Source organism: Oryza glaberrima, chromosome 6 (assembly GCF_000147395.1).
Source record: "Oryza glaberrima chromosome 6, OglaRS2, whole genome shotgun sequence".
NCBI lineage: Eukaryota > Viridiplantae > Streptophyta > Magnoliopsida > Poales > Poaceae > Oryza > Oryza glaberrima.
The window spans coordinates 14,473,009-14,545,097 of NC_068331.1; the positions used below are offsets into that span (position 1 = coordinate 14,473,009).

The window sequence follows — 72,089 nt, forward strand, 5'->3', positions numbered from 1 at the left end:
AGGAGTGCCACGAAGCTACGTACGTGTGTGTGTCTCTCTCTCTCTCTATATATATATATTATATATATATATATATAGCGAATCTTTTGATATGGTGGGAATCTCTTATGATAATCATCCACGCCTTAAACGTATCCTAATGCCTGAAAGTTGGATAGGCTGGCCCTTACGTAAGGACTATATAACCCCCAATTTCTATGAATACAAGATGCTCATTGAATGATAAGAAATTCATGCTCACTTATACAACACAACTCTAGATTTTATGCAAGTCAAGGAATATTTTTACGCTCTGTTCCTAGATCAAAAACAGAATACCTATTACATTCTAATTAATTCCAATTATACAAAAGGTTCAGATAGACTAAGCAAAAAGGGGCTTCATTCCGTTGGAAAATCACATATTCATTTCCTTCGTATGAACAGAAAAATATGATGACTCAAAGAAGTTTCCTACCACGAACTTTGTACTGCATGCATTACTTAGAACAACTAGGAAAGTAAGATAAGATAAGCAAGAATAAAAAAATATTTGTCGGAATGGCGGAATAGAAAATTAAGAAATGCAAAAATGCAGAAAAAGAAGTGCCTCTATTTAGAGATTTATCTACTTAGATGAAAAAATCATACTCTATCTATATTATTAACGAATATGTATCCCAACCCGTCTCGAGGTATTTGTATCAATACCTGTTCAGAAGATCCCTTTTTTCTGTGCCAGGAACCAGATTTGAACTGGTGACACGAGGATTTTCAGTCCTCTGCTCTACCAACTGAGCTATCCTGACCTTTTCTTGTGCATCATCCTAGTAGAGTATTTGTATCTATGTCAATATCCAAAATTTGGAAATGGAGAGGGGGCAGTCCTATGCATTGTACAAAGAAAGCCTATTTAATAATATTTAAATATTGAGTTAATAATCGACATTCCTTGCCGATACTATAATAAAAAAGAAATGTATTCCATTGAATCTTAAACCTATTAATAAAAAAAACTGGATAAATACTAGAGTTAGGGAATAAAAGAGGGTTTGGGGACAGAGGGACTTGAACCCTCATGACTTAGAAAGTCGACGGATTTTCCTTTTACTAGAAATTTCATTGTTGTTAGTATTGACATGTAGAATGGGACTCTCTCTTTATCCTCGTCTGATTAATCCGCTATATCCAAAATTTGGAAATGGAGAAGGGGCAGTCCTATGCATTGTACAAAGAAAGCCTATTTAATAATATTTAAATATTGAGTTAATAATCGACATTCCTTGCCGATACTATAATAAAAAAGAAATGTATTCCATTGAATCTTAAACCTATTAATAAAAAAAACAGGATAAATACTAGAGTTAGAGAATAAAAGAGGGTTTGGGGACAGAGGGACTTGAACCCTCATGACTTAGAAAGTCGACGGATTTTCCTTTTACTAGAAATTTCATTGTTGTCAGTATTGACATGTAGAATGGGACTCTCTCTTTATCCTCGTCCGATTAATCCGCTTTTAAAAAGATTTCGAAAACTATGAATTGAAGGATTTGATTACTCAATATTCGATTGGAATGGATTCACAATTCTAAAAAAATTATGAATTTTCTATTAAAGGATTTGATTACTCAATATATGACAGCTCTATTATACACCCCTACCTTAGAATAACTATTCTACACCCCCTCCTAGCCCATCCCTCCCTCGGCCCACCTCCCTCTCCTTCCTGATCGCGCCACTCTCTCTCCTGGCGCCCCTTCCCTCCCGATCGCCTCTCCCCGATACCCTTTCTCCCTCAGTCCCGATTCCTCTCCTCGTCCTCTCCCTCTCCCTCTCCCTCTCCCTCCTTTTCTTTTTTCTTTTTTTTCGTTTTTTCCTCCTCCTCTCTCCCTCTCCCTCCTTTTCTTTTTTCTTTTTTTTTCGTTTTTTCCTCCTCTCTCCCTCTCCCTCCTCTCCCTCTCCCTCCTTTTCTTTTTTCTTTCGTTTTGTCCTCCTCCCGATCCCTCGTTTTTTTCTCTCCCTCCCATCTCTCATTTTTTTTTCCTCCCATTTTTTCTCTTTTTTTAGAAAAATTAAAAATAAATTGATGAAATCAAGACTTGAACCCATGATCTCATAGTTCATGGCAAGCTATCCTAACCAATTCACCGTATGATGTTATGTAAATAGTAAATATTGTTTACATGCTTTGTATGTCTGTTCAAATTGCGTGAGAACCAGTTAATCATACATTGTTCTTATGATTTGGCAGTAACATTTCCTAGAAGGGTGTTACTACAAATATTGTAGGTTGTTACTAAAAAATTATAGGTTGTTACTGCTCTTTTGGCAGTAACAATATGACGAAATTTGCAGTAACAGAAAACATGCATACTAACGGGTGGCGCTATAGTAGTAATGTTTTTGTATAGCTAAAATATTTTAAATCTCAATCTTTAGATAGCAGTAATGTACATGTCATGTCTTATTTTTCTAACCCGTTTGCATCATGGCGTTCGTAAAAGAAGTTCTTAACGAAACTAGAACCATCGTAACTATAGTAACGGGTGGCCCTATATTAGTAATGCTTTTGTAGAGCTAAAATATTTTAAATCTCAATCTTTAGAGAGCAGTAACGTACGTGTCATGTCTTATTTTACTAACCCGTTTGCATCATGGCGTTCGTAAAAGAAATTCTTAACGAAACTAGAATCATCATAACTATTTTTTAACGTCGTTAATGCAGAAAGCAGCAGTGTTACTACACATTGACCGTCGCGTTATTATGCCGTTCCAGTGAGACGAGGACTAAAAAGAGGTAAATCTCAATCTTTAGAGAGCAATATCTCTCACGCCATATATTATTTTTCTAATCCGTCTATACCATGATGTTCGTAAAAAAGTGCTTAACAAAACTAGATCCATCATGACTACTTTTTGATATCGTTACTGTGAGAAAGTTGTCCTGTTACTGCACGATGACTGTCATGTTACTGCGCAATCCCTGAGAGACGAGCACAGCAAAGTGGTGGGCGTGGGGGGAGTTAGTGGACGGGTTTGACCAGCGGGAGGATGCTTTGACCGAGGTGGGAGGGGGTGGAGAATATATATATATATATATATATATATATATATATATATATATATATATATCGTACTTTTCACCCTATAGGCGCCACGGGGGAATGGTACACTTCGTGCTGTATATTCCTAAAATGCCCTTTCATCCAAACTAGCGGAGAGAGAATGCTCCGCCACCACAAAAAAACCAATCCCCCACCACCACCGGATCGTGACGGCGACCTCTCGCTCCAAGCTTCCTCCAACGAGGTCGGGCGACATCGACGAGGAGGAGAGGAAGACTCGAGCACACCGGAGAGAGTGAGGAGAAAGAGTGGGGCGACGGCGGCGGGGTGCCTTGCCACCAGCCCGGCTGAGTATCGTCGTCACCTCCCTAGAAGCGGTGTAGCCGGCATTGCCGCGCCGCTCGGGGCCTTCGCCGAGCGCTTGCGCCACCACACCGGCGCCGAGGTTGTCTCCTTGCTTGAGGACGCCATGCGACGACTATGAACAGCGCCTCCTTGAAGGCCGGTGCACCAGCTCGCTCATCCCGGCCGCGTTCTCCACGCGGATCTGGGCGCAGCATCCATCTCTGCTACGGGAGCAAGCCGCCATCCACAATTGCTGATATGTGCTTTGTTTGTTCCCTTGTTGCTGGTGTGCATAGCCATCAAGTTTCTCGATTCTGAGATGTTTGTTCTACCGGTGGTGATGAATTGAGTTTTCATCTAAAATTTTGCTTCCTCTATACTTGAAGCAGATGTAGGGCAAAGTAAAAAACAAAAATCCCAATTTTGCTTCCTGTCCTCTAAACATTCCTTCGTGTCTGGAATGGCCATTTCGTTGCCTTTTAATCTCTGAATGTCTCATTATATTGGCAGAAATTATTTGGTTGTCGGTTCCAATTCTTATGGACTGAGAATTTTTAGTCTTCATTCAGAGTGTTTTTTTTAACTCTCCCCCCAACTCTCCCATCGTTCTTGCTTGTAGGCTCCTTTTTTGCTGTGATCATTTTAGCTCCACTGGTTCTTTCCATTTTGAGAAAAAAAATCTTCAGTTTCCGGTAGCAAGAACGATGTAAAATGTTGTGTAAACGGTTGGAATATCTTGGTAGATTTGTATTTTCTTAATTCAACAATTATAAGCTTATCATATCACTGGCTTTTGCAGACGTCATTTAGAGACGTATCGTTATGCCTGAATGACAGATGTTATATCACTGGCAAACAATCATTTAGATATATGTATGCCATTTTGAGATGCAGTAGTATCATTTATAGATGCATAATTAATTCGAAAAAAAAACTCTGAATGATATAACTTGTTGGATGGAGATATCTCAGATATGCATATCATTTTGTAAATGTCATTATGGACTATATGAATGAAGACACAATATTTTGCGAAAAATGTCAATGATATTAGACCATATGCTCCCCCCGGATGCTCTCGCTGATGAAATGAGAAAGATATATTTGAGCATCTCTATTCTCATGTAATCAGCACCCCCCGTGGAATCAATGCAAACTTTGAAAACATCTCTCCAGTTCAACCTCTATCCACACGTAGGGATTGCCACAAAAATTACAAATATCATCCCTAGACTAGAAAAATGGCTGACAACCGTCTAAGCTCCGATACACATCTTGGACGCAAAATACATGTATATACTTATATATACAACAAACATTTTCCTCATAGTACATTTGGATCATATACTAGATATATTTTCCACTGTACTATTACACAACCCAGCATTACTTGATGACAGCAGCCTGAAGAACTGTGTGCAGTAGGATCAACCATTATAAGGGATTGAGGGGCAGCTGTGGCTTTCACCATCCTCTGCAAAAAGGGGGGAAAGCAAGAGGATTTAGAGGTCAGCGATCTTTGTATTGAAATCAAAATAAAATGATCATAAATTCATAATCGAACTCACATGCCTATATGGAATTTAGTTATATATTGAAGGAGGTGAATCTCCCAGCCACAACACAAATGATATTTGTAGAATGATATCTCGGAAAAAAAATGTCGTTTCCAAATTGATATTATCCCACATGGTATCAACCAAAATGAAATATCATAAGGCATGTAAGTAAAAATCAAAATCAATGTCCTATGTGATCGGTATATGTCTCCAGTGCATCTCATCAGATGAGACAGAACATACAGGTTTTAATTAATGATGACATACATATGTGTAAGACACGTCCTTGTAATTAAGTTCTAACTAGATATGTTGAATTGTACATGGGAAAAAGATCACAAAAGTATGTACTTATGTATGAAAATCAAAGTGACAGCTATCTGATCCAGTACCGATAAAAAGAAAATCGTTTGTGCTGCTCTAGTGAGCCTGAAAATTCAGCAAAATGTTAGCCTAGCAAGTAAGTACTCTGCTGAACCTGAAAATTTTAAAAATTACTATGATGTCAGCAAAAAGTTGATAGAAGTTATCAACAAGAATCATATATGAATCGAGATCCTCAACAAGGAATGTACTAATGAGATCATCAAAGTGGTCAATGCCAACAAAAGTATTCTTCTTTAACTAGCTAGTATAGTATGCACCAGTTATTTTGGGAGATCAGCTGCTGGCAGATTTGTGAGTAAGTGACCATATGGGTGAATGTGAATAGCAAACAAGAGGTCACAAAGAGGAGGTGGTAGATTAATTGATCAATAAACACTAGGCAGTGGGCACTGGCTGAATCTAACTCCATTTAGTAATTTCTGTACCTTGCTGTTCCTAACCTAATTAGTCAGTGAAAAGCCTCTGACCAGTGAACTTTCAAAAAATTTAAGAAGGCTTATATTGACAAACTGTGTGGACAACCAACAAGCATGTTACTGACTGAGATCAACTGATTGTGCGATGAACAAGGGAAAACTTGCAAAATCTGTAAGGAACGAACAACAACAACAACAATAATAATAATAATAATAATAATAATAAAGAGTAAAGCTCTTGTCTCCGAGGAAGTCAGCACACACGTTGGAGGCGCGGCTGCGCTGGAGCCGGAAGTGTTTGATGCAGCGGCGGCTGGGCAAGGTCGTGGGTGCCGCTGACAGGATGCTCCGGTATGAATCTTAGGAAGGTAGAAAATAGAGAGAAATTTGGGGAAAAGAGGAATAGGGGAGAGAGAGAGAGAGATGCCATCCGTCCAAACCAAGTTGCAAGGGAGGGATCTGAACGAGTGGGAAGGAGGTCGCATCAGTCGCTCAGGTCGTGGGGGAACCGGGAGGGAGCGAGCACCGCCTCCGCTACCGTCCTCTCTACCCCACGGAGGAAATTAATCTCGTCGCTGAGCGCAGGTTGCAGGTGATGCAGCTGAGCGCCTCCTCCGCTTTCCTCTCATCTCCCGGTGCCGCCGGGGGAGCTGTAGTATGGTGGGTGCCGCCATATTACGATGTGGAGACGAGCAGATAACAGATCGCGGCGTCGCCATATTTCTCAGACCTCCCTGCCGCCGGATCCGGCGGCCCCACGCCTATAGATGGCCAAAAGGCCCGAGGCCGGACGGCCCAGCCCATGGCACGATATTTTGGCCTGGCCCAAGCACGAGTCGGGCCGTGCAGGCCCGGCCCGACCACTGGGCCATGCCTGGGCCCCTCCACCGGCACGTTGGCCCGGCCCGGCACGGCCGGGCCGGCAGCTAGGCCCGATACACAAAAAAAAATATAGGGGAGTAAAAATAGACATATTATATGCCATGAACGAAAGAATAGGGACCTAAAATAGACTTTTTTTATCTATACATATGTCAGCCAAAGAGGAGGGACAGAAATAGACTTATTTTAGCTATACATATGTCAGCCCAAAGAGGAGGGACGGAAAATAGACTTATTTTAGCTATACATATGAAATAGCCCAAAGAGGAGGGACGAAAAATAGACTTATTTTAAAAAGGCCCGATGGGCCACCTATGCCTTCGGGCCGGCACGGCACGGCCCGACAGCTAGTGGGCCGTGCCTGGGCGGGCGGTGCAGCCCATGGGCCGGCACGGCCCGGCACGAAGTGCCTATCGGGCCGTGCCGGCCCGATGGATGCTGGGCTGTGCCCAGCCGTGCCTAGGCCGGGCCATGCCGGGCGGGCCCTTTAGCCATCTATACCCACGCCTGCCACTACCAGACACGATGTGGACAAAAGCAGATAAGGCCTCTCATACATAGTGGAAAAAGCCAGACCGGGGACTGACCCGGTGAGCTCGTCGGTTCACCAGTTCACTCGTTCACTGGTCGAACCGTCGGTTCACCGGTTGGACCGCCGGTTCATTGTTAATTATTTTTTTAAGTCATAGTCGACTTTAAATGGTAAATAAAGTAATTATTCTCTTCTCAGCCACAAGTTCCTCTTGCACAGTTGGCTAGGTGAGAACGTTTAAGTCATGCATGCCCCTTGCATCAGCTCTGGGGTTCGATTCCCCAACAGCCCAACCAAAAAATTAATTTTTCCCACATAGCTAGCACGGTTCACCGTCTGACCACTCTGGTTTTAGGACGGTTCAATAGAAAACCGCCGGTCCAACGGCATTTTACGCTCTGGTTTTAGGACGGTTCAATAGAAAACCGCCGGTCCAACGGCTTTTTAGCGGTTTACATACCTGGGCGGTCTTTTCTTGAAACCGAACCGTGCTAGTTATTGGTTCTGGTTTTTTCCGGTTCAACCGCCGGGCCGGTCCAGTTTTTTGTACTAGGCTCTCATAGTGCAAGCACCGGTTATGAGTTACCACAAGGTAACAGCTAGGATGAAGACACTCTCTCTCCACAGTACAAGCACCACCAAGTGGGACCCACAAATATCTGCCACACCTAAATCCCCCCAATCCTCCTCCCTCATCGCGCATTCACGCCAACCACCCCACCAAATCCCCCTATCGTCACGCGCGCCGACTTCCGCCCTCCTCCCTCCGCCGGCTTCCGCCCTCCTCCCTTCCCGGCGTTGGCTTCCGCCCACCTCCCTCCGCCGGAGGTCGACGACGCCCTCTCTCCCCTGTCCCCTCTCCCCGCCGGCGGCCGCGCCGCCGTATCTGGCCTGGCGCTGGGGACGGAGGTGGATCTCGGCGGCCGAGCGGCGGCGGAATCGTCGGGGCCGATCGGCGGCTGCGGCTTCGGGGCCGAGCGGCGGCGGCGGCTTCGAGGCCGAGCGACGGCGGCGTTGACGAGGCCGAGCGGCGGCGACGCTCTTGAAGGTGCCGTGGCTGCTGGTGGAGCTGGCGGTGGCGGCGAGGCCTTGCTGGCTCCCCTCTCACCTCACCTCTCCGGACGAGCGGCGGTGAAGGTGGAGAAAGAGGAGGCGAGGTCACGACCTCCACAGTGCGAGATTCCTTCCCCACGCTCCCTCTTTTCGGCGAGATAACGCGTCTCCCAACTAGGGGCGCGTGGCCAAGCAAAGGTGCGGGTCTCGGTGCCACGTACGCCAAGCAAAGGCACGCTTCAGTTGTGTGCACTGTGAGAGGCCTAACAGATCGCGGCATCGCCCTCATCATCGATGTCCATCAAGATTTTCTCTCTCCCCTTCCCGAAGTCGCCGCCACCATGCTGAGTTTGCTGACCGAAAGGCCTCCGCTAACTACGAGGACAGGCGGGTTATTCAGTGGAGCTCCCCGCCGGCGGCGGCAATAATCTGCTGGCCAAAGGCTAACTAACACGCTGAGCTCGCCGGTTGCCTTTCCACTCTATCTCTCTCTATTGTCGAGGGGCAGTTAGGGGAAAGCACCAAAGCGCTACAGCCCAATCTGTACCATCACGGTCGCTTCTCCCTATAGTGAGTCTTCATTTGGTGAAAGTAAGGAACATTTACCAGCACACATCTCAACCCACATGGATGGCTCAGATTCTAGGTGCAGGTGAACCAAGGTTCCAAACTGCTTTTATATATGTGTTTGGTGCTCCATGGTGCCCGGCTCCATGGTTCAAATTGAGTATATACTCAACTCAAATGAGTATGAAATTTTTTTAAATGTTTAGGTATTAACATTAACTACATTACTAAATAGTTCAAAACAAGTCTGAACTGAATTTAAACATGGTGTATATATGTGTGTGTATGTATGTATGTATATATATATATGTATATATATATATGTGTATATATGTATATATATATCTATGTATATATATGTCGGGTCCCAAAACTGATGATTCGGAAACCGACATGTTTAGATTGTATCAAGCCCTGGATCAGTAGATTGATACAGGTTCAACAATCTGGATCTTCATTGCATACATTTGAACAAGGCTTCAGAGGAGATGTTATTACAAAATATATGGGTATTTACAAACTTGTGGCTAACTAATACAGCAGAAGTTATAGAATGAACCAACTCTAATGTTTTGCTATAGTGTTAAACCATCTAATTGTGCTAGATTTGGAGACTAGGTTTAAAGGGAACTAACTTAATTATGTGATTGAACTCCCAGCTTCGATAAGAATTCCAAAATGACTCTGAAAACGGTGGGGTTGAAGCAAGGGTGAGTACAACGTACTCAGCAAGCTATTATATTCAATATGAACGTATGAAATAGTAGCATTTGAGTAGAGCTAGATTTAATTGCAGAAAGCAGAGGATGTAGAAGAAGAAAGCCTGTAATGACTTTAATGCAACAGTATTTAGTAAAATCTTGAATTAGGTTTCTAACCAAATACCATATGAGTCCCGATACTCAATTCCGTGAGCACGGCTATTCGAATAGTTTCATGAATATTCTACTGCAGTAGATGTACGCTTTACCCGCAGTCCACGACTTGCTGATAATCACCGGCTTTAGTCATGGCCTAGTATTAGGTTATTAACAATTGTGGCACCTGTTCCATGAACTCTAGTCCCCATGCGCTCTGAACGTAACGTTATCAGCAGCGAGAGGAGTTCTGGCGTTCCCGGGGTCTTTAGAGAGAACTGATTGTATGACACCATGTCATCGCAATCAAGGTTCACAAACAGACTAGTCATCATAATTTATCTCAAATATTTACCTGCGCCTCGGTAAATATTACAATCGCCCTGCTCGGCGTAAGTTTGCCTCCTTCGCGAGGACTTACAAAAGGAACCACTGTACAGAGGTACCACATTGTTAATTAATATAATATCTAGGTCTGTCCCCATTCTAGAAGCTGCGGTCGTACTCGTTCATTCTTCACAAGTACTTGGGCAGTCTTATGTCGGTTGGAACAGTACTAGCCACCCGGAAATCAACCATTTTCTACCGTACTGTTCCAATCTAAGTTTATTATATTTTATGCCGTCTAACTAGGCATGGCTAAGCAAAAGCTAACATATCTGGTTTGCTATATTCAGGTTATGCATTCGAAATCATGAATGACTAATGCATAGAATAAAGATATAGAATATAGGGCATTTATGCTCAAAGGAGAGGAATAATAACTTGCCTTGCTCCAACGCAAATAAATCCGAGATAGGCAACCTGATTATCCGATCCTCGAAATACCACAGGTTGCCATCCAAAATAAAATAGACTCTACTAAGAAAGACGAAGAACCAAATTCAATAAAAATCATCAAATAGCAAGAAAGTGATGAAGAGCAAGAAAGGCTGGGTTTGGGATATAAATATCTCCTTTTATAGGGATTGTTGGGCTAATATTTCATGTATTGTTTCTAAAGGGTTGGAGGCTAGGTTGGAGAGGGGATCAAGCAACTAATGTCGCTTATATTTCATGTGTGGGTTTCTGTGGTTTGGAGGATAGGAAATATACTGGATATTTGAACTGGTTGAACAGATATATAGCTAGTATCGACTGATGGTAGGTTTTGGTAGGATCATACCTAGGGTTTAGTATTTTTGGGTCGATAGCGGAGTAGGACGGCATATCGGCTAGGCTCTATATTTTATATGTAGGTTCTGGTAGACAGAAAGTAAGTGGCTGAGAGTATGGTGGATAGGTGGTATTGTAGAGGGTGTGGAATTTGGATGACAACTTGGATTTGACTAGCAAGATATCGGCTAGGGTTTGGTTGTTTGCTAGTCGTTGCTAGAGTTAGCAGCATAACGACTAGATTTAGTGTCTTCTCTAGCCGGTGTCGACCGACAACATATCGGCTAGAGGAATAGGAGGTTGATGTAGGTTTGGTGGGGCGGAAGTGTTACTCCGACAACCGTGAGTGGCGGCGGAGCGGCTAGGATCACACAGAGCCAGAGAGCTAACTGTGCGGCGTGCTGTGGAGGTCGAGGGGATAGTGAAGCTCCGACCGCTATACGCATCGAGGCGTGGGGTGCCAAGAGCAGCACTTCGACCTTGGGTTTGGTTTATGCCGGGCTTTACAACCAACGGTTCGACGTTGGGGATAGAAAACCGCGAACGTCCCCATGGAAGGCGTAAAGTTCCAACCGACGGCTTTTTAGTGACTAACGGGTAATTGGGATAAAAGAAAATATTTGAAAAGTCAAATATAAATTCAAACGGTATTTGAATAAATTCAAATAAAGTCTTAAAATAGCAAATTTGATATCAAAATGTAGATTTTGAATTTAGATGAATTTAGGTCCAAGTTTCATCGGAATCGGATCTACGGTTTAGGAGATATGGGCTTCTAAAGATTGGATTTGGAAATAAATAGGAAAATTACGAAAGTGTACTGTGCAGGGGCCCACCTGTCAGTCCGTTTTCCTTTTCTTTTTCTTTCTCTTCTTCTTCCTCCGTCTCTTCTTTTCTCCTCTCTTTCCAGCCGAGGCAGACAGGGAGGACGGAGAGGAGGGGCGCCGGCTTTCCGACGGCCGGAACGCGGCGACGCCGGAGGCGGATGGTGTTCCCGAGTACCGCGCATCCGGGGAGGGCGGTGGATGGTAGAGAGGGAGAGGGAGGAGACCGGAACGGCAGCTGCAAGAACTTGCTCCGGCTGCTAAAAGAAGTGGCGATGGTGGCTGCTATGAGGTGGAAGAAAAGGGGAAAACGGGAAAAATGGGTTCTCCTCGTCGAGGCAAACCCGATGGCGCGAGGACTTGGCCGGCAATGCTCCGGTGAGGGAGATCGAACAATGGCCGGCATAGCTTAACATGGCTAGGAGAGAGAAAAGAGAGAGCTTCAAGCTCTGATGTGGGGAGGGGAGGACGATCTCGCCAACTATTTATAGGCGGCGGACGTCGGTTCGCAGAGGAGGAGGAGAAGGAGGACACGGCGATGGCGTGGGGAGGAGGATGACGGCGGCCGGTTTCTTAGCGGCGAGGGAAGGCATTGGCGGCGGCGTGCGCGTGTGGTACACGCGCACCTGGAGGAGGATAGAGGCGGCTGCCTCTCTTGGGCCGGCTGTGCCGAATTGGGCCGAGAGAAGAGAAGGGAGTTCCGGCCCAATTGAATAGAAAGGCTTTCTAATTTGTGTAGGGAATTGAGGGATGGAGTTTGAATCCAAATTAATATTAGGAAGAAATTTAAGTGGCTAACCTTTGAGATGTATTTATTTTGGAGATAATTTTCAAAGAGAGATTTCCTAATTATTTGAGTGCAATATTTTAGTAGTATATAATGGAATTTATTTGATGCACTCAAATGAAAGGGTGAAGGACATATGAATAAAATTTAATATGTAAATAGGAAGGTGGGAAAAAGATAATTGGAGAAGGATAAATAGGGTTTTAGCCTCAAAATATATGGCATGGGTTTCAAAGAATTATTTGAGGCTAAAAAGAAATTTAAATGACAGAGATATAATCTATTTTCTTAGCACGAGCAATTATTCACAATATTCGTAATAATTTTATTCTTGTGCCGAGAAGAAAATCAAACCACAGAAATTAAATTAGTGGCTAGATCAAAAGGAGGAATTTAGATATTTGGATTGAGAATCAAAGGATAGGTTTAAAAATCAAAGGATGAATTAACAAATAATTCTAATGAGATTGGCATTATTTTGGTTTAGGTTCACGGGCAAAAATTGGGAAGGTTTCTTGGACCACAATTCATAATAATAATAAAAAGGGGTTTTCAAGAAAAATTGAATAAAAAGAATTTTAGTCAAAAGAAGGTTTTGAACCAAATCAAGAAATACCTCAATTTAACCAAACATATTTTTAAATGAAAACCACAAAAGAGATTAAACACCATAGAGGCTTTTATACAAGTCAGTTTTAGGAGGTCCCGTTAATTATATTTTTCTAAGTTTAGAAGGTTATTAAGAGCATAAGAATTAGCATGATGCAAAATTAGCAGTTGGCTAATTTTTGGGATGTTACAATATATATATGTATATATGTATATATATATATATATATGTATATATGTATATATATATATATAGGCGCCATGGAACAACATGACGCGACACACAGCGAGAAAATCCCACCCAAAAATCACGGCACCCCTGCACCCTCAGACTAATCCTCATCGTTAGGCTTGATTAAAAAAGTTAAATCGGAGTTAAATAATAACTCCAATTGCTCACTCGAACGGTTACTTGAATTGTACTAATGCGTGACTCGTATGATCGGATCAGAATAACGTTGGAATGAGTTAACATTTAACTTGAATGCAATTTGATGGTGGTTCGAGATGACGCTTTAAGTAGTAAAATTTTAACTTAGAAGCAAGAGTTGCATTTTACTTCAGGGCAATTTGATGAATGTTTGACAAGATTTCTTTGATGAGTAAAAATTTAACTTAGGATGACAAGTTAACGTTTAGCTTGAAGGTAATTTGATTATGGTTTTACCAGATGTATTTGATGAATAAAAAATTTGTTGCACCGGTCGCGTGTGATGAGTGAAATGTTAACCTAAGAATGATACTTGCTGATGATTACGTCGATGGAAATTAACTGATGTTTATTACTCTTGAATTTTCATTGCATTTCTTAATCACAGAAAATATGTGAAATAATACTATTGTGCTATAGACATATAATCACATCGTATTAGTTGCTGTACCGGTAGAAAATACACAGCAAACAATAAAAACGAGATTATACGGTTGACGTAGATGCATATGTGAAATCTTAGTGAGAGATTATACATATGTGAAAGTTTTAGTTAGTAGAAAATTACACACAGCGAGAGCAGAATCATCTGACTGTGACCAGCAAAAAAGAAGAAAAGGAGAAGGATATACATGACACAATAAACCAGCTGTCGACAAGAGCTTTGAGACACAAGGAAGACGAAGATCCGGATGCATGCAATGACTCTTGATCCAATCGGGCAACATGAAGGCGTAGATGAGCATGCTGTTGCGTCAATGACGGAATCGGTTGCCGCCATACTCAAGGTGGCCACCATGCCACCGTATCGAGCCGCAGGTCGTTAGTCACAGTGTAGATCCTAGTGGATGCAGTCCTCCCTCACGCCTGACCTCCTTGTATGGTGGAGCCTCATCGCCGACCATCTCGTTGTCAGCATCGACATGGATGACAGTTTGCTCACGCCGCTGTGAATCGGCCTCCTCGTGAATGCTGCTTCCGCTGCTTGGCCGTGCATGCCGTCGTCGAGGTTACCGCTGGATGTAGGGCACTATCGTCGGCATCTCGTCTCGCTGATGCCAATTACTCATCGCCGTGGCTGCATGGAGACCATCGCGTAGATCAAAAAAAAGGGAGAAAATAAATAGAAAAGCTAGAAAATGGTGGGTTGCGATGGATGCTGCCGCCCCTCACCGATGGATCTCCTCGCCACCACTCGGATCTCCACCTCCACGCCATCGCCCTGACGAGCAAACCGCGCACGGGAGGAACCACATCACCATATAGTGGAAGGTTGTAGAGCAAACCGCACGGGAGAAACATTTCTATGGTGTAAGGTTGCAGGGGAACGACATTACCATCCCCCCTGTTCAACCGGCCATGACAGGCGGAGATGGATGTGCCTGCCGATGAGACCGGATCTTGCCTCCAATCGCCTTCTCCACCAGATGCCTGCGATGAACTCTTCTCTAGGCTGCTTCTCACACTTGCTTATCGGAGTTCTCCATGTCGACCTCGCTGGTGCCGCTCCTCTCATCGGTGACATTGCTGTGATTCCGCAGCTAATATAAATATTAGGATCTGGAATGAGAGAATAGGAGATGGTGTGTCTTCCTGTGATTCCGCAGCTAATATAAATAGAGAAAGATACTACAGTAAAATAATTACTGATGAGAGGACGAGCAGGATCGGTCATGGGCTCATCGGTTGGCGCTTATAAGGAGTAAAAAAATTACTACACATAGTTAAAAATTAACTGACTTGTTCAATGTGAGTAAAAAAAGAACATTTTATTAAAATCATAGACCTTTAAAATTTACAAAAGCATAATGAAACAGAAGAAAAATAATAATAACAAGAAAAATTAAGGCAAGAGAAAAAAAAGTTTCTTTTAGGTAATAAATAACTCAATATGCTAAGTAACGTTTATTATAGTTGCTGAATCACATATAGTTAAAATTTAACTGACTTAACGTGAATATATATGGTGGGCTATGTAGTAGTAAAAATTTAACTCGTGAATCAAAGTGGGTGGAGTCGATAGGGAAGTGTGGTGATGGGCAGTGGGTGGGTCTGATCACTGTGTCTCCAACCCCACCCACACACGATCCCCGCCCTGCCCCACCAGGTCCATAGTATGCAGTTAAAATTTAACTCACCGACAACCAATCTCAATCCCACACCTGCGCCTCCTCCCCCCACTCCCATAATCCGAGTAAAATTTTTACTCGATGTAATTCAATGTGTGTCTGTGATCCAACGGTGGTTGCACATTGAGCGATTTTTTACCTCAACCATACAATGAATTGTTAAATACGAAACCAGTTATTTTTTAACTGTTAGCGAGACAGCCAATGTGTGTCTTGTGATCCAACGGTGTTTGCACATTGAGTTATTTTTTAACTCGATGTACACTTTATCTGGTATATATATTACGGATTCCCATCGTAGAAACCGTCCACCCACTCTTTCCTCTCCCTCTCCACATTTTACAGATCAGCGACGGTTTGTGGTTCCTCGTGGAGAGAAGAGGAACGGCGACAGCGGTTAGGGGATGAGGAGTGGCGGCGAGGCAGTTCCGGTGACGTCTTGGCATCGAGGAGGAGCGTCGGCGGCGGCGGTTCAGGGACGAGGAGAACCGGCATCGAGGAGGAGCGGTGGTGGTGGTTCGGGGATGATGAGTAGTGACGAGCCGGATCTGGCACGGCATCGGCTACGGGCACGGTGGTGATGGGCAACTGCAGGCACAGCGTTGGCGGGCGGGTGGCGCGACGGCTCCACCTCTACTGTCAAGTGGCGACGGGTGCGACGTCGGCGGATCTGGCTCGACATGGTTGTGGGTGCGGAAACGACGGGCGAATGCGGGCTGGAGGCGCGGCGGCTCCACCTCTATCACTGATCGGTGGCGAGCACGACATCGGCGGATCCAGCACGGCACGGCTGGGTGCGGCGGCAACGGGTGACTACGGGTAGGAGGTGAGGAGGCGGCGCATCCAGCTGCCGCTCCGCGCCCCACACGCGTGGATCTGGCGTGGATCTTGCACGGGTGACGACGGGTGCGGCTGTGACGGGCAACTGCGGGCAGGACGCAAGGCGGCGGTGGATCCGGCCGCCGCTCTGCCCCTACGCGCACGGCGCGACCTCCGTGGCGGCGAGCTCCACGATGGCCACCTCCACGACGCGCCGCCATCGATGTCCGGAGCAAGCGCCAACAAAAATTTAACTTATGCTATAGACACACACGTGCAGCGCGCCAGGAAAGCTCCATGGCGCCACTCACACCTGAGAGCTGCGTATTTTTCGTTTTTTTCTCCCTCCCACCGTGTTTTTTTTGTTTTTTCTATACTCCCGCCGCCAGCAGATAGATCGCATCCTCCTCCTGGTTTCCACGTGGCTTTTCCAGGCCCTTTGTCTCCTTGTCTCGGTTCCCACGAGATGAGTTAAAAAATTAAAAAAATACTGCAGTTGTTCAATTCAGTAACAAAATTATAACTATCTGATCTCTCTATCTATCCCTCTTCTCTATTACCCAGTAAAAAAATTACTTAACATATAAATCTTTCGAATTGTGATCTCTATCACGAGTAAAAAAATTACTTGCCATAAAGAGACACATCTCGGGCCTCTCTCCTCTGTTACCAGTAAAAGAATTACTTAAAATTAATTACTCAAGAACCTAAGAACATCAGTATACGTTTTTCTCTCGTGCATGCATCCATTTGCTCCCCTTGTTCCCTAGTAAAAAAATTACTCTCAACCTTTTTAACCCAGCCGTTTCCGTTCTCCCCTCCCACATCTATGGGAAGAAAAAATCTTCTTGCCAAAGTGAAATTTTTACTAAAACGTATTTTTTGATATATGATAGTAATGTTTTTACTAACAAGTATATTTTTTAAACGAAAGATCCAGTAGCAATTTATTTTCTCATAGGTATTATATGCACAAAGGCTACATATTAAATAATATATTTATTCCGATTTGCACCACATACATTGTAGTTAATTTTTTTCATCACGATAATAATTTTGTTACTCTGCATATTTTTGCATTAAGTCAATCTGGGTAAAAAAATTACTTTGATATGAGAGTTACACATTTTATATTACAATGAAGGAAACGAAAGTAGGCAAGATTTAGCCAGCCATTAGCGTCGATCTAGCCGACTTGTTCATCTGCAGTCCAGGAACGATCGGATCAGATGGAGCCACAGACGGTCTTCCGTGAGATCCGATCTGTGGCCAGAAGACGGTGACAGACGGTGAGACCGGCCGAACCTGGCACACATAATGAATCGCACACAGAAGAAATCCAGCAATTCGCACGGAATAAACATCACTGCATTAGTACAAATTTGAAACTCAATGCCTAGGAAGTAGGAACCGATTGTAGCTACATCTAGCGCCATCATACATGGAGGAAGGGGATGTTAACAGCTTTGTCGAAGGCCTCCATCCCCATCGACGGCGACCTGAGAGGCGCGGCACGCAGTCCATCGTTGCTGCCCGCCGAACGCGGTCGACCGTGACCTTCGCCATCCCAGAGAAGGGACGTTGCAGCATTGTTTGCATAAGTGCACAACCTACTAACCTATCAAATCAAATATCATCATGAGTGCTGACTTACATAACGAATCGAGAGCTCAAAATACAAGAACTAAAAATAGATCAAATCCAGCCCAAAAAAAAATAAAGATTTGCTTTGAAGACCAAAGAACAACACAAATGCACCAGAGAAGACCGTGTTCCAATGAAACTTGCAGATCCCATCTGATCTGGTTTGTCTTTCTTGCATCAGGCACTACCAATTTTGAGAACAAATGCACGCCGCGTGACGAACCCACGCTGGCAGGGGATTTCGATCTTCATCGTTGTCAAGCCATCTGCTCCTCACCATGCAAGCCAGCGCGCGTATATGAGCGAGGTCGCGACAATACCCACTACACTGGCCAAGGTCACCTGTGACGGGTCCAAACCCTCATCTTTGACGGCTTCGCTCATGGTCAGTGATCAGTGGTCACTGGTGAGTCCAGTCACCTTTGACGGGTGGCCGGCCGTCACAGGTGACACCCACCTCTGACGGGCAAGTTACTAGAAGACCGTCAGAAGTGTTGGTCTCCGCTTGCCTAGGGCGAGTTGGGACCCGTCACAGGTGACTCATCTCTAACGGCCCTTTAAATAAAGGCCGTCAGAGGTGATGGTCTCCGTAGTTAGAAGCTGTCACAGGCGATCTACCTGTGACGGCCCCAAAAGTAAAGGCCCGTCACAGGTAGGTCACCTCTGACCGGCCTTTATATGCTAGTCCGTCACAGGTGATGTTACCTTTGACGGATTTTTGTTCTAACCTGTCACTGATGAGTTAATTCCAGAAAAAATAAATGCTAAATATTGGCTAGCCTCAGGATTTGCTAGCCATGCCCTCTAAAACACAGATACATCACAGATATATTCCAGTCACCCCCCTCCCAATATAACATCACAGATCCATCTCAAACATCACAGATCCCCAACAACACAGATCCATATCAAAAATTGACATCATTCACAGATGCAGTTCAAATGCCACAATTTTGCACAGCAAATTCACACCCCTTGAAAGCCACAATTTTGGTCGTTGCTCATATAACCGCATATATACTTACCAAATGGATTAAAGCCATAATGTCCTCGACCTCCACAACCTGTCAATAAGAAAAAAAAGGAGAAAACAGATGAATAGTACAACGTAAATCGTAGTTGATCAAATTTGATGACAATTTAGTAAACTACCATAAATATTGCACATATGAAAGTAAATTACATTGCACTCCATAAAAACATATTTTTTTACATCACAAGAAATTATGAAAACATCTCTTTTACATCACAATAAATTATCTAGCCAAGTTCATGAGTCTATTTGACGTGAAAACGTCCTTTCTTGTTCATTATTTATGCCAGAATGAAGGCGCACACTTCACCTCTGATAGCGGGAGGGTTGATGGGTGAGATCTTGAAGCCAGCTCTACCTTTTTGTTTAATAAATAAGATGTTAGCACGTTTTGAATAGCAATGTTGGTATTGAAATGAGCTTATTCGCCATTAGCAACAACCTCAGGGTCGAAATCTTTCACCTTTCTTAGAAGTGTTGACATGTTGTGGCACACGTGGAAACCACATTGGTCTCCGATCTGTTGTGTGCATGGGAACTTGGTGTCATGGTAAAGTTCGTCCTTGCCCTCCTTGTGCCTACCACCCTTTTCCACATATGGGCCCCAAGCCATATTTAAGGCCTTGGTGATTTCAGTGAAATCATAATCTTTGGACTTATTGGAGTTAAGGTAGGTAACCCTACTCCACTTAGGTACGATGACTAGGAGAATCCAATGTCGCCTGCGCAGTGGTTATGTAGCGTTAGTACTAAGAACCTTAACTTCAAAAATAATATACACGAAGGGTATTGTCCTCTTACTCTTGGTTGTGTGCGCACATGATGTACTCCTTGTCTTGATGGGCCCATAAACACCGGTTGACATAGTCAACCACCTCAGTGAAGCTCTGTCGTAAATTAACCTCGTTCACCATGGATGGATCAAGGAACCCAACCTGATTACCAAGGCGACGACTCTCGATCCAACACAACCTTAAAACATTTACGTATTAGAACTAATTTAATTAGGAGATATAGTCCAATCATATCACAAGTATGGAAGGTATGCACTTACAAGGAGTAGCATTTTAGAAGACCAGTGTCCAACTTCCGGATCCTGAAAAGGTCGAAGAGGTCATCAAAGCCTATAGTTATATAGGCAGGCAACGATAGGAACGGCTGGTGGTTGTGATGTCCAACTATGGATGACTCCCTCATTTTCCACTTGGCATTGCTTAGCTCCATGTATTGCTTATGTAGCTCTCGGCAAGCAATACCCATCACGGCTAACACATTGTCCTCCACCAATGGCATGCCTAGCTCAAATTGGGCTGGCGCCCTCACGACCTTCCCTGCTTTGCTCACCGGCATCGACGTCGCAGCCTTGCCCCTTTTTGGCTCCGGCGCCCTCTCCCCGACCTTCCCCTTGCCGCGTTCACGCTTCTGGCCCGTGACAAGTGGTGGGGAGCTATCGGCCTTTCTTGTGGTCTTTATTGGGGACAAGTTTTGAGCTATATCTGCCAAGTCCATATCAGCTCCACTAGGAGAATGAGGTACTGACAATGCCGGTCCACGGGGAGTCTCAATTGATAGCTTAGACTTGGGAGGTGTAAGCTCCGTCGGTCGACTTGGAAGAGGAGTCATCTTCACAACTATGTCTTCTTTGGGCCATTGTATGAACGTCTTGCGCGCATCGCCCAAAGTCATGATTTCATCATTGGGGGGCACGGGCAGCGGATAGCCTGACCAGGTGTCCTTTACTGTATCGATGGACACCTTGGCATACCCAGCTAGTAGGTCTGCGCCGTGGACCTTATCTGTAACCGAGGGCTTGAAAGCCATGCCCTCAGCGACTTCGGGAGCGAAAGTTGGGTGGACCCTCGCCAGTAGGACACACTGTGCTACGCCCTGCATATGTGAAAGTCTGAATTTAATATTGGAACGTGTAAAGGTTTTTTTATTAGATATGGATTGGATAACATCAATTACCTCTATGTGGTCCACTGCAGCTAGTTCTGCGACCGGGAGACCAGGGGCCGGCACCTCTGTGGATGCACAACTACTCCTATGCTGTGACGGACTCGCGTCGTGTTGTGCACGAGGAGTTGGATGCACAACAGGTGTTGTGCCTCAGGGTATATTCATGTCGGCGAGGAACTTGTTAACCCTTTCTTCCACCCTAGCGTTCATGCTAGCTTCTAGTTCTTGAATGACCTCAACCTTAAGTTCGGCCTTCAAACGAGCGTCCCTCTCTTCCTTGGAGACTTTCCGTTTCCTGTATTGGGAGCTGTACTGCGGGAGTCCATGCTTCCAGGGCACATCGCTACCAATTCCCCTAGTCCGGCCAGGATGTTCTTTGGTTCCGAGCGCCTTTGTGAGGATGTCATCTTTGCGCCTCTTCAGCGCGGACTCAACCTCGCTTTGTGAAGCTTGTTCAACAACCAAGCCCAACTAGAAAAAAAAGGAGTCGTTTATACGAACTTCTACTTTATACGAATGGAAATTAGTTAGGTTAAGTAGTGAACTCACCAGTTCCTGATAGACGACGGCATCACTTTTGTTCTCAAATGTGACAGAGCCATCGGGGTTGACCTTACCCCTTGCCCACGCCCAGTTGCGAGCTCTTTGTTCAGGGATGTCTGAAAACGGGGCAGGGACATTCGCTGCTGCAGCGGCTGCATCTTCTTGGGCCCATATTGCCTCCTTGCCGATGTACCCTGCGGTGCCCAGCCGATGTGGGTGCTCATTCCGCTGTTGCAGTAGGCGATGTGCCTCGCTTGATTCCCTAAACTCTTGGGTGTTCTTGAGAGAGCAGAATTCCTCCCACACCGCTTCGGTTATTTGAGGGTATTTATCGAACGGCGTATGATTGCCGAGCGGGTTGACAAACTAGGTGAAGAGCTTCGACTTCCAATTCTTCCTTGCCCATCTTCTGGAATGCCTTCCGCTTGAGCCTATCCTTTGCTTCAGCCGGAAATGTGAACCATTTCACCATTGCCGTCCAAGCTCGCTCTTTCTCGGCTTCTATGACCTTGCCGATATCTTTATGGAGGATCCCGAAGTTCTCACGTGCCGCCAGCCCTCAGCAGTTAGACCATCTTCCAATGACAGTCCTGGGCGCAGGGGCGTAGCTAGGGGGTAGTCCAGGTGGTCTCGGGACTACCCCCAGTTTTGGCCCACAGACCCCCATACCTCATAAAAAAATTAGGCCCAAACAGCTAAATTCAATAGACCAAACAAAATTAACAGCCCAAGCCCAAGAGAAAAAGCCAGGAGATAGCTAGGGTTGAGGTAAGAGTGGAGGACGAGCCGCCAACGCAACTCCCTATCCTCCTCCCTTCAGCTTCGTCCGATGCCTGTACCACGCGCTGCTGCCGAGTCGCCGACGAGGCGACGCCCGTGCATCAAGTCGCGCCACCGCCACCTGTGCGTCGTGCTGCCGTGGATCCACCGCCCACCGTCCGCGCCGCGCGGCTGCGCCGCTCCCCGTGGCGTTGCACCGCAGTACGTCGGTTCCGCAGCCGTCTCCGCTTCGGCGCTCCCAGCCGGCCAGGCAACCAGCCTCCCGCTCCTGCTCCCGCTCTCGCTGCAGCGCTCGGCGCCTCGGCCACTTGCCCACAGCCCCGCAGCCTTTGCTTCAATTCCGGCGGAACAGAATGGCAATCCCCTGCAGGTAGCGAACAGCTGCCTCTACTCCCCTTCCTCTAGCTGACTAGCTCAGTAGTTCTGTGCCTCCGTAGATAATGGCTTCAAAAATAGATTTCTGATTAGTGTATATGTGAATAAGTGAATAATTGAATATACAATTTCTGAATTGTGATGATTGTTTAGTGAATGTGCCATTGTAGCTTGTTAAGTAAGCCACTTATTGATGTTATAAGACAATATTATTATATTTCTATCATATTTTCACTAATTTTGTACTTATATATCGTATTTACGGTGTAGAAAATTTTAGTATGTGATGTGAATTTGTGAACTAGGACTACCCAAGAAAATTTTCCTGGCTACGCCACTGCCTGGGCGCCGTGGGCCTACCACTAGCGTCAACCTCTCTTATAACTTGCACTGTGGTCGGCCATGTATTTTGTGACCGGGGATTTTTACTCGACCTACTTGCACTTGTCCCGCCCGACATCGATGTATGTTGTTGCTGCGGCAATTCTGCAGCACAAACAGAAGGCAACATTTGCTAAGGGGTGCTAGCTAAAATTTATGTGGTCATGTGGTGAAAATTTCTCCTATAAATTACCATGAATTTCGGGTTGTTCGACCGCCGTTGTCGAGGGATGACCTTCGGCAACTGTCTCCGTGGCTGGGTTTGCTTCTTCCTGGATCCTCGCAGGTGTTGGGGAGGGCGGGTTTGCGCCGGGCGTTGTCATGGTCTAATTTTCGCGAAAAAGCTTATAAATTTCCTACCATTATACTAAATAGCATTAGATCCAATGTAATACGGGGTATACTATGAAAGATATGGCCTCAGTTTTGCTCAGAAATTATGCATCAATTACCATCATTTGCATGAAGGGAAAAAAAGAGGAAATCAGCTGCTAGGAGGAAAAAGCAACCCAAAGTAAAGCGTAAAAAAGATCCAAGTGTACATACTCTCCTCTTATCAATCCAGAAAAAAGAACAAGTGTACATAAAAAAAAGAACAAGTGTAGATTTTCTGTTCTTATGCATTAAAAAAAGATCAAGTTTAGAGGTATTTCTGTTCTTGAGCATTCATCAATGGCCATTTAACATAAGGCAACCATAGGAAGCAGCATGGGCAAACATAGACAGCAATGCATCAAAAAAAATTATCATACGCATGGCAATTCATTTTATAACAATCATCAAAATTCATCAAAATCAGGCAATCAGGGGCAATTCTTATGCATAAAAAAAGAACAAGTGTAGATAATCTGTTCTTATGCAGAAAAAAGGAACAAGAGTAGATAATCTGTTCTTATGCATTAAAAAAAGAACAAGTGTAGATAATCTATGCAGAAAAAAATGAATAAGGGGCACAGGGGCAGCAGGGGTAGCTGCAGCAATAGCAATTCATCAAAAAAGAACAAGTGTACATAAAAAAAGAACAAGCGTAGATAATTTGTTCTTATGCATTAAAGAAAGATCAAGTTTAGAGGTATTTCTGTTCTTGAGCATTCATCACTGGCCATTTAACATAAGGCAACCATAGGCAGCAGCATGGGCAAACATAAACAATTCATGCAATTCACCTATTCATAGATGTCATGCCCTAAAAATCGCCTAATTTAAAAATGCATTGCTTAAATCATTTTTTAGAAATTATTTTAAAAGCCTACAAGCTAAACCCTAATAATCTAGGAAAATTTTCAACATAAAAATGAGCAAGATAAAATTTTATTAAATACTTTGCTTGTTCCTCTATTTTCTAGATTTTTCTAGGAATTATTTGAGCAAGGAAAGTATTTTTAATAATTGGAACAACATTTCACAAATTATTTTAATTAAAAAGTTCAAAAAAAACCCTTCCTTAAGTTGTTGGGCCATTTTTGGCCCAACATCTCCTCTCCCCGCGCGGCCCAAGCCGGCTGCCGCCGCCCCTCATTCACGAGGTGGCCGACAGGTGGGGCCCACCTGTCGGTGGTGCCTCCCACCAGCCGGCCGGCTGCAGCCGACCGAGCCGGCCGCCGCGCCACCTTGCGACGCCGATCCCGCACCCAATCCGGCCTCTTTTAGTCCGGATTTTTGAGGGGGTTTTATCCTCTCATCCTCCTCTATCTTTCCCCTCAAGAATCGGAGCAATTGGTTGAGTATTTTGCCCGAATCGAACTCGTTTTCGAGTTTATCTCCAAAACCGAGTTTTTGTTTTCCCGGATCGATTTCTTGCGGGAGGAGTCCGATCTCTTGAATCCAAGACTATAAATAGAATCCCCTAGTCCTCCTCTTTCGTTTGCCCCCTCTCCCGTGGTCTCTCGTGCCTTGTAGCGCCGTCGCCACCCGCCTCAACCCGCCGCCGCCGCCACCCGCCTCAACCCGTCGCCGCCGCTTGCCGCCGCCGCCCGTAGGTGCGCCAAGAGGTGGAGAGGCCCGGCCGCACCTCCCCCTTCGCCGCCGGCCACCGGAGCCCCTTCGCCGCCAGTCACCCGGACTACCGCCGCCGTCCGTTCGTCGCCGGCCACCGTCGGTCGTCGTTAGACGTGTGGGTGAGTACCATCGGGTTCGTCTCGTCGTCCTCTACGTGTGCATGCCCTCCAAATTCGCAGCCGACCATCCTAGCTCCGGCGGGTTCGTCCACCCAGGCCGTCTTTTCTTTTTTCCGTTTTTCTATTAGATTAAATCTTCGGAAGATCATAACTACATAACCGTAGATCCGTTTCAGGTGGTTCAACTTGCTAAATTTTTCTAAAATCGAGATCTACATGTTAAAAATATCCACATGTACTGTTTATGCTTGTTTTTGTACTGTTTTGTTGATTTTAGTCTTTTTGCTTTAGTTTCCGACGTTCCGGAGGAGAGCGTTTCTGTCGAGGAAGGTTCCGAAGTGTTTGCGGAAGCTCAAGGCAAGTCACACAGATCCCAAACAACCCTTTGAGCATGTTGAACCCGTTTAAAGCTATTATTTTATTTCAACTCATGTATTACTTTCGAATGTCATCGGGTGGTGAACCTTTCCCAATTAATTAATGGCCGAAGATGACTTTATTTTCCTATGGGTTATAATTTGATTAGCATGAACCTTATATATTGGATTGGTTCAACTAAATGCTATATGTGTATGTTTGCTTAGCCATGCTTAGAAACATTAGCTAACTAAAGGGGTTAAATATAAATTATATTATATTATTATTATTAATTATGGTTACTTTAAATGGTAGCTCACGATGGTTAATTGTGTGATGGTAATTAATTGATAATTAAAATCTGGTTAAGGTGGGTTGTAAGCATATGGTTTTGATGGTTGTGCTCATGATAATTAAGGACCGGTTCGCGAGCTACTGTTGTGAAACATTTACCGTGCCAGCCACAAGCCAGCGTGGGCAACGGCTTTATCTTTTGTATAGCATGATTCATTATAGTGCGCCAGACTGTGAAGCGGCGAGAAGTCCGTGGGGGTCGCTGGGGAGTCCATTTGCCTCTGGTTTTGAGGGGGAGATTATGATCCAGGAACGGTGCGCTGTGGTGTGTTGTGTTGTGCGAGGGGTATTGTCACAGTTCCTTTCCGAGGTACCGTGGTGGTACTAAGGCGCGTGGTAACATGTTGTGGGATTGTGTCTTGTGGGTACAGTGGTACACCTCTGATCAGAGTTTAATCTATTCGAATAGCCGTACCCGCGGTTATGGGTGAGTTGAACAATGTTTTTCGTGATTAGTCTCACATTATTCATTAATGGTAATTGTGTTAATTAATTTGACTCCTGGTTTGGAATGGTATATTCCTGGTTTGGAGGTTTGGTTTGTTCAACCGGGGTTGGTTGTTCATATGAGGTTGGGCCTATGCAACACGGGTGTGTTGTATGGTGTTTATTTAATATTGATTAATTATTCAACTGATTTACTATTCTCTTAAATATTTATTAAATGCTGTTTATGCAAATGAGCTATATTATGCCATCCTTTGTTATCCTGTGCACTTGCATATTTGCTGTGTGGCTTGTTGAGTATGTCATATGCTCATTCTTGCAATATTCAATCATCAGAGGAGGAGTCCTTCAGTGAAGGTGATGATCTGGAGGATTAAGCTTGTTCTTGGTTAAGATGCCAGTGAAGTGGAGTCGCCATAGCTGTTCCGTAGTTTGTTTTAGTTTTATTTTCCGGTGCGTAGAATGTTATTCTTTGAGAGGAACTATCTACCTCTATAATAAGTTATTATTTGCGAATATTAAATAGATGTTTATTTGTACTCTATTATCAATTTGTTATTGTGTGCCTTGGCTGATTCCTGGACGAGGGTTTAACACACATGTAAGCGTTTGGAATTTTGGATAGAAATTCCGGGCGTGACAAGTTGGTATCAAAGCCACCTTGACCTTAGGACAAGCCAAATGGTAAACCTTAAGTAGCCTTCAAAATATTTTGGAAAGTAGAACTGCTCTTCTCTATTCTCTTACAAATTAATTAAGTTGGCAGCACATGTAAGGTTATGCACAAAATTTATTTAATTCAATTTCTCTTTTTTTTAAAGCAAAAAGTTGTTTTTCTCAAAATGTTTCTTATTTCACTTTATTAAATTTCATTGATTAGTCGGCACTGTACATCTATTATGGTATCGATTCAATCATGTTCGCACTAGTACTACTCATCTCTTTAATGATGATACTGAATCGTGCTTATAGTAGGTCCTAAATATTCTGGTTTTATTTTATTTACTTGTCTAAAAATTATTTGTCCCTGTTCAAAAGTTAAATTAAAAAAAAATATAGATAATAGCTTTGTATGTGTCTTTTATTTTATTTTCTTCCTTTTTGGTCAAATCAATTAAGTCTAGTTGGTGCAGCTAACTTTAAAATATGCATTAATTTCTCCCTTCTATGTTTCTTTACATGCCGCCCCATTCACCGAAAAATTTGATCAAGGTGCTAGGATTCGTCAGGGAGCTGAGGTTGATGGCTTTTGAAGTAGGCTATGAAGTTGCTCCCGAGTATCGCCAGATTTCCCATGACCCCAACGAGGAGAAGTGTCGTGTTCGTGTGACGTTGGCTAGTGATCGTGAAGACCTTCCGTCCATTAAGTTCGAAGCTGGAGGAAGAAAGTACAGCCATGCTTGTCGAGAAGCAGCTTTGGTGGCCATTCGAGATTTGCGTCAACGCTTTGAAGAGGAGTTGGATTCATCAGCTTTCCAATATCATCCCCACAAGCCTCATGGTCAAGACTACGGAACCTACATATGTCCTGATGGTGAAGAGAGTGCCACTCTGATGCATGCGGTGCATATGCTTAGTGCTATGGATGTAGTAAGTGTGGAGCGAGACAAAGCAGCTCATGACAGGGAAAACTGGAATCGAGGCAAGATTTGCAAGTTGGAGAGAAAGGTGTACCGTCTACAGAAGGAATTAGCTGAGCTTAAAGGAGAAACGCCGCCGCCAACACCCAAGCTTCGCCTCACTGCAAGGAAGAGGAGCTGTCCACCACCCCGTCTCCAGTTGGCTTCGAAAATTCGTGTGATGGGAGACGCCGTGCCTGATCGTGCTGAACCTGTCATACACATCTTAAGTGATGAGGAAGAAGAGGAAGACCCAGAAGAAAGAGAGCCAGCTACTCCAGAGGAAGAAGATCCATCGCTTCGTTCCGACGCAAGGCGGGATTAGTCGCTCAGTTAGATCGTTGCCGTAGTTCGCTGTGTTAGATTGTTTGTTTAAGTTTGCTTGTGAGTGTGGGTTTTTAGTTGTTGCTTACATCATTGGTGGGATATAACAGCATGAGTCTAGTTCTTTTGCTTGTCAGAGAGTAAGATAGTTGGTGAGATAGTGTTAATGCAATCTAAATGTAATCATACACAGTTAAGAGCAATATAGAATTTAAATTAATTAACTCCATTCTAAGGGTGTCTCTCTGTCGTTCTTTCCTGTTATCTGTGCTTATCTTCAGATGGTGAACACGCGCATCGGAAGTGGAAATGGAAGTGGAAGTGGAGTTGGTAACAATGGAGGAGATCCCACGCTAGCCCAGATTCTGGCCCAACAAACACAATTGATCAATCTGTTAGTGCAGCAGGCACAGAACCAGCAGGCGAACAATCAGAATCAACCCCCACCTCCCCAAAACAAGTTGGCAGATTTCTTACGTGTGAGACCCCCTACCTTCTCAAGCACCACCAACCCAGTAGAGGCAGGAGATTGGCTACATGCAGTGAAGAAGAAGTTGGATTTGATCCAGTGTACTGAGCAGGAAAAAGTTTCTTTTGCTTCGCATCAATTGCATGGTCCTGCTGCTGAATGGTGGGATCACTTTCGCCAAGGCAGGGCTGAGGGAGAGCCTATCACTTGGCAGGAGTTCACGGCTGCTTTCAAGAAAACGCACATACCGACGGGTGTTGTGGCTCTGAAGAAGAGAGAATTTAGAGCACTTAACCAGGGATCCCGTTCCGTCACAGAGTACCTCCACGATTTCAATCGTTTAGCTCGTTATGCTCCGGAAGATGTTCGCTCCGATGAAGAATGTCAGGAGAAGTTTCTGGAGGGACTTAATGATGAGTTGTCTTATGCTTTGATGTCTACGGATTTCCGGGATTTCCAGCAGTTGGTGGACAAGGCGATTCGTCAGGAAGACAAGTATAACCGGATGGAGCAGAAGAAGCGCAGGGCTGCCCAATTTAAGGCTCAACAGGGCAGTAACTAGAGGCCGCGTCTCGTTACGGGACCTCAAGCTGCATCGTACCCTCAAGGAGGATCTTCGTCAGTTGTTCGCCCTCAACGCCAGTTCTACAACAACAATACTGGTAACCGCACCAATGACAACCGCAACGTGGTCGCTCGTCCTACAACAACTCCAGCCCAGAATCAGCCTATGAGGAAGGAACAGGGAAGCAAGCCAGAAGTGTGTTTCAATTGTGGTGATCCAGGACATTATGCTGATAAGTGTCCAAAACCGCGACGTGTGAAGAATGCTCCAGCCCCGAACAACTCCAATGCTTCAGCACCGAAGGCTCGTGTTAATCATGTTGCAGCGGCAGAAGCCCAAAATGCAACAGATGTGGTTTTGGGTACGTTTCCTGTTAACTCTATACCCGCATCTGTGCTTTTTGATTCCGGTGCTACACATTCCTTTTTGGTCTAAAAGTTTTGCGAGCAATCATGGGATGGAAGTTATTAGTCTTGGGAGACCTTTACTAGTTAATACCCCAGGCAATCAAGTATCTTCGACACAGTATTGTCCTTCCGTTACTATAGAGATAGAAGAAATTCCTTTCCCATCCTCACTTATCTTGCTAGAATCCAAAGATCTAGATGTGATCTTAGGGATGGATTGGTTATCTCGTCACAGAGGAGTTATAGACTGTGCCAACCGTAAGGTGACCTTAACCAGTAGCAATGGGGAAACCGTTTCTTTCTTTGTGTCCTCTCCTAAATCTCATGGTGTGACATTAAACCAGGTTGCTTTACAATAGATCCCAATAGTACAAGACTACCCAGATGTGTTTCCCGAGGATTTGCCAGGTATGCCACCTAAGAGAGATATAGAGTTCCGGATAGACTTGGTACCTGGAACCAACCCTATCCATAAGAGACCGTACAGAATGGCAGCTAATAAGTTAGCAGAGGTAAAGAGACAGGTGGACGATTTGCTTCAGAAAGGATACATCAGACCCAGTATTTCGCCATGGGGAGCACCAGTCATCTTTGTGGAGAAGAAAGATCATACTCAGAGAATGTGCATGGACTATCGAGCGTTGAATGAGGTCACTATCAAGAATAAGTATCCTCTACCCAGGATTGACGACTTGTTTGATCAACTGGAAGGTGCTACAGTTTTCTCCAAGATAGATCTCCGTTCTGGATATCATCAACTTCGAATCCGTGAGGAAGATATACCAAAGACCGCCTTTACAACTCGGTATGGTTTGTTCGAATGTACCGTTATGTCATTTGGACTCACTAATGCCCCGGCCTTTTTCATGAATCTGATGAACAAGGTGTTTATGGAATATCTGGATAAGTTTGTCGTGGTGTTCATTGATGACATTCTTATTTACTCCAAGCAAAGGAAGAACATGAAGAGCATCTTCGTCTAGCTTTAGAGAAACTACGTGAGCATCAGCTCTATGCCAAGTTCAGTAAGTGTGAATTTTGGTTGTCCGAAGTGAAGTTTCTTGGTCATGTCATATCATCCGGAGGAGTGGCAGTAGATCCAAGTAATGTGGAGTCAGTGTTAAATTGGAAGCAACCCAAGACGGTTTCAAAAATTCGTAGTTTCCTTAGACTTGCGGGGTACTACCGCAGGTTTATTGAGAACTTCTCAAAGATCGCCAGACCAATGACTCGTCTGCTTCAGAAGGAAGTGAAGTACAAGTGGACAGAAGATTGTGAGCAAAGTTTCCAAGAACTGAAGAAAAGGCTAGTGACTGCGCCTGTGTTAATTTTGCCTGATGCAAGGAAAAGTTTTCAAGTGTATTGTGATGCATCCCGACTCGGTCTGGGTTGTGTTTTGATGCAAGATGGGAAGGTGGTTGCCTATGCATCTAGGCAGTTACGTCCTCGTGAGAATAACTACCCAACGCATAACCTAGAGTTGGCTGCTGTAGTGCATGCATTAAAGATTTGGCGACACTGTCTTTTCGGTAACCGTACAGAGATGTATACGGATCATAAAAGTTTGAAGTACATTTTCACTCAACCTGATTTGAACATGTGTCAGCGAAGATGGTTAGAGTTGATTAAAGATTATGATATGGAAATCCATTATCACCCGGGTAAAGCAAATGTTGTAGCAGATGCCCTCTGCAGGAAAAGCTACTGTAATATGTCAGAAGGTCGACATCTACCTTGGGAGTTATGCCAAGAGTTTGAAAAGTTGAACTTGGGAATAGTCAGCAAAGGTTTTGTGGCTGCTTTAGAAGCTCAGCCCACTCTGTTTGATCAAGTTAGAGAAGCTCAAGTGAATGATCCTGATATCCAAGAAATCAAAAAGAACATGAGAAGAGGAAAAGCTGTTGGATATGTAGAAGATGAGCAAGGAACCGTGTGGTTAGGAGAAAGAATTTGCGTACCAGATAACAAGGAGCTGAAGGATACAATCATGAAAGAAGCTCATGAAACTTTGTATTCCATTCACCCTGGAAGCACTAAGATGTATCAAGACCTAAAGCAACAATTCTGGTGGGCCAGTATGCGACGTGAGATAGCAGAATATGTGGCTCTATGTGATGTATGTCAGCGGGTCAAGGCAGAACATCAGAAACCAGCCGGGCTGTTGCAACCGTTGAAGATTCCAGAGTAGAAGTGGGAAGAAAGAGGAATGGACTTTATAACCGGTCTACCCAGAATGTCAGCAGGACATGATTCTATTTGGGTAGTGGTCGACAGATTGACTAAAGTCGCTCACTTCATACCTATCAAAACAACCTACACGGGGAACAAGATTACAGAGTTATACATGGCCAGAGTGGTATGTTTGCATGGAGTTCCCAAGAAGATAGTGTCAGATAGAGGCAGTCAGTTTACTTCGAAGTTTTGGCAGAAACTACAAGTAGAGATGGGTACCCGTTTGAATTTCAGTACCGCTTATCACCCTCAAACTGATGGTCAGACCGAAAGAGTAAACCAAATTCTAGAGGACATGTTGAGAGCCTGTGTTCTGGATTTTGGTGGAAGTTGGGATAAGAATTTGCCATACGCGGAATTCTCATATAACAACAATTATCAAGCTAGTCTTCAAATGGCTCCGTATGAAGCATTATATGGCCGATAGTGTCGTACGCCGCTCCTTTGGGATCAAACCGGTGAGCGTCAAGTTTTTGGGACAGACATATTGCGAGAGGCAGAAGAAAAGGTGAAGATTATCCAAGAAAGGTTGCGCGTAGCTCAGTCACGTCAGAAGAGCTATGCCGACAATCGTCGCAGAGATTTGGCTTTCGAAGAAGGGGATTATGTATACCTTCGGGTTACGCCGTTACGAGGTGTTCATCGTTTCCAGACCAAAGGGAAATTGGCACCGTGTTTTGTGGGACCTTTTAAGATCGTGTGTCGAAGAGGTGAAGTAGCTTATCAGCTAGAGTTGCCTCCGTCAATGGCGGGAATACATGATGTGTTCCATGTGTCACAGTTGAAGAAGTGTTTACGTGTACCTACGGAGGAAGCAGATCCTGAGCGTATAGAACTTCAAGAAGATTTAACTTATGTTGAGAAGCTAGACAGAATCTTGGAAGTAAGCGAGAGGAATACCAGGAATCGCGTTATACGGTTTTGTAAGGTTCAGTGGAGCAATCATTCAGAAGAAGAAGCCACTTGGGAGACAGAAGATGAATTGAAGTCAGCTCATCCTCATCTCTTCGCCAGTTCTTCTGAATCTCGATGACGAGATTCCGTTTAAGGGGGTAGGTTTGTCACGCCCTAAAAATCGCCTAATTTAAAAATGCATTGCTTAAATCATTTTTTAGAAATTATTTTAAAAGCTTACAAGCTAAACCCTAATAATCTAGGAAAAATTTCAACATAAAAATGAGCTAGATAAAATTTTATTAAATACTTTGCTTGTTCCTCTATTTTCTAGATTTTTCTGGGAATTATTTGAGGAAGGGAAGTATTTTTAATAATTGGAACAACATTTCACAAATTATTTTAATTAAGAAGTTCAAAAAAAAACTTCCTTAAGTTGTTGGGCCGTTTTTGGCCCAACATCTCCTCTCCCCCCGCGGCCCAAGCCGGCCCAAGCCGCCTGCTGCCGCCCCTCCCTCACGAGGTGGCCGACAGGTGGGGCCCACCTGTCGGTGGTGCCTCCCACCTCCAGCCGGTCGGCTGCAGCCGACCGAGCCGGCCGCCGCTCCACCTTGCGACGCCGATCCTGCACCCAATCCGGCCTGTTGTAGTCCGGATTTTTGAGGGGTTTTTATCCTCTCATCCTCCTCTATCTTTCCCCTCAAGAATCGGAGCAATTGGTTGAGTATTTTGCCCGAATCGAACTCGTTTTCGAGTTTATCTCCAAAACCGAGTTTTTGTTTTCCCGGATCGATTTCTTGCGGGAGAGTCTGATCTCTTCAATCCAAGGCTATAAATAGAACTCCCTAGTCCTCCTCTTTCGTTTGCCCCCTCTCCCGTGGTGTCTCGTGCCTTGTAGCGCCGTCGCCACCCGCCTCAACCCGCCGCCGCCGCCACCCGCCTCAACCCGTCGCCGCCGCTTGCCGCCGCCGCCCGTAGGTGCGCCAAGAGGTGGAGAGGCCCGGCCGCACCTCCCCCTTCGCCGCCGGCCACCGGAGCCCCTTCGCCGCCAGTCACCCGGACTACCGCCGCTGTCCGTTCGTCGCCGGCCACCGTCGGTCGTCGTTAGACGTGTGGGTGAGTACCATCGGGTTCGTCTCGTCGTCCTCTACGTGTGCATGCCCTCCAAATTCGCAGCCGACCATCCTAGCTCCGGCGGGTTCGTCCACCCAGGCCGTCTTTTCTTTTTTCCGTTTTTCTATTAGATTAAATCTTCGGAAGATCATAACTACATAACCGTAGATCCGTTTCAGGTGGTTCAACTTGTTAAATTTTTCTAAAATCGAGATCTACGTGTTAAAAATATCCACATGTACTGTTTATGCTTGTTTTGTACTGTTTTGTTGATTTTAGTCTTTTTGCTTTAGTTTCCGACGTTCCGGAGGAGAGCGTTTCTGTCGAGGAAGGTTCCGAAGTGTTTGCGGAAGCTCAAGGCAAGTCACACAGATCCCAAACAACCCTTTGAGCATGTTGAACCCGTTTAAAGCTATTATTTTATTTCAACTCATGCATTATTTTCGAATGTCATCGGGTGGTGAACCTTTCCCAATTAATTAATGGCCGAAGATGACTTTATTTTCCTATGGGTTATAATTTGATTAGCATGAACCTTATATATTGGATTGGTTCAACTAAATGCTATATGTGTATGTTTGCTTAGCCATGCTTAGAAACATTAGCTAACTAAAGGGGTTAAATATAAATTATATTATATTATTATTATTAATTATGGTTACTTTAAATGGTAGCTCACGATGGTTAATCGTGTGATGGTAATTAATTGATAATTAAAATCTGGTTAAGGTGGGTTGTAAGCATATGGTTTTGATGGTTGTGCTCATGACAATTAAGGACCGGTTCGCGAGCTACAGTTGTGAAACATTTACCGTGCCAGCCACAAGCCAGCGTGGGCAACGGCTTTATCTTTTGTATAGCATGATTCATTATAGTGCGCCAGACTGTGAAGCGGTGAGAAGTCCGTGGGGGTCGCTGGGGAGTCCATTTGCCTCTGGTTTTGAGGGGGAGATTATGATCCAGGAACGGTGCGCTGTGGTGTGTTGTGTTGTGCGAGGGGTATTGTCACAGTTCCTTTCCGAGGTACCGTGGTGGTACTAAGGCGCGTGGTAACATGTTGTCGGATTGTGTCTTGTGGGTACAGTGGTATACCTCTGATCAGAGTTTAATCTATTCGAATAGCCGTACCCGCGGTTATGGGTGAGTTGAACAATGTTTTTCGTGATTAGTCTCACATTATTCATTAATGGTAATTGTGTTAATTAATTTGACTCCTGGTTTGGAATGGTATATTCCTGGTTTGGAGGTTTGGTTTGTTCAACCGGGGTTGGTTGTTCATATGAGGTTGGGCTTATGCAACACGGGTGTGTTGTATGGTGTTCATTTCATATTGATTAATTATTCAACTGATTTACTATTCTCTTAAATATTTATTAAATGCTGTTTATGCAAATGAGCTATATTATGCCATCCTTTGTTATCCTGTGCACTTGCATATTTGCTGTGTGGCTTGTTGAGTATGTCATATGCTCATTCTTGCAATATTCAATCATCAGAGAAGGAGTTCTTCAGTGAAGGTGATGATCTGGAGGATTAAGCTTGTTCTTGGTTAAGATGCCTGTGAAGTGGAGTCGCCATAGCTGTTCCGTAGTTTGTTTTAGTTTTATTTTCCGCTGCGTAGAATGTTATTCTTTGAGAGGAACTATCTACCTCTGTAATAAGTTATTATTTGCGAATATTAAATAGATGTTTATTTGTACTCTATTATCAATTTGTTATTGTGTGCCTCGGCTGATTCCTGGACGAGGGAACACACATGTAAGCGTTTGGAATTTTGGATAGAAATTCCGGGCGTGACAATAGACAACAAGGGTATATAAATCAACAAGTGTAGATAATCTGCTGCCAATCTATCAATTCTTTCATTTGAACTAAATTTCAAACCCTAAACCTAATAAAGTTCCTTAATTATCAAAGAATGACAGAAAATAAAATGCATGGAGAATTTTGGTGTCTAGGTCGGTTTCCGTCCATGGAATACACTGACCAATCTACCAAAATTCCCCATGCATTTTGTATTCTGTGATGGTTTGATAACCTCGGAACTACAATAAATATGCGGCCAATCTATCAATTCTTCCATTTGAACTAAATTTCAAACCCTGTATATGCTTTATTTATAGGAAAAGGGAACATAACCCCTAACTAGCTAGCTAGACAAACTATTTCTAGCTAGCTACCATACCTAGCTAACCACACTGTTGCCAATCTATCAATCCATCCATTTTCAGCTAAATGTAAACATTATCCCCAAAATTCAATAGTTCTAGCAAAAGGGAACAAAACAACATATAAAGCAGTATACACTCCATGAATGGTTACATGTCAAAAATGGCACTTAAATCCACATTCAAGTTTCAAACTAGCTACACATTCAAGTTTTAAATAACAGTTGCAACAATCTGAACGGAATGAGAAAAAGAGAGCATAATTATACATATGCATGTTCAATTCACATAGAAAAGAGCACAATTATACATATGCATTTTCAATTAAAAAGAGCACAATTATCCCCAAAATTCATCGTTCATCCAAAGTTCATCATTCATTCATCCATTCCATTGCATCATTCATTCATCCATCCACTGCACCATTCCATTCATCGGCATCAGAGAGAGAGGGGTACCTGGAGAGGAGACGATGAGCAAAGGAGGCGGCGCACGGCGACGACGAGTCCCGGCCGGCGCGCGGCGCACGGCTTCTCGGCACGGCGGTGGGGCGGCGGCTTCTTGGCACGGCGGCGCTGAGGAGGAGAAGAGGGGGTTAATTAGCGACCAATAGTAAATGAGGGGAGGCGGGGGGCGTGGGCTCACCGTGGAGGTCCCGGTCGAGAGGAGGAGGCGGCGGAGAGGAGATCCCGGTGGTGGCGACGATGGTCCTGGCGTGGCGACTGAGAGGAGGTCCCGGCGGCGGTCGAGAGAGTGAGTGAGGCGGCGGCGGTGGAGAAGGCGGCGGCGAGAAGGGCAGTGGAGAGGTCGAGGCGGCGGTGGAGAGGGCGGCGTAGAGGGCGCAGATGGCGGCAGAGAGGGCGGCGGAGATGGCGGCGGAGAGGTCGAGGCGGCGATGGTGGAGATGGCGGTGGAGATGGACGGCGGCGATCGAGAGAGTGAGTGCGGCGGCGGCGGTCGAGAGAGTGAGTGAGTGAGAGTGGATGCCAGATCTGGATCGATCTAGAAAAGGTCCAACCCTAGGTCAACCCTAGTCAAACTCACCTGTGACGGGCGCCAACGATGGGGCCGTCACAGGTGACCTCACTTGTGACGGGCGCCAACTCTGCAGCCGTCACAGGTGAGGCCACCTGTGACGGGCCCAACAGTCTGGGCCGTCACAGGTGAGGTGACGGCCCCGCAGTAAGAGCCCGACATAGGTGAGTTTGCCTACAGCAATTTTATTTTATTTTATTTCACTTAGTTCTTTTATTTTCCTTAACATATTTCCACATACACTATATATTTTTGTTATACTTAATTATTTTATTTCACTAACAGTAGTAATTGCACTTCATTATTTTACTAATTTTATTATTTTATTTCCAATGGTTATACTAATTTAATTATTTTATTTCACTTCTAGTGGGTGCTTCACTTAATTATTTTATTTGACTATTTCATCAGCAATATACTATTGATCATTGCGAACATATTAGAGTCAGACAGATAACATACATGTAGACATAAACTACGTACATAAATTACAAAAATAATCCTTCCTCATGGTCGACGCTTGCATATTGAACGTCATCTTCTTCTTCCTCCTCTTCTAGAGGTATTTCTTGACCTAAGCCATGGACATGCTGGTTGTAATCATCCTCGTCTGCAATATTGTCCAATCCAACAATTCTCCTTTTCCCTTCACGAACAACATGTAGTTTCTTGTTACACGGGTCAACTATGTAGAACACTTGAACAACTTGTTTGGCGAGAACAAATGGTTCATCCTTGTACGCATTGTTAGTCAAGTTGACAGTGGTGAAACCTTCATTGTCAACTTTTACATTGCGAAGATCGACCCATCGACAACGAAACAACGGGACTTTGAACTTCATGTAATCTAGCTCCAATATTTGCTCAACTCTACCATAGTATTGATCACGACGACCACCGTCACTAGCAGCCTCGATGCGTAACCCACGGTTCTGCACTTTGCATTTGCTGTCTTGCTTTACCGTGTGAAAGGTGTATCCATTTATGTCATATCCTTGCCAGGTGGTGGCACTCCATTCAGGACCCTGTGACAACCACTGAAGTGTTTCACTAGACAAGTTCTGCAGCCTGGCAATTCGGTTCTTCAGCCACTCGTTGAAAGAAGACATGTGCTTATTTCTGACCCAACTCTCTGATCGGCCTGGGTTCTCCTGTCGGATAACTGCAAGGTGTTCGCCATGCCAACGTACGGCACCACCTCAGTCATATGCTGCAGTACCGTGAAATGAGCTTTATCGTACACCTTCCGATCCAACCTAACAGTCTTTCTTCTAACAGTACCAACACCATCAAGCCTCCCTTCGTGATGAGATCATGGTAATCCAATTGAAGATGTTTCTGACATGTAGTCCACACAAAAATCGATGACCTCTTTGGTGGTGTAACTCTCGATGATACTCCCCTCGGGGTGTGAACGGTTCCGTACATAACCCTTAAGGATCCCCAGGTACCTTTCGCAAGGATACATCTACGTCATGAATGCTGGACCACAGCACTTTGTTTGCCTCACAAGGTGCACGGGAAGATGTTCTATTATGTCAAAGAAAGTTGGAGGAAAGTACATCTCAAGATGACATAGGGTTCTCACAAGTTCTGCCTGTAGTTCATTTAGTCCCTCGGGATCAATGATCTTCTGGCCGATTGCATGGAAGAAGGAACACAACTGCTGGATCGTGTATCTCACCTTAGGAGGCAAAATATTCCTTAGTGCAACGGGCAATAGCTGTGTGATAAGGACGTGGCAATCATGCGACTTCATTCCTACCAACTTAAGATCTTGCAGTGAAACGAGCCTACTGATTCTTGATGAGTAACCAGATGGAACCTTTATACCACTCAAACATGTTAGCAAATCAATCTTCTCTTCTTTCGAGAGAGTGTAGCAGGCTGGAGGAAGGTAAACCCTGCCGGATTCCGTGGTTATGGGATGTAGTTCCGAGCGAACACCCATTTCTTCCAGATCTCGTCGGGCGTTGAGACCATCCTTTGTAGCACCTGGGTTAAGCAGTAATCCCATTAAACTCTCGCATACATTCTTCTCGACATGCATCAAATCTATGCAATGGCGAACTTCAAGATCCTTCCAGTATGGTAGTCTCCAAAATATTGACATATTTTTCCACATGCTCCTCTGTTTTTTCCTTCGACGTGCTCTTCTCTTTTGTCTTTCCAACTTTCCTCTTTTTTCCAAACTCGTTGGTTATTCCCATCACTAAGTTGTGCACCTCTGTCCCTGTTAGCTTTGCAGGAGGTCCGGCTGTATCTCTGTGTCCATTGAAATTCTTTTTCATATTCCTATACGGGTGATACCTTGGGAGAAATCTCCTGTGACCCATGTAGACCATCTTGTGTGAATGCTTCAACCATTTGCTTCTTGTTTCCTCCATACACTCCGAACACACCCATTTCCCTTTCACAGTTTGGCCAGAAAGGTTGCCAAGGGCCGGATAAATCGTTGATGGTACAAAACAGCATCGCATGGAGGTTGAAATACTCTTGTGCATATGCGTCCCATGTCCATGTGCCCTCATTCCATAGCCTTTCGAAGTCATCGATTATCGGTTCAAGGAACACATCGATATCGTTGCTAGGTTGTCTCGGTCCTTGAATGAGCATGGCAAGCATAATATACTTTCTTTTGAAGTACAACCAGGGAGGAAGGTTATAGTTAACAAGCAGAACTGGCCATGTACTGTGACGACTGCTCAAATCACCAAATGGATTAATGTCGTCCGTACACATTGTGAAACACATGTTTCTTGGGTCATTTGAGAATTCCTGGTAAATCCTATCGATTGTCCTCCACTGTACTGAATCTGCTGGGCGCCTCAGCATACAATCGACTTTCCGTTCTTCGGCATGCCAGCGCACTAGCTTAGCTTGATCCTTATTCGCAAACATTCTCTTCATGTGCTCCGCTATTGGGAGATACCACACCACCTTTGCTGGGCCTCCCCTCTTAGACTTACTTCCTTCACCTTCACTCTTTGCTCGTTTGTATCTTGATGCCCCACAGACAGGGCAGACATCCAAGTCAGTGTATTCCTTGTAATACAAAATGCAGTCGTTCGGACATGCATGAATTCTTCTGACCTCCAAGCCCAATGGACATAATACTTGCTTCGCTTCATATGTCGTCTGTGGTAAATTGTTCCCCTCTAGCAACATGTCCTTTAACAGCTCAAGAAGTTCTGTAAAACTCTTGTCCGACCAGCCATTACTAGCCTTAAGCTTGATGAGTTCCAACACGCATGACAACTTGATGTGCTACGACTTGCATCCATCATACAAGGGCATCTGACAATCTTCCACCAACTTACTAAACTTCTCAAAATCTCTGTCGTTGTCCTCTGCGTCTTCAATGTCATGCAACATTTTAGGTAGACATTGAGTGTCCAAATCTATGGTCTCTCCACCTAAGGGAGAAGGTACGAACATGCCTTCTCGAGCTGCGGTGGTGTTCTCTACATCCTGATCCAACACTTCATCAGCTGCGACATCAGGCGCCTCTTGCTCTCCATGCTTGGTCTAGCATGTATATTTCTTCATGAATCCATTCATTATCAAATGAGCATGCACTTCATCGCTATCTTCGATCATCTGTTCATTCTTACAGTCCCTACATGGGCACAACATGTGCATGCTCATCCTACTTTTTCTGTCATTATCCGCAAAAGTGACAAATTCAGTGACCCCCTCTCTATACTCGGTAGACGAACGATGCGCATAGTACATCCATCTACGATCCATCTGAAATCAACAATATATGAAGAAAAATATATGATGATCGATATATTGAGAAGGAATGGAGAATAATGTGTTTTTTACCTTGAATTTTAGCAAAAAAATCGCCCCCTTGCCCTCCCAACCGATTTGTGAACAATGAACTGGTCGGGATGGAAAGCAGTTGACGGTTTGGGGGGTATTTGTAGACCCAACACACCTCAAACGGGTTAGATTAAAAAAGCCCGTCAAAGGTGTTGGTCATACCTTTGACGGGCTTCAATTGAGTTGCCCGTCAAAGGTATTGACCAACCTGTGACGGGCCATAAAAAAATCCGTCACAGGTGGCGGACCACTACCTGTGACAGCTCATAATGCCACGGCTCGTCACAGGTGAGGGGATACCAGTGACGGGTTGGGAGGAAAACCCGTCACTTCCTCACCTGTGACAGCTTTTCCTTCCGGCCCATCACAGGTGAGGGGATACCTGTGACGGGCCACGGCCGGATGCCACACCGATGACGGCAAACCTAGCGACCCGTCAAAGGTGACGGTCATCTGTGACCAATTCATAGGCCCGTCACTGGTATGCCGTCACAGATGTAGGGTTCTGGCGTAGTGACCCCACGCTGGCTGGCGCATGGATTGAACTGACACACACTGGCCACTTCTTCCTAGCCCGCCGCTCTGGCCACCGGCCGGAGCGAGGCGTTGTTGCCGGCCGAAGTCCGTCCCCATCAACGGATCTGAGAGACACATCCGCCTACGGGCCCACCGTCACCCGTCACAATACTAGAACAACCCCACTCGCTGGAGGAGGAGGACGAAGGTTGCCTCCGGCGTCTCCTCATTGACGCTGGCTAGCCCGTCGCCGCTCTGGATCCCAGATGCGAAAAAAACGGAGAAGGAATGGGGAGAGAGAAAGTGGAAATAAAAAGTTGAGCCGCTGCACAAATATATAAATAGAATTGTTGGCATGAGTTAAAAAATTACTCCTATTTGGACATGAGAGGATATGGTGGGGTGCGGGGATGCCGGTGGGAGGCGTGAGTAAAAAAATTACTAGGATCGGGTGAGGGTGGTGTGAGGAGTGCCACGAAGCTACGTAGCACTTAAGGTGCCATATAGTAGTTCTATATATGTATGTGTGTGTGTCTACATATATATATATATATATATATATATATATATATATATATATATATATATATATATATATATAGTAGCTCTATTATACACCCCTCCCCTAGAATAACTATTCTACACCCCCTCCCACCTAGCCCATCCCCTCCCACCTCTCTCGCGCGCGGCCCCGCCTCCACCCAGCCCCCCGCGCGATCCCACCCTCCTCCCTCTCTCTCACGGCGCGCTCACCCAATCTCTTCTCCTCTCCCGCTCTTTTTTCCTCCGATCTCTTCTCCTCTCCCGCTCTTTTTTCCTCCTACTCCCGATCCTTTTTCCTCCCCTCTCCCACTCTTTTTTTCTCCGATCTCTTCTCCTCTCCCGCTCTTTTTTCCTCTTACTCTCCCGATCCTTTTTCCTCCTGATCTCTCCTCTCTCCGGTTCCTTCTTCTTTTTTCCATCCCTTCTCTCATTTTTTTTCTCCTATTATTTTCTTTTTTCTAAAAAAGTTAAAAATAAAATAATAAATTTGAGACTTGAACCCATGATCTCATGGCTCATGGCAAACTCTCCTAACCAATTGACCCTATGACGCTACGTGATTATTGATCATTGTTTGCTAGTTTTGTATGTTTGTACAAATTTTGTGAGAACACATCAGTTATGTTTACTGTATGAATCATACCTTGTTACTATGATTCGGTAGTAACATCATCACATAAGTGCAGTAACACGATACGTTACTGCAACATTTATAGGTTGTTACTATGAAATTTATAGGTTGTTACTGCGTTTTTTCAGTAACATCATGATGAAATTATAGTAAAAGAGAACATATGTTAGTAACAGTACTACTACAGTACCACTACTTGTGCAAAATATAAGTGCTAAAAAATGCATGTGCATATGCATAGTCACAAGTTAACACAAAGTGCTAAAAATACTTTTCTTTGTCCATACAAAGATACACAGTAGCAAGCTTAGTACAAGTAAACTTTTAGAATTCTAATATTTAAACATTAATAAAATTATCTTGTTACTACACGATAATCGAGACAACATGCTTAATGAAACTAGATCCATCATGACTATTTTATAACGTTGTTACTGCGGAAAGTAGTCCTATTACTACATATTGACTGTCGCGTTACTACGGCGTACCCGCGAGACGAGAATTAAAAAAGTAAATCTCAATCTTTAGAGAGCAATATCTCTCACGTTATATATTATTTTTCTAATCCGTCTGCATCATAATGTTCGTAAAAAAGTGCTTAACAAAACTAGATCCATCATGGCTACTTTTTGACGTTGTTACTGCGATAATATTGTCTTGTTACTGCACGATGACCGTCCTGTTACTGCACGATTCCTGCAAGACGAGAGCAGCAAAGTGGTGGGCGGGGGAGGGAGTGGTGGGCAGGTTTGACCGGCGGGAGGACACTTTGACCGAGGTGGGAGGGGGTGTAGAATCGATTCACTATATATATTCACTATACATATATACATATATATATATATATATAGAAAAACTATTGTACACCCGGGTATAGAATAACTCACCTCCAACCCACCTACCCTCCCTCCATGGGGCAAAACCCATCCCACACCTCGGTCAAAGCTCCCCCATCTTAGTCAAACCCGCCCTTCACTTTCCCCACCATCTCCACTCTTCTCAACTCTCATCTCAGAACGACGTAGTAACGCGATGTTCATCGTGCAGTAACACCACGTCTTACTTGCAGTAACAATATTGAAATGCTGTCATAATATAATCATGGTAGATCTACTTTTGATAAGCATTTTTTTCTAACATCATGGTGCAAATGGTTTTTAAAAGTAGTACATGATGTGAGAGATATTACCCTTCAAAGATTGGTTTTTTAAAAATTTGGCTCTCCACGAGCAGTAATACTATATCATAAGTATTACTATTGATCTGCTATGCGTTACTGCAATCATATAATATCGTTACTACAAGATGTAGTAACGATTATAAGTTTCATAGTAACATAGTGTGTTACTGCAAGAATATGTATAGTAAGAAAAAAAGGTGCAGTAACTTGGAGAGAGAGATCTATTGGCTCGGTTTACTTATGGGGCAAGGGTAGAGAGAACCTTCAAAGATTGGTCTTTTGAAATTTTAACTCTCCACAAGTGTTATTACTATCTATTGTACGTTACTACAATCCCATCATTACATTATTATGAAAGTGTGGTAAATATTATAAGTTTTGCAGTAACAAAGCGTCTTACTGCAATTCTTGAATAGTGTTACTGCATACACTTGTGGTAACGTGTATCTGCCATGCAGTAACATTTACACTTTTGTGCAGTAACAAATATATGGTTAGCATGTAGACTTTTAACTCATATATTTTTGTTTCGATTCCTAGTTTACTATAATTTCACCACGATGTTACTATCAAAAGTGCAGTAACATCCTATATGTTTTGCAGTAACGTGACGTGTTACTATACTTATATGATAATGTTACTACTAAAACATAGTAACTTGTTATGAGTTTTGTAGTAACTTCTTACAACTATGGAACTTTGTGTCCTGTAGAGTTGTAACAATTTATGTGCTTTTACAGTAATCGAGTGTGTTACTACTATTTATTCTCGAAGATTGGTCTTTTGAAATTTATCTCTCCATAAGTAGTAATACTAAATCATTATTGTTACTACTTTTTATTGTGTGTCACTACCATTCCATCATGACGTTATTGTATGTGTGCAGTAACAACTATAATTTTTACAGTAACAGTGCATGTTACTGCAATTTCTTAATAGCGTTACTGCAATAACAGGTGGTAACAACCAAACACAGGTACAGGACCTACCACCCACTTTGAACTAGTAAAATGTAAGTGCAAGTGATATCTTTTTAATTCACATCTTTAAACAATAATATCTCTCACACCACATATTATATTTTGAAACCGTTTGCACCGTAATGCTTTAAAAAAAGTGCTCTACAAAACTAGATCCGTCGTGACTATATTTTAACTATATTTTATTAGTGTTACTGCCAGTAAGGTACAACGTTATTGCATGGTGGTCGTCATGTTACTGCACCGTCCGTACGAGACAACGACAACAAATAGGTGGACGTGGGAGGAAGTTAGCACACGGGTTTGACTGACGTGGCAGCGATTTGACTGTCCTTTGACCATGCTTTGACTAGGGTGGGAGGTGGGTTTTGAGCCCAATAAAAGAAGGGGGAGGTGGGTTGGGCTCTTCAGGGGGGAGGGGGGTATAGAATAGTCTCACCCTATATATATATATATGTATATATAGGGCAACGCTAAACTGCACCCAGGGTGCATAATAACTAAAACGCTCCCCTCACATACCCCCCTCACCCACCCCCCACCCCCCACCCCCACTCTTCACCTGTCCTGATTTTTCTTCCCTCGTCCTTCTCTTAGTAAATGATTTACTGTTCTGATTTTTCTTCTCTCGTCCTTCTCTTAGTAAATGATTTACTTTCAGTTGATTTTCCCTTTCAGTAAATATATTACTCTACTGATTTACTCTTAGTTGATTTCTTCGTTCAATAGATATATTACTCCCTATTGATTTCTTAGGAGCACAAATTGTGTTGTCACCCTCAGGGTATATCAAATACGTACAAATAGCATATATACTTGCAGAATGCAAGATTAAATGGCAGGAGATGATTGGCTATACGCAAACTTTTGTTCTTTAAGTATATAATTTGTTTCACGAGGACTTGGATCTGGTGAACCAATAATGGCTGTATATGCATTAAATATTTAGATCAGATAGTACATGGAATATGAAGAACTCGATAGTTGTAGTTGTTCCGAAGGGACGAGTTGCTCTCCTCTACTAACCGGAGGCAGTACTTTGGAAAATAAAAACTCGATCTATACCTCTGGGCAGCAGAGTAGAGGGAACAGAGCCCTCGTCCCGAGGGGGTATGGTAGTAGTTCTCCACCCTTATCTCATTCCTGATTTTTATACTTGCTCTCAATAAATCATTTACTTTCAGTCTCCTCTCAGTAAAAACTCTTGATATGGCAACAAATATTAGTTCAGTCTTCTCTCAATAAATAAATTACTTTGTGCCTTTTCATCATCCACCTTCCTTAAGTAAATAAATTACTCTTAGACTTTTTCTTTTCAGGAAATAAATTACTCTGCAGGAGTAAAATATTTATGCACATCCGGGAAATGTTTGGACAGGATTTAGTATTACAACGACTGTTTGATCACACACGCAATGCGATAGATTGGTAGAATGCACAAAAACAAATAAAAAATTACAACACCAACAATGATGGATATGGCTGGCACTAGACTCAGTCACCATCCACAAGAAAATCAATCCACCAGCTGATGGTCTAGCACTACTATTCCCATCATTGTTTATCCAATTCTGCAAGAGTGAATTAGATCGGTTGTTATGATGTAGTAGTAACTGATGGGAGCAATGACAAATTGACAATATTTACCACAAGAACTTGACTGAATGGTATCTTAAAACATGAAACCAGCTGTGGTGTCGACATATTCAGAGTAACATTACTCTATTCGATAGGACCATATGTAGTGAGCAGTGAGCAATTTTTTTTTAAAAAAGAATAGATCTGTTATGTTGCTGCTTGGTAGAGGGCGGTAAGGCCACAGGCGGTACGTCGTAAGCTACCGGCCAGTCCATCTGCTTTGTTCAATCACAAAATTTGAGAGAATTGCCATCCAATCAAGCTCCTTGAGTTTTCACGTATTGAAAATTTCAAAATGAATAAAATAAAGGAGCTCAAGAAAACATAGCTCAGTTGCAAGCAAACGTACCTTGCAGCTAGCCGACTCATCGTGATCTACGCAGCTCCCTGCCCATGCAGGATTGATGTCATCAACGGGGCTGACCCATCGCAACAGAACCAACGCTCATTCATAAAAAAAAAAATAAAATTGACAAAACTACATGTTTTATGGTTCAAGTTGCAGAAAACCACACATATTTTGAGACTTGATAATTAAGTACGTATATTTTGGTAGTTTAGTTTCACAATAATACACTATCGATGAATAGATTCAGCCGTGAGATGACGTGGTTGTTACATCTAGGATGAGGACGTGGTATCCTATTAATTTCGTGCGATGGCTAGTAATAGGATGCCATGTCTTCGTCTTAGGTGAAACAGCCACTTCATCTCACGGATGAATCCATTCATCGAATGTGTGGTTTTGTGAAACTACACTACCGAAATATATGTACTTAAGTGTTATGTGTCAAAGTGTGTATGGTTTTTAACTTGGACCACAGAACGTGTAGTTTTGTGAAATTTACTCTATAAAAAAATACACATCACCACCGCTCATGGATAAAAAAAAATTGAACATTCTTACAATCAATAGGATCATATGCAGTGAGCAGTTCAAAAAAAATGTATCGATTTGCTCAGTTGAACCACAGAATTGCAGAGAATTGCTATCCAATCGAGCTCCTTGAGATTTCATCTATCCAAAGTTTCTGAAGAAGAAAATAAAGGAGCCAAAAAAACATAGCCTAGTTGCAACCCAAAACACCATAGCTACGGTAGCATCATGCCAAGCACGCACATATATCTATTCTAATATAAAAGTATGAGTTCATCCACAATCCTACGATCCTTCGTATCCATTATCGCGTGGGACCACTTGTCATTGCCCAAAGAAACCGATCGTGGGTGGACCAGTTCGCTCACGAAAAAAAGAACGCCGAAAAAAAAAGAGGCGCATCTAACCTCCGCCCTCCGCCATCCCCACGCCGCTACTTCCGCCCGCTCCGCGCGCCCAACCCTCCCCACGCCGCACCGGCGACCCTAACCTCGACGCGGCCAAGGTCTCCCTCGGCGTCCTCGGCGCCATCTCCCAGGTCACCCTCGCGTTGCAGCCGCTGTTCAAGCGGTCAGTGGCGTTCGTGAATCGCAATGACTCGAACATCGCCGAGAGATGGTCGCCGTGTGGGGCGGCCTCCACGAGTTCGGCGACGTGGCATGGCTGCCGCGGCGGCGCATGGTCGTGTACCTCGAGGATGACCGCGTCGACGTCGCGACGCCTGGCGACGGCCGCAGCGACTACCCGGTGTTCCGGCCGACGCCGACGCTACCTCTCGTCGCCAGTAGACTTGCGGCGGAGTGGCTGGAGGAGAGAGGAGGCAGCGATGCCGCCCGGTGCGCGGCGTCGCGCGTGCTACCGGCGACGCTCGAACACCTGAATTGTGCTCACCAACGACGGCAAGGTCTTCACTGGGTATCCGGTGGTGGGCTACTAGCATCGCATCCAGGCGTCGAGCTCGTGCACGGGCACCATGGAGGACGACGGGCTCATCTCCACCTGCCTCTGGAACGGCCGTGTCCGGGGACACCTCTTCTACAACTCCGGCTTCAGCATCGCGCAGTAGCGCGCGCCGGCGTTCGTCGCCGACGTCGTGAGGCTCCGCGATATGAACCCGTCCGCGTTCTGCCAAATCGACTCCAAGATGGGTCTGCTCATGCGCTACGTCAGGGCGTCGTCCGCCTACCTCGGCAAGGTGGAGGACTCGGTGGAGTTCGACATCACGTTCTACCGGAGCTACGTCCGCGGTGCGCCGCGCGCGCACGCCGACGTGTTCGACGAGATCGAGCAGATGGCGCTGCGCAAGCACGGCGGCGTGCCGCACTGGGGCAAGAACCGCAATCCGCAACTACGCCTTCGACGGCGCCATCGCCAAGTACCCCAACGCCGGCGAGTTCATGAAGGTGAAGGACTGGTTCGACCCCGATGGCGTCTTCTCCAGCGAGTGGAGCGACCAGGTGCTCGGCATCGGGGGAGCCCGGCCAAAGTCGGCGACGGCTACGCGATGAAGGGGCTCTGCGTGTGCTCGGACGACTCGGACTGCACACCGGAGAAGGGCTACTTCTGCCGGCCGGGGAAGGTGTTCACAGCGGCGAGAGTGTGCTCTTCGTCGCGAGATGCTGCAAATGGCGGCGACGACAAAATACTACTTGGCGATGTGTACTTGTGTCGATGTGTCAGTCAGTGTAAGCAGTGTGGACAACGACCAATGGATGTGGGGTCCACTTTTTTATGACATCTTAAATAAGTGGTTATTAAATGTCTAAAAAAATTAAGATACATCTCTACTAATATAAAAAGTACGAGTTTCGTCTTCAATTCTATAATCTTTCCGATCCACATATCACGTGGGACCCACCTGTTATCTAGCCTAAAGAAACCGCATCATGGGCGGACCATTTCGCGCACGGAAAAAAAGAAATAATAATAATAACGCGCATCTAACCTCCGTCCTCCGCCATCCCCATGCCGCGCCGCCCGCCTGACCTGAGCCACACCGCCATCTCCACGGCCCTCCCCACACCACCGCGCCGTAGCTGTGCCGCCCTCCCCACGCCGCTGCTTTCGCCCGTTCCACCCTGCCCTCCCCACGCCCGCCGCTTCAGCATCGCGCCGCCCTCCCCACGCCGCGCCGTCAATCTCGGGTGACGTCGTGCCCCAAGCCAATGGTTAGCCCTTCTCATGCCACTCCCAGCTCTTGATTTTTCTGCTCTGCCGTCTTTCCTTCAAAACTTCTGGTTGAGTATTTTGATACAGAGGATAAAATTGTGTCATAATGTTTTTAATGACTAATGTATATTTGCTCCACCTTCTGGCTTGTTTCCATATTATAGATTGATGAAACACTCTTGCTTGTGTTAGTTTCCAAATCAACTGGCAGCGTATTATATACATGTCATCCAGATGTTCAAGACGACCTACTTAACGATATCAGGAACCATGATTACCTCAAAAATGCCTCAGATGTGTAGGACGGTCAAATCAGAGCTGAACAACGCTACCTCATTTCATGAAAACGACTGACCTGGAAGTGGACATGGAATCGATCATGACAAATAATTTATACTTTTTTCCATTCCGTTGCTATGTAATAAAATAACAAATTAGGTTTTTTTGTATGAATGACCAATGCAATAATTTTATTTTTACCGGTGCCGATGATGACTCTTTAATAACGTACGAAAACGTGCCTTGCACGTGCACGTTCACTAGTATATAGAAAATCACAACAGTATCTTGCGAGAAATCAAGAATTGCTTCAATTAGAAGCAGAAAATCACAAATTGCATCTTTAACAACAAAAAAAAAAGTAACTACGAACTGGGTGCATTTTAATAATGAACCATAATTAATTTCTTATAAAGCTCTCAACAATAAACCATGAATGGAAATAATGGTACCTTCACCGTAAAGGGAAACTAACCTTCAGATCTTCTTGCTCTCGTAGACATTTTGTTGAACATGCTGTGAGGAGGGAGAGGGCACCTAGAGTGGAGGAACAACCAAAGCACCGATTAGAAACTGTTGTCGAAACGACAACTGCATACGTCAAAAGACGTGGTTACTTAACAGTGGTCGGAAAGAAATGAAGTGTATTAGTTTTTTTGGAATTTCTCTTTCTTTCGGTCCCCTCATTACATGGCCCTAGGGGGCTATTTATAGCCCCATTACAGATTCTTACTACTAGGGTTTAGGTTATACTGAGGAATTTACATGGTTTCCCTTATGAAAGGGACATTTACAGGGTTACATAGTGTCAAGGGGGCTTATGGGCCCTTCATGGGCCGTCGGGCGATCGCCGGCCCTATAGCCCCTAAGCTTGATGGGCCGGACAGGCTTCTTCGGCCCTTGCGGGGGCGAACTGGACATGGCGAAGCCGTCCTTCTTCGAGCTGGATGCCGGGGCGAACTGGTCATGGCGAAGTCGTCCTTCTTCGGCAGGTACTCACGCGACCCTTCGCCTCGCATCATCCTTGGTTCATAGCCTTCGCCACGGGTTTCGGCAGATTTGGTCGAAGGGCCTCATGCCATCCGCCAACAAGCCCCTCACGGGCAAGGGTGAGAGTGGAGCTTCGGCCCAGACCGTGCAAACCATGTGGTATGGTATGTGGCGCCCCCTTTCGACCGATGCTCCTGCCGAAACCTACACTGTTCCTGCAAATAAAATATTCTTACTTTTACCGGTCCGAAGGGAACAGTATTGGGCTTTCCTTTGATGGGCCTTTTACTGTGCTGCTCGGATGATGCGAATTTACCGTTTCGCCTACCCCTGCGCCACGTGGCGCTTTATGGGTTTTTTACTGTGCTGCTCGGATGATGGGATTTTACCGTTACGCCTACCCTTGCGCCACGTGGCGTCTTATGAGTGGTGGGTAGGCGAAACGTCGGCTTGGTGGGCTATATATTCCCACCCCTTTCCTTTTCACCGCCACACTTGCCACTTTTACTGCGTGTGCTCTCCTCTCCCGTTATTTCCTTTCACAGCGTCTCTTGAACCCATAGGTGCTTCGCCCATCCTCTTGTTTCGCCACCACACACACACCTTTTGCCATGGCCCCTCGCAAACCAAACCCTGTTCAGGCGATTGGACCGTACCCTGGGCGGGTCGATGACGATAACACCTCCTTTTTGGGGGTCTCTCTTATTGACGACGACGAGCTGGCTGTCACGCCCGGAATTTCTATCCAAAATTCCAAATGCTTACATGTGTATAAACCCTCGTCTAGGAATCAGCCGAGGCACACAATAACAAATTGATAATAGAGTACAAATTATTACTCTAATTAATAAGCGAATAAGATGTTATTATAGAGGTAGATAGTTCCTCTCAATCAATAAAGTTCTAAGCAGCGGAAATATAAAAGAAACAGCGCAGGCGACTCCTCTCCACAGGCAGCTTGACCAGGGCTACGCCTAATCATCGACACCATCAGCATCGCTGTAGAATTCCTCCTCTGATGAATGTTTGCAAGGTGAGTATATGATATACTTAGCAAGCCACGCAGCAAATATGCAAGTGTACAGGATAACAAAGGATGGAATAGTATAGTCTCATTTGCATAAACAACATTTAATAAATATTTCAGAATTTAATAAAACAGTTAAATAATAATTAAGCAATATTAATCCAACGCTATACAACATACCCTGTTGTATAGGCCCAATCATTCTGTACAACCAATCCCAGCTGCACAGTCCTATCTCCAAACCAGGAATTAACCATTCCAAACCAGGAGTTAATCAAGTTATTAACATCATCATTTAATATAGTGAGAGGGTGAGACTAATCACGAAAGACATTGTTAGACCCGCCCATAACCGCGGGCACGGCTATTCGAATAGTTTAAACTCCGGCCAGAGGTGTACCACTGTACCCACAAGACACAACCTCAACATCATGTCAACCATGCGTCGCGATACTTGACAAGTACCCGAATAGAGATTGTGACAATACCCTCTATATAATACAATTCAAAGTAGTGCACCGTTCCCGGATCATAATCACCCCCTTATAAACAAGGTATGGACTCCCCAGCAACCCCCGTGGGCTTATCTCCGCCACTTCATAGTCTGGTGCTCTACTATGAACCATACTATACAGAAAGTAAAGCCGTTGCCCACGCTGGATTGTGGTTGGCACGGTAAATGTTTCACAACCGAAAATCGTGAACCGGTCCTTAATTGTCGTGAGCACAACCATCGAAACCGTATGCTCACAACCCACCATTATCAGGTTTTAGTTAGCAAATTAATTAATTAGCCATTCATGATTAACCATCATGAGCTATCATTAAGCCATCATTAAATAATAGTGAATCATAAATTATCCCAATAATGAGCTAATGTTTCTAAGCATGGCTAAGCGATGACGTCTAATATCCAGCTGAACCATTATATAAAGCTCAACTGGTCAAATTATAATAACCCAAGGTATCAAAGAATAAAGTAATCAAGCACAAAAGGGCCATAACAAAGAATAGGTTAATTCCACCCAATGTCATTCGAAAATAAATGCAATAGTTGAACAGAAACAATAGCTTTAAAATGGGATCAACATGCTCAAAGGGTTGTTTGGGAAACTCTTCAAAGTCTTCTCCTGCAAAATCGGACTCTCCCGGAACGTCGGAATCTAAAGAGAAAAGAACAAAATCACCAAAACAGTACATAAACAAGCATAAACAGTACATGTGGATATTTTTAACATGTAGATCTCAATATTAGAAAAATTTAGAGACTTGAACCAACTAGATCCGAGCTAAGATGAATTAGTTATGAATTTTCAAAGGTTAAATCGGATTAAATCATTTATATGGATTTTAATTGAATTATGACGCAATAATGAATTATTTTTGAAAAGGAAAAGGGGTTTATTGCGTCAGCATCTAGGGTTTACGGTGGACCGGGTGCATGGCGGCGGTTCACGAGATTGGACAGCCGAGATCTATCCTACCCACAACGAACGGCCGAGATCGACCGGATCTACCGCGGCTCACGGACGAACGACGACGATGACGTCACCACCGGCGGCGGCTCGGGCACGCATGTTCGCCGGCGAACGACGGCGCGGCTGCGCGAACGAAGGGCACCAAAACGTTGCGGGCATCGCGGCGAACTCACCGGTGACCAAAGAAGCGGCGGAGGAGCAACGGACGACACCGGCGACGAGGTTGAAACGACGGCGACCTTCGGCTTGACGACGGCGGCAGTGTTTCGGCGGTTGACAGCAACGGCGAAGGGGCGGACGAGGACGGCGGCGGCTTGGCGACCACGACGGTGACCTCCCCGAGCGGTGACGACGATCCCGAGTGACGGCGGCGCACGGCTGGAGCGACGGCGGCGACGGCGGTGCAAAGCGGCACGGCGCTAGGGCTCTACGGGCGACGAGAGGCGAAGGCGAGAGAGGCGACGGGTAGAGGGGAGCTCGGGGGTCAATTTATAGGGGCTAGGGAGCGGTGGCGAAGGCCCACGGCGGCCGGTGACGGGAAGGAAAGGTTAGGGTTCGGAGGAGAGCGATCGATCCGAATCGAACTCAAATCCGGCGATTCCAAAGCGATTTAGACGATGTTTCCAAAAGGGAAAAGGTAGAGTGGATCACGGGGATCCTTTCCCCTCGAACAATTTCACCGGAGACGGAAAAGAGCGGGCGAATTGGAAAGTGGCGGCGGCTAGGGTTTCGGCCGGCGGCGTCCGGAGGTAGACGATGACCCCGACAGGCGGGACCCACCTGTCAGCGACAGCGAGCTCGCGCGCGCGGGCGGCTGCGCTCGGCTGCGAGCCGACTTGGGCCGAGGAAAGAGAGAGAAGGTTTTGGGCCGACTTTCGGCCCAAAGCCAAAAGAGGATTTTAAAAACCTTTTTCCATTTAAATTATTCATGAAATGCAATTCCATTTATTAAAAATACTTCCTTAGCTCAAATAAATCCCAGAAAAATCTAGGAATTATAGAATTAAGCAAAGTATTTAATGAAATTTTATCTAGCCCCATTTTATATTGGAATTTATTAATTAAAATTAGATCTTCTCTTCTAGGCTTTTACAATAAATTCTAATAATTCCAATTAAACAACGATTTATATTTTTGAGATTTTTAGGGTGTGACAATCCTACCCCCCTTAAACGGAATCTCGTCCTCGAGATTCGGAAGAACTGGCGAACTGGTGCGGATGAGCTGACTTTAATTCATCTTCTCGTTCCCAAGTTGATTCTTCCTCTGAGTGATTACTCCATTGGACTTTACAAAAGCGGATAACTCTATTCCTGGTTCTTCTCTCATTTGTTTCTAGGATACGGATTGGTTTCTCAACATAGGTCAGATCCTCTTGGACTTCTATCTGTTCAAGATTAGCTTCTTCGGTGGGTACCCTTAAACACTTTTTCAATTGCGACACATGAAACACATTGTGGACACCTGCCAAGGATTGAGGTAACTCCAACTGATAAGCGACCTCTCCTCTTCTACTGACAATCTTGTAAGGTCCCACGAAACGCGGTGCCAATTTTCCTTTGGTGTGAAAGCGATGAACTCCTCGAAGAGGCGTGACACGAAGGTACACATAATCTCCTTCTTCAAAACTTAGATCTCTGCGGCGATTGTCGGCATAACTCTTGTGACGAGACTGAGCCACACGCAACCTTTCTTGAATGATTTTAACCTTTTCTTCTGCTTCCCTTAGGATATCAGTCCCGAAAACCTGACGTTCTCCCGTTTGATCCCACAATAGTGGAGTGCGGCATTTCCGACCATACAGTGCTTCATTAGGAGCCATCCGTAGACTAGCTTGATAACTGTTGTTGTACGAGAATTCTGCGTAAGGCAAATTTTTCTCCAAAATCTGATTTACCCTCTCGGTTTGTCCGTCTGTCTGCGGATGATAGGCAGTACTGAAGTTCAGCTTGGAACCCATCTCCTCCTGAAGCTTCTTCCAAAACTATGAAGTAAACTGGCTTCCTCGATCGGATACGATCTTCTTAGGAACACCATGCAGACACACAATCCTTGCCATATACAATTCCGCCAAACGACTTCCGGAATAGGTGGTCCTTACCGGGATGAAATGAGCCACTTTGGTAAGTCTGTCAACTATCACCCAGATAGAGTCATGACCTGACGACGTTCTGGGTAGACCAGTGATGAAATCCATACCGATTTCCTCCCACTTCCATTCTGGTATCTTCAAAGGCTACAGCAAACCTGCGGGTTTCTGATGTTCTGCCTTGACTCGCTGACAAACATCACATACCGCTACATATTCTGCGATCTCACGCTTCACACTTGCCCACCAAAATCTTTCCTTGAGATCCTGGTACATCTTAGTACTACTAGGGTGAATGGAGTATAATGTGTCATGGGCTTCCTTCAGAATTGCATCTTTCAAATCCTTATTGTTAGGGACACAGATTCTCTCAGCCAACCACACAGTTCCTTGCTCATCTTCCAAGAACCCGATAGCTTTACCCCTTCTCATATTCTTCTTGATCTCAAGAATATTAGGATCATTAATTTGAGCTTCTCTGGCTTGATCAATGAGAGTAGGCTTCACTTCTAAAGCTACAATAAAGCCTCTACTGACAATTCCTAGATTCAGTCTTTCAAATTCCTTGCACAATTCCAATGGCAACTATCGTTCTTCCATAGCATTACAATAGCCTTTCCTACTAAGGGCATCTGCTACGACATTAGCCTTTCCCGGGTGATAATGAATTCCCAGGTCATAATCCTTAATCAGTTCCAACCATCTTCGCTGTCTCATGTTCAGATCTGGCTGGGTAAAGATATACTTCAAACTTTTGTGATCCGTATACACCTCTGTACGAGTCCCGAAAAGATAGTGACGCCAAATCTTCAACGCATGAACCACTGCAGCTAACTCAAGGTCATGAGTAGGGTAGTTCTTCTCATGCAGACGTAACTGACGAGATGCATAGGCAACAACCTTCCCATCTTGCATCAAAACACAACCCAACCCAAGCTTGAATGCATCGCAATACACTTGAAAACCCTTCTTTGGATCAGGCAAAATCAAAATAGGAGCTGATATTAAGCGATTCTTCAACTCTTGAAAACTCTGCTCACATTCTTCTGACCACTTGTACTTCACATCCTTCTGAAGCAGTCGTGTCATGGGCTTGGCAATCTTGGAAAAGTTCTCTATGAACCTCCGATAATATCCTGCGAGACCCAAGAAACTGCGAATCTCTGAAACTGTTTTCGGTTGTTTCCAGTTGGTTACGGATTCCACGTTACTAGGATCAACGGCAACTCCTCCTGCTGAGATGACGTGTCCAAGGAACTTCACTTCAGACAACCAGAATTCACATTTGCTAAACTTGGCATACAACTGATGTTCTCGCAGCTTCTCCAGTGCAAGGCGAAGATGTTCTTCATGCTCTTCTTTAGTTCGGAAATATATGAGAATATCATCAATAAAGACAACCACGAACTTATCCAGGTATTCCATGAACACCTTGTTCATCAAGTTCATGAAGAAAGCAGGGGCATTGGTAAGTCCAAAAGACATAACTGTGCATTCAAACAGCCCATACCGAGTAGTAAAAGCTGTCTTAGGTATATCTTCCTCCTTAATCCTTAACTGGTGATACCCTGATCGAAGATCTATCTTGGAGAAAACGGTGGCACCTTTAAGTTGATCAAACAAATCATCTATTCTAGGCAGTGGATACTTATTCTTGATAGTCACATCATTAAGTGCACGATAATCCACACACATCATGGTCTTTCTTTTCTACAAAGATAACAGGAGCTCCCCATGGAGATGAACTCGGTCTGATGTATCCTTTCTGAAGCAAATCATCTACTTGCCTCTTGACTTCTGCTAATTCATTGGCTGCCACTCTATATGGTCGCTTATGGATCGGAGTTGTTCCTGGCACCAGATCTATTCTGAACTCTATATCCCTTTTAGGCGGCATACCAGGTAAATCATCAGGGAACACATCGGGGTACTCCCGGACTATAGGAATCTCTTCCAAAGTTATTTGGTTTAGACTTGTCCTTAGAGGTTCAGAAGGCAATGCATGAACAGTTACAACTTGACCTTCATTGCTGGTGAGAGTTACTTTTCTATTGGCACAATCTATCACACCTTTATATCTGGCTAACCAGTCCATCCCTAGGATGACATCAAGATCTTTAGATTCTAACAGAATAAGGTTGGCCAGGAAGGCTACACCTTGGATCTCTATTCTGACAGAGGGGCTACGTTGTGAGGAGAGTGCTTGGTTACTCGGAGTACTAACCATCAAAGGACGTCTAAGCTCCTCTACCTCCATCCCATGATTTCCCGCAAAACTCAGAGATAAAAATGAATGCGTAGCACCATAATCGAAAAGCACTGTTGCAGGAACTGAGTTAACAGGGAACATACCCAAAATCACATCTGGAGCACCTTGAGCTTCTGCAGCAGCAACATGGTTGACACGAGCCTTGGCTGCTGGTGCGGAGGAGTTGTTCTGGGCAGGGACGAACTTCGCGCGGCGGGGCTTCGGACACTTGTCAGCATAATGTCCTGGGTCTCCACAGTTGAAGCACACACCGGGCTTGCTGCCTTGCTCCCTCTTGGCAGGCTGTTGCTGCGACGGAGTTGCCACTGGACGTGGAGCTTGGTTACGGTTGTTGTTGCCCGCGTTGTTGTTAAAGAACTGTCGCTGCGGACGAACAACAGACGAAGAACCTCCCTGTGGCATGGACTGGGGTCCCAAAGCAAGACGCGGCCTCTGACTATTTCCCTACTGTGCCTTGAAATGAGCAATCCGACGCTTCTTCTGCTCCTTGCGATTGTATTTGTCCTCTTGACGAATAGCTTTATCCACTAACTTCCGGAAATCATGATAATCTCCAGTCATGAGTGGGTAAGAAAGCTCATCATTAAGTCCTTCCAAGAACTTCTCCTGGCGCTCCTCATCAGTGCGCACATCCTCCGGAGCATAACGAGCAAGATGATTAAACTCGTGCAGATACTCCGTGACGGTGCGAGAACCCTGTGTGAGCGACCTGAACTCCTTCTTCTTGAAGGACACCACTCCCGATGGTATATGCGTCTTCCGGAAAGCAGCGGTGAATTCAAGCCAAGAGATAGGTTCAGGAGTAGTCCTGTTAAGGCGGAAGTGATCCCACCATTCCGAAGCAGGGCCATGCAGCTGGTGTGACGCAAAAGAGACCTTCTCCTGGTCTGTGCACTGGAGCAGATCCAACTTCTTCTTTATGGCGTGCAACCAATCACCAGCTTCGACATGATTAGTGGTGCTAGAGAAAACAGGTGGCCTCACGCGAAGAAACTCTGCCAGCTTGTTCTGAGGAGGTGCATGATGGTTCCCTTGGTTCTGCTGATTCTGGAGTTGCTGCATCATCAGATTCATCAACTGTGCCTGTTGGGCCAGGACTTGAGCAAGCGTGAGATTCTCGGCTTTGTTGTTATTGTTGTTGTTGTTGTTGGGGCCGTTCCCGTTGCTGCGAGTGAGCACCATCTGACATAGACAGGAGCACAGGAAGAGAAACAGGGGAAAACTACTTAGGATTGGGAATTAAATTAATTAACTTAACTTTTATTGATCTTAACTAAGTTTCATTATTACAAAGCTGAAGACTCTCACACCACCTAACTCACCAACTTCCTAACACTCGAAAGCAAACAAAGGCATGCATTTACATCCCACCAATGATGTAAACACATGCAGGACCCACACACACAACCAAACTTAAGCAAGCAACTATCACAACGATCTAAGGCAACGACTTAGCAAAACGGTCTAGGTCTTCCGGGCATCGGAGTTGATTGAAGGCTCGTTCGGCACGTCCCCGTCATCTTCAGTTGGTCCCCACTCGATCTTGGAATGGGTGTGCTTGGATTCCTCTTCATCATTATCACTTACATTGACGACCGGAGGATCCGCTAGGGCTGGGGTAGCTTCTTTTTCCACCACACGAACCTTTGGTGCCAACTGGTAGCGAGGGAGGAATAGATCTCTCTTCCTTGCGGTAAGACGAACCCTGGCCTTCTGCGGTGGTGCTTCTCCCTTCAATGCTGCTAGCTCTTTCTCCAAACGATCCACCTTGTCTTCTAGCTTGCAGATCTTTCCCCGATTCCGGTCTTCACGATCTTGAGCGGCTATCACAATCTCAGCGCGGGTTTCATCCATAGCCCATAGCATCTCAACCAAGTGCCTTGTGGTAGCATCATTCTCGATCCCAGCCGGTTCAAGGTAGCTGCCACGATCACTTCCTTGGGGTTGACGAGGATGGTAGCGATACTCGGTGTCGGCCAACCGATCATTGTAGCTTTCACGGAGCTCTCCTATGGCGATCCTTGCTACCTCCTGACAAGCATGAATGTAGCTTCCTCCTCCAGCCTCCAACATCACTGATGGAATATCTTCACAATTGTTGTTCAAAGTGACTTTGACCCGGCATACAAATGGGCAATCCCAAATCCTATGAGGAAGGACATCGTATGCAACTCCTGGACAAAACCTTCAGTACCGAACAAGTACTCAGGCTTGTAGCGCGGCATCTAAGATAAGTGACAGGAGGGAGTTAAGTCATTTATCCAATTAATAGCACAAGTTTTTGGGTTAGCTTGAACAATGCTAGAAAATCAACGTAAAAGGTAAATAAATAAAGTAAACCAGCTTGCAAGATAAGATGAAATAGTTAGAAACAGGTTCACAAATTTTGCACTTTTGAATAACAGGTTTCAAAAGAAATAAAATAAAAGAAGGTTATAAAATCATTATACTAAGCTTAGCTCATTGCAGCAAAATTAAATCAAGCAATGTTATAAAACTTTTGATGGTAAATGGCCATTAGCACGGTAATAGATGTACAGTACTAACAACACAGGAATATTAAATAGATTTTAAATGAGAACAATAAAAACAAAATATAAACTACATGTGCCATTAGTTTGGTTTAACTAAAAGAGAAAGAGAGGAGAACAGTTCTACTTTTCCAATATTTTTAGAGGGCTTCTATAGGTAACCATTTGGCATAACCTAGGGTCAAGGAGGCTCTGATACCAATTTGTCACGCCCGGAATTTCTATCCAAAATTTCAAACGCTTACTTGTGTATAAACCCTCGTCCAGGAATCAGCCGAGGCACACAATAACAAATTGATAATAGAGTACAAATTATTACTCTAATTAATAAGCGAATAAGATGTTATTACAAAGGTAGATAGTTCCTCTCAATCAATAAAGTTCTAAGCAGCGAACAGTACATGTGGATATTTTTAACATGTAGATCTCAATTTTAGAAAAATTTAGAGACTTGAACCAACTAGATCCGAGCTAAGATGAATTAGTTATGAATTTTCAAAGATTAAATCGGATTAAATCATTTATATGGATTTTAATTGAATTATGACGCAATAATGAATTATTTTTGAAAAGGAAAAGGGGTTTATTGCATCAGCATCTAGGGTTTACGGTGGACCGGGTGCACGGCGGCGGTTCACGAGATTGGACGGCCGAGATCTATCCTACCCACAACGAACGGCCGAGATCGACCGGATCTACCGCGGCCGACGGACGAACGACGACGATGACGTCAGCGACGACGTCAGCACCGGCGGCGGCTTGGGCACACATGTTCGCCGGCGAACGACGGCGCGGCGGCGCGAACGGAGGGCACCAAAACGTTGCGGGCATCGCGGTGAACTCACCGGTGACCAAAGAAGCGGCGGAGGAGCAACGGATGACACCGGCGACGAGGTTGAAAGGACGGCGACCTTCGGCTTGACGACAGCGGCGGTGTTCCGGCGGTTGACAGCGACGGCGAAGGGGCGGACGAGGACGGCGGCGGCTTGGCGACCACGACGGTGACCTCCTCGAGCGGTGACGACGACCTGAGCGACGGCGCCGCACGGCTGGAGCGACGGCGACGACGGCCGCGCAAAGCGGCACGGCGCTAGGGCTCTACGGGCGACGAGAGGCGAAGGCGAGAGAGGCGACGGGTAGAGGGGAGCTCGAGGGTCAATTTATAGGGGCTAGGGAGCGGTGGCGAAGACCCACGGCGGCCGGCGACGGGAAGGATAGTTTAGGGTTCGGAGGGGAGAGATCGATCTGAATGGAACTCAAATCCGGCGATTCCAAAGCGATTTAGACGATGTTTCCAAAAGGGAAAAGGTAGAGTGGTTCACGGGGATCCTTTCCCCTCAAAGAATTTCACCGGAGACAGAAAGGAGCGGGCGAATTGGAAAGCGGCGGCGGCTAGGGTTTCGGCCGGCGGCGTCCGGAGGTAGACGACGACCCCGACAGGCAGGACCCACCTGTCAGCGACAGCGAGCTCGCGCGCGCGGGCGGCTGCGCTCGGCTGCGGGCCGACTTGGGCCGAGGAGAGAGAGAGAAGGTTTTGGGCCGACTTTCGGCCCAAAGCCAAAAGAGGATTTTAAAAACCTTTTTCCATTTAAATTATTCATGAAATGCAATTCCATTTATTAAAAATACTTCCTTAGCTCAAATAAATCCCAGAAAAATCTAGGAATTATAGAATTAAGCAAAGTATTTAATGAAATTTTATCCGGCCCCATTTTATATTGGAATTTATTAATTAAAATTAGATCTTCTCTTCTAGGCTTTTACAATAAATTCTAATAATTCCAATTAAACAACGATTTATATTTTTGAGATTTTTAGGGTGTGACACTGGCGAAGCTGGTCAGCTCTGGGGCGTTGGTTGAGGGGCAGGCTTTCGCCCCAGGGAAAGCCGTGGTGCCGAGGCCTGTGGACAATCGGACGGTGGTTTTCGCCGTCTTTTTCGAGGCTGGGCTACGGTTTCCATGCAACGTGCTGTTGCCGGAGATCCTTCGCCTCTTTCAGGTGGAGCTCCCACAGTTGAGCCCGTCGGCGCTGGTTCGGATGTCCATCTTCGACTAGGCATGCCGGACTTCCGGGTTTGAACCCAGCGCTGCACTCTTCGGCGCCATATTCTTTGCCACTGTGAACTCGAAGACGGTGGTTACCCCGGCTGGAACGAAGAAGACGGTGTTCGGGAGTGTGAACTTTAATGTTCACCCCGAACGGTCCGACCTCTGGCCGGTGAACGCTGCCATGTCGAAGTGGGACCGCCATTGGATGGCGAGGTGGTTCTATCACATAATCCCCTTTGAAGCCGGTTCTGACTCGGCGAAAGCTCTTTGGTGCCGGCGCAGGGTTATTGCGCTGAATCGGAAACCTAGGATCGCCGTGGACGGCGCTATGGAGGCACGGTTCGCCTTGCTGCGAAAGGTTTGTTCTCGCCTTAGCTGCCGCGACTTGGTGGAGGAATTCTGCATGCTTCGTGTCTTTCCCCTCTCCCAGTCATGGCAGGTTACAGTTGATCCGAGTGAAGAGGTTGATGGCTTGCCGAAGCTGGTCCTCCTTGAGGGAATGAATAGTAAGACTGCTCTTTTCGCTACAAGCTTCCGTGCTTTTGCTATTTTGCTTTGTTTGACTTTTAACATGACTCCCCCCTTGCCTTTACAGTGCTAACCCTCGACCAAGCTGAAGCCGAAGCCCGCAAGATGATCGGCGATGTGTCGGTCGTCGAGTACAGCCAGTTGCTGACACAGCAGGCAGCTGGTCGAGCAAACCGGGTTTATAATGGCGAATTGCCTCCCCGGGCGAATCCCCACAAGACCGATGACGAAGCAGGACCTCCGCGGAAGCTGACGCGCGGTCAGGTAAAGCTTGCCCCTAGGAAGCGTAGGGCTCCTGCTTCGTCGGACTCTGATGCTGATGACAAGGAGGATGCCGAAGAACATGACGGCGAAGAAGAAGGGGGAGAAGAAGAGGAGGCGGAGACCGTGGTCGAAAAGGCCGCGGGCAAGGCGGTCGAGGGCCGCGCTGAGACTCCCGGCTATACCCCCACTCCGAGTCCTGACCATAACGAGACCGGGGTGGAGTCGAATAGCTCCCCCCTTCGCCAAAAAGACTTGGACGGGGCGAAGGCCCTGGTTGCGTTCTCTTCGGGCCAAGCGGCGAAGGGAGGTCCTGTCAAGAAGGTGGCTAAAAGCAAAGGACTCGTCGATGTCGCTCGTGTTTTTAGCGACGATGAGTCCTCTGACGGGACTCCGACTTCGCCCGCTGGCCGCAGCTTGGATCTTTCGGCCGCCCCTGTTCCTCCACTCGGCGCCGCTGGAGCGGGCGGTAATACTGCCACTGGGGCTTTGGCCTCAGCGGAAAGAATCGTGACGGCCGCGGCGAAAGTATTCGGCAGTCCTCCGCGTCAGCCGGTTGCGTCGCCGCTGATTGAGGCGAAGGGAAAGAGAGCGGTCGTCGAGACGTCCGCTTCGGAATATTCGCTCGCGGTGCCCCGTTTCGCCCCTGGCGATTTCAAGACTCGGGCAGACCTCCTTCCTTTTGTAGAGGGGGTAAGCAATCTTGTATTGCCTGCCAGTACCCCGAGCTTATTCACCGAACTGAATAAGTTCGGTGAGGGGTACTCTGCTATAAAATGCCTGGCGGTTCGGGTACGTCTTCCCCTTGTTTTTTTCTCTACTTTTACTCTCTCTTTCTTTTTTTTTTTACAACTGACACTTGTTCTCTTCGCCGCTCCTATTTTGCACCTAGATCCTCGCGGCCCACTGTTCGATGGAGCGAACCGTGCGAGCCCGCCTTGACGGGTTCAAAAACCGTCTTCGGGCCAAGGATGACGAAATAGGCTACAAAAATTTGGAGATGGAGGCCCCTCCTAACACCCTGAAGGAGGCGAAGGCCAAAAACAAGTGGCTCCAATCGGAATTGGAGAAAGGGAAAGAAGCTAGGGCCAAAGTCGATCGCTTCAAGGCCGAACTGGAGAAGGAGAAGGCCCACTCCGCCGTGCTTACAGATTACTACAACCTCACTGAGCCGAAGATGGAGGCTATTCGCCAGGAGGTTCGCAAGGCCGAAGCAAGCGCTGCGGAGGAGTCGGGGCAGTTTTCACGGGAGATGGTGAAGACTAACAAGTCCGCGCGAACAGCGTGCCAAACGCTTCGCCTCGCCCTTACTGATATGGGCGCGAAAGTGCGAGGTGTCCCCTCCGAAGATGCCTCGGCCTTCGACTTCTCCGAATGGACCCAACAGGCTGGTGGTTCGGTTTCGGACTGCGCCACCGCATACGGCGACTGTTGTGCGCGCGTGTCAGCGGCCTTTACTATGGGCCTCCTGCAGCAGTTCGGCTGCGAGCACATCGCCGAGTTCCCCAACTACGTGAAGGGGGATTGGGAAATCAGCGCACAAGACATTTCGCCCGCACTTCGTGCGTGGCGAAAACAATTCTGGCAGAAGGACGGCCGCTCCATCGCTAAGGCGCGCCTTTTGGAGCAGCTAGCGAAGGCAGAGGCGGCGGACCTTTGTGAAGAGGAAGACGTGGCGGCCGGAGGGGGTGGAGGCGATGCCCAGGATCACCCAGAGGTGTGAGGCCCTCCGCCCTTTCCTTAGATTTTCGTAGTTTTCTTTTCGCGTTCGCTAGATGTGGCGAACCGTTGTATATTCGGCAGGCTGCCGCTAATCCTTTTATTGTAACCGAAACAAGTGGCCGTTGGGCGTTTAAAATATGTATAATAGACCAACTTTTTGCCATTTACTGTCGGTCCGAGTCTTTGACATATTTATGTTTGCGCCCGTTTTACCTTTATGCACTACCTTGTTATGTTTTCGCTTACTTCTCACTATGCGATTGGTCTTTTTGCCATTTTTGCATTGTCTGTCAGGGTATTCGTCGAAAATTGTGCATTCGGCCCCCCTCTGGAAGTTGGCGAAACCAAAACGAGAAATTTGTGGCGTTTAAGAACTTGTCGAAGGTGCGATGCCCGTTTCGGCCTGTTTATCGTGAAATGCTGATAAACAGGCACAGCTATAAGGTTTTTAAGGTTGCCGGGTGGCTTCGGGCTCACCCTGGGCGAACCTTGGAAGATTATGGTCTTGTTCATTCAAGACATTTGGAAGACATGGCTAGCTTTTGGCGAAATCATCAGAAGACTGATCGGCAGGAGGCGATCCTTCGGCGCCATTATAGTATAATTTGTGTTTCGCTCCCTTCTCCCCTTAGAGTGGTGTATGATATTAGTAGTGACGACGAACCTCATTCGCCCGATCATTCTTTAGGAGAAGAGGGAGAGAGGGTACGCGAGGGCAAAGATGTAATTTATCTGTGAGCTGGCTATGATGCCGTTGCTCTTTTTATTTGCATTGCTGAGTTGTAATCCTCAATACATTTTTTATTTTTGAATCAATAAAGGTGTGTTTTACTTCCTTTTCGCTATTTTCGCATTGTCACTTCGCGTGCTTTCATTGGGTCGGAACATGTCGGCCCCTTTGCATATATTAGCGAAATAGGCTTCGACTTTTCCAGCTTTCGTCTTCCGTTTTTGTCACGTCCGGAATTTCTATCCAAAATTCCAAACACTTACATGTGTATAAACCCTCTTCCAGGAATCAGCCGAGGCATACAATAACAAATTGATAATAGAGTGCAAATTATTACTCTAATTAATAAGCGGATAAAATGTTATTACAGAGGTAGATAGTTCCTCTCAATCAATAAAGTTCTAGGCAGCGGAAAATAAAGAAACAGCGCAGGCGACTCCTCTCCACAGGCAGCTTGACCAGGGCTACGCCTAATCATCAACTCCATCAGTATCACTGTAGAACTCCTCCTCTGATGAATGATTGCAAGGTGAGTATATGACATACTCAGCAAGCCACGCAGCAAATATGCAAGTGCACAGGATAACAAAGGATAGCATAGTATAGTTTCATTTGCATAAATAGCATTTAATAAATATTTCAGAATTTAATAAAACAGTAAAGTATTAATTAAACAATATTAATCCAACGCTATACAACATACCCTGTTGCATAGGCCCAACCATTCTGAACAACCAATCCCAGCTGCACAGTCTTATCTCCAAACCAGGAATTAACCATTCCAAACCAGGAGCTAAACAAGTTATTAACATCATCATTTAATAGGGTGTAAAGTGTGAGACTAATCACGAAAGTCATTGTTAGACCCACCTATAACCGCGGGCATGGCTATTCGTATAGTTTAAACTGTGGCCAGAGGTGTACCACTGTACCCACAAGACACAACCTCAACATCATGTCAACCATGCATCGCGATACTTGACAAGTACCCGAATAGAGATTGTGGCAATACCCTCTATATAATACAATTCAAAGCAGTGCACCGTTCCCGGATCATAATCACCCCCTTATAAACAAGGTATGGACTCCCCAGCAACCCCCGTGGGCTTATCTCCGCTACTTCATAGTCTGGTGCTCTACTATGAACCATACTATACAGAAACTAAAGCCGTTGCCCACGCTGGATTGTGGTTGGCACGGTAAATGTTTCACAACCGAAAATCGTGAACCGGTCCTTAATTGTCATGAGCACAACCATCAAAACCATATGCTCACAACCCACCATTATCAGGTTTTAGTTGGCAAATTAATTAATTAGCTATTCATGATTAACCATCATGATCTATCATTAAGCCATCATTATATAATAGTGAATCATAAATTATCCCAATTAGTTATGAATTTTCAAAGATTAAATCGATTTAAATCATTTATATGGATTTTAATTGAATTATGACGCAATAATGAATTATTTTTGAAAAGGAAAAGGGGTTTATTGCGTCAGCCGGTCGGTTTACGGTGGACCGGGTGCACGGCGGCGGTTCAGGAGATCGGACGGCCGAGATCAACTCTATCCAAAATGGACGGCCGGGATCGATCTAATCCATCGCGCTCCACGGGAGAAGACGACAATGACGTCAGCGATGACGTCATCACCGTCGACGGCTCGGGCGTGCATGCTCGCCGGCAAACGACGGCGCGGCGACGTGAACGGCGGGTACCAGAACGATGCGGTCGACGCGGTGAACTCACCGGTGACCAAAGCAACGGCGGAGGAGCAACGGATGACGCCGGCGACGAGGTTGAAACGTTGGAGACGATCGGGTCGACGACGGCGACGGTGTTCCGGCGGTCAACGGCGATGACGAAGGGGCGAACGAGGACGGGGGCGGCTTGGTGACCACGACGGTGACCTCCCCGAGCAGTGACGACGACCGGAGCGACGGCGGCGCACGGCTGGAGCGACGGCGGCTACGGCGGCGCAAGGTCTCATGCGGAGGCGGCGCTACAGACGGCGGCGGGCTAAGACGAGAGTGGCGACGGGTAGCGGCGGGCTTTGGGATCCTTATATAGGGGTTGGAAGGCGGCGGCGAAGGCCCACGGCGACCGGCGACGGGAAGGAAACATTAGGGTTCGGGAGAGAGAGACGAATCCGATTCGAGATCGAATCCGCGAATTTCCAAGCGATTTTAGCCGATGATTCCATAAGAGAAAAGGTAGAGTGGATTACGGGGATCCTTTCCCCTCAATCAATTTCACCGGAAACGGAAAGGGGCGGCCGAATTTGGAATGGCGGCGGCGGCGCAGCTCGGCTAGGGTTTCGGCGAGAGGAAGACGACGACTGACGGGTGGGCCCAACCTGTCAGCGGCGCACGCACGCGCGCGCACGGGCGGGCGGCTCGGCCTGGGCCGACTTGGGCCGAGGGAGAGAGAGATCTTTGGGCCGACTTTCGGCCCAAAGCCAAAAGAGAATTTTAAAAACCTTTTGTTTTCATGTTGATCGAATGTAATGGCGTTTAGCTAGTTATTTCCGAAACAAACTGTTGCGGTTTCAACATTCGGCGAGAGATGCTTCGGCCGATTCGTTTCGCCCCCCTTGTTTTCTCGCTGATCAGGCGTTTATCTTGGGGTTTTTCCACAAGTTATCAATTACACAACAATAAAAGAAGGCGGAGGACACAGAGGTTTTATACTGGTTCGAGCCTCCATGGTGGATAATAGCCCTACATCCAGTTTTTTTTCTTTTTCATTTTCCTCTTTTTTTCCTTTTTTTTCTTGCCGAAAGGCGTACATAGTGCCGAATGGCTTACACGACTGTATATACATTTTTACAAATTGGCGATTTGGGTGCCACCCGTTCTAGACATAAAAGCGCTTGAGAGAGGCAAGATTCCAGGAATGGTCGAACTCCTCACCTTCCAGTGTTGCCAGTCGAAAAGACCACGTCCTTGATTTGTGCTTGATGAGGTACGGTCCTTCTCACTTCGATTCAAGTTTGCCGACGGCCACTGGGTTCGCCTTTTTCTTTAGGACGAGATGACCGGGCAAGAGCTCCGTCGGTCGGACTTTTTTGTTATAGGTCACCGAAGTACTTACAGCGTACTTGCACATGTGTTCGAGTGCTTCGACCCTTACTCCTTCCAAGAGTTCGAGCGACACCTCGCGCCTCCCTTCGTCTCCGGAGAACACCACCCTTGGCGAGTTAGCCCCTAGCTCTGCTGGGGTCATCGCCTCGTCGCCATAGAGAAGCATGAACGGGCTAAACTTGGTTGGTCTTGTGGGGGTCGTCCGAAGGGCCCAAAGGACAGATAACATTTCTTCTTACCATTTGCCTTTCGCTGCCCCCTCGAGCCTTTTCTTTAGTGCTTCTAGGATCTTGCCATTTGTACGTTCGGCTACTCCATTCGACTGCGGGTGTGCGACCGACACGAACCTGATTTCTAGGATAAGTCCTTCGCACATCTCTCTGAACTTTTCAGAGTCGAACTGCTTGCCGTTGTCAGTGATGAAATCTTTCGGCACTCCAAACCGGCAAATAATGTTTTTGCAAACTTCTGTATTGCTGCCAAAGTGATTGCTCCAAGGGGTTCGGCTTCGATCCACCGAGAGAAATATTCTACAGCCACAATTACGAACTTGTACCCGTTTCGCGCCACCGGGAACGGGCCAATGATGTCCAGCCCCCACCTGGCGAAGGGCCAAAATGGCGCAATGGGTTGCAAGTCATAATGGGGCGCAGTTTGGCTTCTGCCATGACGTTGGCAGCTTTCGCACTTTTTAATTTGCTCAGCACAGACTTTCGACACAGTTGGCCAGTAAACTGCTTGTCTAAATACTTTGGGGGCCACCGTTCTTGCAACTTGGTGCGCGCCACATAGCCCCTGGTGTATTTCCTTCGCCATTTCCTCACCTTCGGCGAAAGAGATGCAACGGAGCAAAGGTTGAAGCATCCCGGAGCGATAAAGCTGGCCTGAGACCAACTTATACTTTGTGGCTCTGATTTGCAAGCGCTTTGCTTCTGCTTCGTCGTCCGGAAGCCAACCAGTTTCAAGATATTTAACAAACGGGGTTCGCCAGTCTCTTGGGTCTTCGCCCATTTTCACTTGATCGATTGCCAAGATCGTCAAACTGTCCATAGGCACTTTTGGCGTGTGCAGTACTTCGAAAAATATGCCAGGCAAATGCGGTCCACCACAAGCAGCAGATTTCGCCAAGGCGTCTGCTTCCTCGTTCTGGCCCCGAGGCAAGTGTTCAACTGTTATGCCGGTGAAGTACTTTTCCATGGTTCGGACAGCCTCCAAATATTTTTTCATTCCTTCTTCTTTTGCCTCAAAGGATCTGTCAACATGGCCTCCCACCAACTTAGAATCGGTTCGGATTAGCAAGCACCGAACTCCCAGTGCTTTCGCCTTTCTTAGGCCCAGAAGAATGGCTTCGTACTCTGCTGCGTTGTTGGTTGTGTTAAACTGCAGCCTTGCAGCGTACCGAACTGGGACGCCATTCGGCGAAATGAGTATTGCCGCAATGCCTGCCCCCTTGTGCGACCACGAACCGTCGGAGCACATTACCCAGGGTTGTTCGACGGGCTCGGGTTCGGAGGCAAATACTGGTGTCTATTCGGCTATGAAGTCAGCTAGTACTTGAGACTTGATAGCAGTGCGCGCAACAAAATGCAAGTCGAATGGGGATAGCTCTGCCGCCCATTTGCTAAGCCTGCCTGAGATTTCCTTGCCTCGGAGTATTTCGCCCAAGGGGTACTGTGAAGGCACTATTACTTTGTGGGCCTGGAAGTAGTGCTTGAGCTTGCGTGAAGCCATCACCAGGGCGTAAGCGAGCTTTTCCATTTCGATGTATCTTGTCTTCGCCCCTTGTAGTGCTTCGGAGACAAAATAAACCGGTTTCTGGCCGAACTCTGTTTCTTGGACGAGGGCAGCACTGACTGCCACTGGTGAAGCTGCTAAGTATAGCAGCAGTTCGCTTCCAGGTGTTGGGCTTATGAGGGCTGGTGGGCTTTGCAAGTATCGCTTTAGCTCGTCGAATGCTGCTTGGCATTCTGGTGTCCAGCTGAACTTCCCTGCGCCCCGGAGGGTCTTGAAGAAGGGCAGACCTCTTTCGGCTGCCTTAGAGAGGAACCGGCTAAGCGCCGCAATTCGGCCTGCGAGCTTTTGTACCTTATGTACACTTGACGGGGGCTTCATTTGCTGAATGGCATCGATTTTCTCGGGGTTCGCCTCGATGCCTCTTTCAAAAACCAGGAAGCCCAGCAACTTGCCCACGCGGACGCTGAAAACGCACTTCTCAGGATTCAGTTTTATGCCCGCCTCGCGCAAGTTGTCGAAGGTCTCCTGTCGGTCGGACGCATGATCGAAAGCCTTGCGGCTTTTTACGACAATGTCGTCGACATAAGCTTCCACATTTCACCCTAACTGGTGGCAAAGGACCTTGTACACCAGTCTGGCGAAAGATGCTCCGGCATTCCTCAGGCCGAAAGGCATCCTGAGATGACAGAAAGTGCCGAACGGGGTGATGAAGGCTGTTTTAGGGATGTCGGGTGGGTTCATATGGATCTGGTGGTAGCCAGAATATGCGTCCAGGAAACTTATGAGTTCGCAGCCGGCTGTTGAATCCATGAGCTGATCAATCCGTGGCAAAGGGAAATCGCCTTTCGGACATGCTTTGTTCAAGTCCGTGAAATCTACACACATGCGCCATTTGTCGTTTGATTTCCGCACCAGTACTGGATTCGCCAGCCACTCTGGGTGTTCAATCTCTTGAATAACCCCAACCCTGAGTAGTTTTTGGACTTCGGCTTTCGCCGCCTCTTGACGATCGACGGACATCTTACGCAACTTCTGCTTTCTTGGCTTGGCATCCGGCTTGACTACCAGGTGATGCATGATGAGATCTGTCGAAACACCCCCCACTTCGTCGGGGCTCCATGCGAAGATATCAATGTTCTTCTTGAGCACCGCTAGGATGCCCTCAGCTTCTTGTTCGCCCATGCCGTCCCCCAGTGATACGAGCTTTGCGGGGTCGGCATCGTCAATCTGCACTTTTACTATCTTGCCGTGAGGGGTGGGTTTTGGTGCATGTTTTGGCTGGCTGTGCAATTCGGCTTCAACATTGTGCACAGCCCTGTTGATTATGGCCAGATCGCCTTTTGACGCGGCCAAAGGCTGAAGCCCCTTGACCACTATCACTCCTGCTGGGCCGGGCATCTTGAGCTTGAGATAGTTGTGGTGGGAAATGGCTTCGAACTTGTTCAGGGTCGCACGCCCGAGGATGGCATTGTAGTTGTACGGGATGTCGACGACATCGAACAGTACTTGCTCTTCGCGTATGTTTTCTCCCGAGCCAAAAGCTATCAGCAAAAGTGCTAGGCCAAGAACTTGAACTGCCTCTCCGCCGAACCCCCGGAGCGATGCTGGTGCTGGTGTAAGAGCTTGGGTGGGCAACCCCATCTTAGCATATGCTTCGGCGAAGATAACATCGGCCGAACTCCCTCCGTTGACCAGGATTCGCCAGACTTCAAAGCCGGCTATCTCAGCTGAGATTACCCAG

The 72,089-nt window shown here is 45.8% G+C and overlaps 1 long non-coding RNA gene and 1 other non-coding gene across 2 annotated transcripts; both read right to left on the reverse strand.

Annotated features, from left to right (window-relative positions):
• Window positions 1-715: 715 nt before the first annotated feature.
• Window positions 716-788, reverse strand: TRNAF-GAA (transfer RNA phenylalanine (anticodon GAA)). The gene has a single exon. It is a non-coding gene; the product is annotated as a tRNA-Phe (tRNA).
• A 3,821-nt stretch (window positions 789-4,609) lies between these two features.
• Window positions 4,610-6,998, reverse strand: LOC127778096 (uncharacterized). The gene is made up of 2 exons (XR_008018403.1): window positions 6,016-6,998; window positions 4,610-4,863 (listed from the first exon to the last, which is right to left on the reverse strand). It is a non-coding gene; the product is annotated as an uncharacterized LOC127778096 (long non-coding RNA).
• Between the last annotated feature and the right edge of the window lie 65,091 nt (window positions 6,999-72,089).